Genomic DNA, 65,354 nt, shown 5'->3' with positions numbered 1-65,354 from the left:
CAGTGTTCATACGTGTTCATTCCACGTATGCACTGAGCTGTTCTCTGCTGTGAGAAGTTTCTTATTTTGTTTTATTGAATTGAACTTCATGTTTTTAATGTCTCCCTATAATACATGTATAATGTATAGGTGGCTGGAATATTTCTCCCCTACCTTAGAGGAATGCCCAGTGCAGTCAGTATAAGGGTCCACTCACACGTCCGCAAAAATGGGGCATCCGCATCCGCACTTCCGTTCCGCAGCCCCGCAAAAAAATAGAACATGTCCTATTGTTGTCCGCAGCCACGGACAAGAATTGGCATTTCTATCATAGTGCCGGCCATGTGCGGTCCGCTAAATGCAGAACGCGCATGGCCGGTGTCCATGTTTTGCGGATTCGCAATTTGCAGACAGCAAAACAGTTGCGGACATGTGAATGGGCCCGAATAGTGTCATACATTTCACTGCCCCCTGCTGTACCATCTTAGGAATTGCAAGGGGTATGGAGTATTGTGCCAGGGCCGAAATTCCCCTGATCCTAGGAATACGAAGCACAAGGGACGAGGATCCTTTTAAATGTCAGCACATTTGTAACATGCACATCTTGATACTGAGGTCTATAGGGAAATCTGTGTGAGGCAGCTGTCCATAGGTCCAAAATTCTGTGCTGATCAACTTTGGAAAATTGAGCCACCATTGGGGGGAAGGTTGCTGAAGAAGAAATTTTTATTGACTGTATTGAGCGAGCTTCCCCATCCCGAGTGGGGACTATAGGCTGGCAGAATTTTATTTAACTCCATGGCTGTGTTAAAGGGGTTGTGCAGCCTGTTTGTACTGAGGACCTATCCTCAGGATAGGTCCTCAATATCTGATCGGTAGAGGGGGTCCAACAGCCAGCACCCGTGCCGATCAGCTGTTTTAAGAGGAGGCACTCCATGCGAGCGTTGCTTCCTCTTCATTACACTACACGTCGTCTCCCCTGTAACGGTGGTGTATTGGTATTACAAGTACTTGTAGTTAAACTGCACTTCCGAGACAACGGGCAGTGTAATGAAGGAGAAGCTGCGCTCGCATGGAGTGCCTTCTCTTCAAACAGCTGATCGACGGGGGTGTCAGACCACCACCAATCAGATACTGATGACCTATCCTGAGGATAAGTCATTAATACAAACAGGCTCCACAATGCCTTAAAAAAAAGAAAATCCTGGACAACCCCTTTAAATTTGCATACAAGCTGAGAATGGAATAAAATAAATAACCTGTTTACCCGTTCAGTCCAGCACTGTCTCTTCGGTGGTCTCTGCTGGTCCTGTAGCAAAGAAGTCATGCGCATCATTCTACATTTTACTAAGTGCCAGCTGCCTCCGGTGTCTCCATTTTCCGGTACCTACAGTGTTTACATCCGGTGCAGCCTGGGCAATGACTGGCTGCAGTGGTGACGTGATGGTTATGACCATGCTGCACCAGATGTAAACGGTGCAGAGTTGGGGTGTTATTTTATACCATTCCCTGCTTGTATGCCAATCTGTCGCACAGTTCTTATTGGTAACCCCAAAGTAAGCATTGTCTGTAGTCATGGCAACAGATCATCATGTACTGGTTTGCTTTTATGGTAGAGAGTCCGCTAGTTATCTGTTCGGCCCAGAGCCCCTATATACTGGGTGAGGGAAGGATGAGGTGACTGTGTCCCATGTTTTGTAGCACTTAGATCTTTCAATAGGAAACCATTCTAGGGATATATTTCTTTAAGATGTCTGTTCCTTTGGGAAAAAGAAAAAATGCACCACTGCCGCATCATAGACCGCATGTGCAGTCATTCCTGGATGCAATAGCTTGTACCCCAGCTGAGGGACATCCCAAGGCTGCAGCAGACGTCAAAGATTGATTCCAGTATATAGAGGGATAACTTTGTTTTTGTATAACGGTTTACAGTGGAGTTCCCCTTTAAGGCCTCCTGCACACGAACGTGTACGCTCCGTGGCCGTATTGCGGACCGCATTTGCGGATGCGCAATACACGGGCACCGTTCTGTGTGCATTCCGCATCACGAATGCGGACCCATTCACTTCAATGGGTCCACAAATCCGGAGATGCGGAATGGAAGCACGGAACGGAACTGTGCGGAAGCACTACGGAGTGCATCCGTGGGGTTTTGTCCCGTACTTCCATTCCGCAAAATGATAGGACATGTCCTATCTTTTTGCGGAACGGCTGGATCGCGGACCCATTAAAGTGAATGGGTCCGCGATTTGCTGCGGCCGCCCCACGGACAGTGTTCCTGCATTGCGGCCCGCAGCATGACCACGGGGTGCACACATTGTGTGCAGGAGGCCTAAAGTAGATTTTTGCACTTGTAATGCTGGGCTCTTCTAAGACTAGACAGCTCAGGGCACAAGCAGAGATGTATGCAGATCGTGGTTTGATCTGGACAGTGCAATACAGCCTCCTGCCATGAGGGGGCACTTTGACACAACGACAACCTAAGGGGAAAGTCAGTGTGCAGCTACAGAATACGATTTGCACTCGATCATGTGACTCGTCCCAGGGGAGCGAGTGGCATTCTGTCTTAGCCACCACCTTTGCACAGGCTGAGAATTTTGGAATGTTTCTTTTGTTTTGGGTTGATATATAGATATATATTTTTTAACCTAATGCTATGTCTTTTAAAACGGAGACCCTTTGGAAGAAGTTAGATTCGGTAAAATGCCAAACAATTTGGGGGGGGGGGTCTGTAAAGATCAGTTGCAGCACTTCTGATGGGAGAAGGGCAGATTCTTTATTACAGTTTTAAGGTCAAGCTGTTGGCCTCTGCTTTGCTGGCTGGATGAAACAGTGTTTTGGGGGGGGGGGGGGGGGGGGGGGGGGTCTGAGCTGATTGATCCTGGATTATGAGTCTTCTGACAGCTAGTCCAGCTCTTGCAATGTTTTTGTAATCCCAGAAGGCTCACCCCAGTGTAACCTCCTTGTCCTCTGTTTGCATTGGCTCCCTGGTTTTTATATTGAGGACACTGACCTACAATAAGCGTGTCCACAGGGGAAAATTCTTGCAGAAATTTCATTCAATGAGCAGTACCTGCTAACAGTCAGTAGATGGCGATGTTGGCAGTGCTACCGTATGTATAGAGGATGGAATGTAGTAGAGTGACTTCGCCTGTTATATGCATTCTACCCAGCCATTGCCATTAGAGGATCACCACCCAATCTGCAGCCGCTGCCATGTCACACAGTTTGCTCTTTAGCTGACCATACACATGATGAACCTGCCGATTTTTGGCGGGAACATCTAACATGTATGGGGCCTTTCGATTTTCCCACCGATGTGGGAGAAAAAAAAAGAAAAAGAAATCAGGCAGTCGGAGTTGAACATGGCCGTTGCTGATCCCTCGGGTGTCTAGCAGCGGCCTGCTGCACTCTTCACATTCAGAATACATACATACATGCTGACAGCTGTCTAATGTGTATGGTCAGCTTTTCACCCCATAGAAGCTGCATGCATATGGAGAGATGTAGCTGGATATGACATCACATCCAGCTCCCATCTAATGTGACCACTTTAAGCCCCTTTATCTTCTATGTGTCCAGTATATCTAGTACTTATGGCAGCAGACATACATTGCACTGCAGTGGGTTCTATTCCTTTTTTTTTTTTTTTCTGGTCGTCATGCCAAAACAAGACTGACGGGGGCAGTGTTGTCTGTATGATTCACAGGAGATGTACAGTGCCATCATGCCATGTGTGATGTGGGCTATTGTGCGAGAGAGCTGCTTGGCAGCATAGCAGATATTGCACAGAGAGGGGTAAAGCACAGACAGCGTCCGAGGCACATTCCAAAGTTACATGAAGCAAAAAGTAATGAATAAGCTTTATTTTATAAGAAAAAAATAATATTGCACTTAGTTTGGCCTGGAAAAACATGCCAGATAGGTTTGGGGGGAGGGGGAGCTAGTCTCTCGTGCACTAAGGATGATATTTTGGCCTGCAGGAGGGGCACCATGCGCTGTGTGCACAGGAGGAGGGGGGGTTGTAGTAGTGCCTGCGCCTGCACTAGCGTCCTGTGGGAGAGGGGAAACTGTCCGTGTGAAATGTAGTGGAAGGGTGCAGGCTGTGCAACTGTTTCTTCCATATGCACAGCTGTGACTGTCTGACAGTATACACACAGCACCACCTCATGGAGACTAATGTGCCAAGCACAGAGCTAAAACTTTTTGTCAGTTATCCTGGTGGAAAAAAAAAAAAAGAAATTAAAGATTTTTTTTTTTTGTACTTACTGGTTTTCTGTGTTTCCTTCCATATACCGACTCTCAGCATCATCGAATATATTCTATGAATATGTCCAGTAATTTACTTGCACATGAATATTTCAGAACAGTAACTAAGTCCTAGAGTTTTTCACTTTTTTTTTTTTCTTAATCTGTCGTTCTGTAATCACATTTTTCGAGTTCAAAATACTGTGGTATTTAATTATAGAATATCCTTATAGCAGTCGAAATGCCATATTTGTGATACAGAGCGACATTCTCTGTCTAGACAGTTTTTTATGATAACATTCTTCCTGCAGCCACCACTAGGTGGAGCCAATTGTAAATACTGCTCCAGTTGAACAGGATACTTTACTATCTATATATCTCTCTGTCGGGAGCTCCACCTAGTGGCAGCTATAGGCAAAATTTTAGCAGGTAGCCAACAGAGATGCAGAATTTTGGACATGGTTTGATAAAATATGTGCAAAAAAAAAAAAAGTCAACCCGGACACATTTTTTCCCCGGTTCACATCCTAGCAGAACATGTCTGCATACAAAGGACTTGCTAGTTACTTGGAACGCCCAGATGACCTCTTTGGTGGTGATCTAACAGGATCAAAAGACTAAGGCATGATGGGTAATGTTTTGGTTTTCGGTTCAGAGTCCTTATTGGCTTTTGGATTTAAATGTAAAGAACTTACTGTGCTGTTCTCCATGTTTCAGGCTGCAGCGTGCAGGGAGAAGTCGGCCACAAGTTTGGAGAAAGGACGCATTGTGCCCGTCGTCACGTTCGATGAATCACTGTAGCACTCGGATGGAAGGGGGATTTGTGATCCTTTTCTCTAAGTCTATAGATTTGTAGAAAGATGGTTTTTGGGGGTCATCTCATTCATTGATGAAATGTTTCTCTGGTGTGTCTACTGTCTAAGGGGGCATTTACACTAACAGATTATCTGACCAATCATTGGTCAGATGGTCATTTACACACAGATCTTTTGCTATTCATATCAACTATTGGACAGAAATTGGTCAGATAATCTGTTGGTGTAAATGCACCCTTGGACATTAAGTCTTCCTAACCCAAGGTGATGGTGAACTCCATTCCACCTCGTCAAAGAACCAAACGGATGGCTACTCCTCCACAGACATATAGGGTGCAAATGGTGTGGCATGTTGGGGGAGATCATGCACTGCCACAGAACATATTACAAAGTGTAAGCACACACATTGGACTGATGTGAACAGAGGCTGGATTTATATCCAATGAAAAGTTGCACAAAATATAAATAGACCAATTGTTTTAAAGATCTCTGCTTGCCATCAGTGAATAGAAATATTCTTGTTTATATATAGCCAGAGGTTTAAAGGGGTTGTCTCATTTTACACATTTGTGGCATATCGCTAGGAAATGACAGATGCCACCTCTGGGACTCGCATCAGTCTCCAAAATGGGACCCCGAAGTGAGCGAAAATGTGTGGCCACCCGCCATTTCTGTGGGACTGCTGAAAATAGCCTATAGAAATTAACAGAGCTTGCCGAGCTCTCACCTTCTGGAGATAAGTGTGGGTCTCAGAGGCTGGACCTGCACGGATCTGACTTTTATGGCGTATCCGAATGGTCTGCCATCGAAGTCTGAGATGACACGACCCTCTTTAAACCTCAGTTTTTGTCACCCAGTGTGATCATACCCTTACACAGCTGCAGTGCATCCAAGAGATTTCTCTTGTAATGATTTGGCTATTGCCGTGTCAGTTGGACACGATGAGGACCATGTTTCAGCCTCTAGCTGTAAACAAGAATGTTTCCATTATTTATAGTAAGCAGAGGTCTTGATAATAGTTTGGCTCTAAACCAAAGAATCTTAGAAAGTTGCAGAACATTTTATTATACAATGGTGATGCTTTGTTTGCCTACAATTGTAAGGTGGGGAGAGATAACCCCCTTTATTTGAAGGGGTTGGCTGGTTTCCTATATTGATGACCTATCTTCAGAATGCTGGCAGTGGGACCACCGCGATCTGATATCCTGTGGGTAGGTCATCAATACAGGAAACCAGCCAACCCCCATACATACTTACAAATCTGCAGTCTATGGGTACTAGTATTTCCAAGGAACTCTTGTCAGACATTGCCGATTGCCACTGCCCTCCCATGGCCACCCATGCAGGTGGCGGGAACTGAGGATCTTTCGCTGTAGGGCACAGGTGCGGTAAGTAAATATTATCCCCGTAAGGTACTCTCCTCCCCCAGAAACTCACACACAGCACAGGCCGAGGTAGCAGCAGTTTTGTATTTTTATTTAGACTGATTGATTTGCGATTATATCTAAATCTAACTCGGCCAGCTTAACCCTTTCACGACCGAAACCAGGAATGATGTGCACGTTAAGTGCAAAACCTGCCCCCCCTCCCCTTTCCGAATCCCACCGACCCAAATATTAAAACATCTCCAATGTCACAAACACAAGTTTATAATAATAATAATTCTTAAAGTCAATATAATATAGTATATTCCAACAAAAAATAATTATAAATCAACATTGCACAGTCTTGCAAAAGTTTTTTTTTTTTTTTAGTTTTCAATTTTTGGAAATGTGTGTGAAAAGGGAGGGGTGGTAAAATAAATAATATATGTATAATATATATGAAAAGCATACACGCAGCACTCATAGCAACCCCTCTCCCCCAAATATAATAATCAAATAATATTTATAGATCCTGGAAGGAAAACCCTCCCCCCCCCCCCCTTCTTTAAAAAATTAAATAAAAAAAATTAATTTAAAATTGCTTCCAGTTTATGCATTGTTTATGAAATGGTATACCGTTCCCCCTCCCTCCAGGACTCCAAGGGTTAAGTTTGGTTCTGGAGTCATATCAACCCATGGCTGCACCACAAGTCCCAGCATTGCAGGAAGCCTGGCTCTGGGTTTTTAGGGTGGTGTCAGACATGCTCTGCGCCCTGTGGTTTTCAGGAACCTCTCATTAGCAGACTTACATCCTTCCTCCCCCTTGCTGTCTGGGGGAGCACAGGATGGGGGTGGGGGGTTTTACTGGCTACAGAAAAAAAATATGCAAAGGGGAAATGGTTATAAATAGACTCAGAACAGCAGATACAGAGGCTGTGGCCATCTTGGGCGCCCCTCCCCCTCTCTTAGCCCCCATTTGATCTTCCTTAAATCTTCAGCACGTGGTCAGCCAGCTGCAGCTAACATGGCGTTGGTAATATAATTATTATGTAATTATGGGGGAAGGGCTGCGAGAGCCAACTCCCCAGGGCAGTGATTTTTGGTTCCTTTCCTGTGTTATTATGACATGTGCTGTACCCACAGGGAGCTCATTCTACCAGGCTGAACGCCCTGCCCTCGTCTGCTGCACACTGGATCCTTGGTAAGGGGGTAGAAGAACAGAGCTGCACATCCATACTATGAATGGGATATATGGGGATGATACAGGCAGGGCCATGGCTCTGACACACACAATATCTTCTTCTTGACAAGTCCAAATGAAGCGCCTGTTAATCCAGAATGTGAGCCAAAGTGCTAATGGGTGGTGGCATCCTGTCTTAGGTATTGGGATGGGGGGGGGCACCTCATACAACTGATTGTGTTCAGCAATTACAAAATCTTAAAAACCTCAGTTTTGGGGGAGAAAAAATAAAATATGTGTACTTTTATAACCACCAGCGGGAGCCGGGTGCATGCAGAGAAGGTGATGCCGGGTGGAGTGGGGGTAGTATTTGGGATGCAGGGGTGAAATTAATAAAAAAAAAAATGTCCTCTTGCTGGGAATGTCTCCTGCTGCTCCCTCTGCCACCACTGGAGGCCCATGTCATGGAACGGAGGAGATGAGACTTTGTACATTGTGGACAACATGAGGGGAAGGGCGAGTTAATCACCTTTCCTGTATTCCACTGAGGACGGCAGGGCTTCTACTTTAACAGTTTCCTGCCCCAAAAAAATAAAAAGTACGCCTAGATACTGTCTTCATAGGACACACGGACCCATAAAGAGCACATGACCAGCCCCTCTCCAGTGATATCACATTGGTGTAAAGGGGAGTGGGTTCCATCATCCCCCTTCCCCCATGAGACTAAACTTACTCCATTCACACCCCCCATAAAATATTTCCTAGGGGCTCCTGTCTCTTGCCCACTCTAAAACCTATGCTATCCAAGTAAATTCCTTAATTGGTCCCCGGCTGACATCTGGCGTGCAGTCCTCAATCTCATCATCCTCTAGTATGACATCATCTTGTGAGGTCTCCGCCTCATCTTTCCACTTGATATCTTCCTCTTCTTCCCCACCCATGTCTTCATCCACCTTCAGTTCGTCCACATCTTCCAGATAGTGGCCTTCTCCTGCGTACATGGCGTCTGGGGAGTGGCTCCCCCGGGCCATCCCACGGCCTGCACAGTCCATGCACACTCCGTGTCTTCGAGAGCCATGCTTGATGCCCACACTGGCTGCAGACATGAAGACCCGGTTGCACACCTTACATACGTATTTCTTGTCTTTACTGTGGACCTGAAGATATTAAGATATAGAAGTTTAGAGACACTTAGAACGCAATTCCTGTTAATATAATTGTGCTTATTTACGCTCGGTGTGCCCTCATACAGACAGATGGGTGTGTGCCCCTTGAGGAAGAGCGCCAGTGAGACTGTCCCCCGGGCTGGCTCTGGTTACACGAGAACAAGACGTGGCCCAGTCGAATGAGGAGACAGATGGTTGTTCAATTATATGACAGCAGAGGACACTCTAAGAAGGAGCCGACACTGCTGTCATAGCAACCGTGAGACAGCGCTCTGTAATGAGTCTGGAGAAGTACTGGGGCCATGTCCCTGAGACTTGAGCAGGGGAGGGTTAACACCGGCAGAGACAGAGCCGTCTACAGCAGGAACAGGAGCTCAAATCAGACATGCAGCTACCTCTGATAACGGCGTCATAGCAAACTGAAGGACCTGAAGATGGGGGAACCACCAGAATTGTCCTCAGGCACAGTCTACAAGTGACAACCAGTTTCGGAACCAATTTAAGGTGTTCCCAAGAGGTTGTCACCTGCCTTCCTCGAAATGGGAGTAAATGAAGCCAAGACCCTAAAATTAACATATTGCCCTTGTGTTCATAGATGTGGACTGTAAGATCTTACCGAAGAGCACCTATAGATGGACATGTAAACCAGGGACCATGATTTGGCCCACATCCCCATTGAAGAGCACTACAGTCACAGCTGGCTAATAACAAGGGCTACAGGCTGCATAAAAATTCACACTTCCACCCAAAACCTAACAACTCCATCACTGCTTAGTACCCCCAATCCCTGTGGATGCTGAGGCTCCCTTTCGCCTCTATGCACACTAGTGCTGGAAGATTCTACAAACAGCTCTTGTTACCTGAGCCTCCTGGATCCCTGTATGAGAGACAGGAGGATTTGGATGAATTGTGCGCAGACCTAAATTTTAAGGTGTCACGAAAAGTATTTTTGTCTAACTTGTTGCCAAGGGTGAAACCAATTTTTCCTGGTGTAGCACACTATCACCAGCAGAGGGCAGACCATTTCTTTTTGGCAGTCACTAAGGTGTGTCCGCCTCTATATACCTCAGGGAGTCACACTGTGGCAGATTGATCATTAACTCGTCCCTCAGATCTTCTACGTCTTCCAGACTCTGTTGTTATGGTGGCCATCTCCACCCAGCGCATAAATGATTGACCCATACATTTCTGAAATACTTTTATTCTTCACTAGTTTGTCTTAAGGGGGAAGTGTCATTTAATTCCTGCCTCATTTCTCTGTGAATTAAGTCATAAAATCTGCTGAGTTTATCAATCCCTGATGATTTTTTTTTTGCTAAGTGTCCAACCAAATATTATTCCTTAGAAACAACTGTGGCAGAACTGGCACAGCTAAGCCTCCTATATGTGTGCTCCATGGCGCTCCTCTTATGTCCCTTAGGCTACTTTCACATCAGCGTCGGGGCTCCGCTTGTGAGCTCCGTTTGAAGGGGCTCACAAGCGGCCCCGAACACATCCGTCCAGCCCCAATGCATTCTGAGTGGACGCGGATCCGCTCAGAATGCATCCGTCTGCCAGCGTTCAGCCTCCGCTCAGCGAGCGGACACCTGAACGCTGCTTGCAGCGTTCGGGTGTCCGCCTGGCCGTGCAGAGGCAAACGGATCCGTCCAGACTTACAATGTAAGTCAATGGGGATGGATCCGTTTGAATTTGACACCATATGGCTCAGTTTTCAAACGGATCCGTCCCCCATTGACTTTCAATGTAAAGTCTGGACGGATCCGTCTGAAGCTACTTTCACACTTAGAATTTTTTCTACAATATAATGCAGACGGATCCGTTCTGAACGGATCCCAAGTCTGCATTATATGAGCGGATCCGTCTGGGCAGACCCCAGACGGATCCGCTCTGAACGCAAGTGTGAAAGTAGCCTTACCTAACAATATTTCCACATTTTGAGGAACCAGCTCGAGTTTAGGGGCTTGAGAGGGGCGGTGTTTTAAGTGAACCTGTTATGTATTTTGAAAAATCTTAACATTAATTTAGTCAGATTATAAATAATCTATATTAAAGACACAAAGCAGCACAAAACCTAATTCCCCGCCCTGTGATGCAAATGTAATGGGACCGTATAGAGCGGCGAGAGCTGTCAGCAGGAAGACCCATAGACATCTGTATGATACTGATAAACCATAGCCTAATAACAGGAGAACTAGAAGTTACTCCTGATAGATAAATATTCTATGTGCTCACATCCATACTCTTGTACAAAGGGGGCAGCAATACAGCAATTGTATTTTTTGTACATAGGGAGCAGTATTATTCTAGTCTATAAGAGGCAGTATAAAAGAAACTATCTTTTACATGGGGATAGTATTATAGTAGTTGCATTCTTGTACATAGGGGCAGTATTATAGTAGTTATATTCTTGTACATAGGGACAGGATTATAGTATTTATATTCTTGTATATAGAGGGCAGTATTATAGTATTTATATTCTTGTATATAGAGGGAAGTATTATAGTATTTACATTCGTGTATATAGAGGGCAGTATTATAGTATTTATATTCTTGTACATAGGGACATTATTATAGTCGTTATATTCTTATACATAGGAGGCAGTATTATAGTAGTTGTATTCTTGTATATAGGGGGAAGTATTATAGTATTTATATTCTTGTACATAGGAGGCTTGAAAAGCGACAACCATCCTGTGCAGCAGTCATTTCCTTTCCCCCACTCCACTTGGCAACTCAGGAGGGGGTCACACAACAAAGGCGTTCCTCCGAGGGCAAGAGATGAGCATGTTCGGTCCACAAAATGTGTGAGACTCATTTCCTGGACCGACTGCAGCTAAGCTGACTAACTCACTGTATCACAGTGATGTAAAATGCTGTGAATATTGTACAGTAGACCCGCGGTCAGGCTGGAACAGCATCAAAGATCACTATGATAAAGTGAGTTTGGGTCAGCCGAGCCGCGGTCAGTCCGGAAAATGCAGCCGTCGCACGGATCATTGGTTACGGACTGAACACGCTTGTCTGAAACTAGCCTAAGCAGAATAAAGGAATTTGTGCTTCATCTCAAGAATAATTTTATAAAATGTCCAACATGAATCAGAGGACTCAGGCTACATGAATATCAATGCCCTGTCCAGTCTGGGAAATGTCTAGTTTAGAATGGTGTTACTAGGTCACATTCTCTCCTCGTATTCCCAAGAATAAAATTCCTTTTCAGAACTTGTCTTCTCTTCCGGTTTTCCCTGGATGATCATATTGATGGCCTATCCTTAGGAATGCCCATCAGTATCAGAATGGTGGGGGTCCGACTGTCAGCAATGTGAGTGCTGCAGCCTTTTTATTGTTTCCCTTGGTCTGTATGACTGCACATCCTATATCTTACCACGCGCCGACGCTACTAAATAGGATCATGGGCCATCCATATGCCGATCCTGGAAAACCCCTTTAAATTAACTGTACTACTATAATGGGGTTTCTTTAAGGAAACGCCCTGTTTAGAAATGGTCAGGTACTGTTACATAGGGTATATACACACTTCCTCTACAGGAACTGCCTCGGATTATCTGGATACTCCCTCTACATACACAATTCAGGGCACACGATAAGCGGGTATGTCCTCAGCAGTCACAAATACAGGAGTAAAAATGGAGTTGGGCTTCCTGCATTGTGGGCAAGCTACAAAGCCCCATGCAGTGCACAGGATACGGGGCCGTCTCCATGTGACCCATCTGCTACACAGGAAGCAGCCGCCCAGCAGTGACCCATTTCCAGCCCTCGGACACGGCAGCTTTTAGATCAGCGAGGAGGAAATAGTCTGACCATCCCGGCAACCGGTTCAGCACTGCTGATCTGTAACCAAGGGGGGGTGTTTCATACAGAAATGACCTCTACTTATAAAAAGGGAACAGGAAGCCTCAACGAAACAATGACCCAGAAAGGATCCTGTATTTGCAATGCATTGTCCACAGTGTAACATGGGGGGATGTGAGCGTTATTCTGGGTGAGGATATTATAGAGTAAGCCTCTGTATAATGCTGGATAAGAAGGTGGAGTGTGTCCTATGTATTATATTGGCCTCTATAACAGGGTGCCGTTTGCACCTGACCCCTTACATGTCTGTTACTACAGAAACCCTGAGAGATGAGCTGGGTCCATAGAATAGATATCCTAGATGAGTGACCCCCAACCACCAGGCAACGGATCAGTACCGGGCCATGGATAATTTGATACAAGGTGGCAGGGGAGGGACAGGAACCATACCCATTGTAGTGGGGGGGGGGGGGGATCCGGAGGCGCTGACTGCAGGGAACATGTGCAGAAGCGCCACATTGCAGACACCATTACCTTCTTCCTGTCCGGCTCTGCACACAGATCTTGCTTGGCCCACGAGCCTGTTCCTACCTCGAGGAGAGACAGGCCGGGGACATGAAGGCGACAGTGGATTATGAAGAGTGTCTAAAGGACTCGCCCAGGTTTAATTAACACACTTCAGTTTGTACGTGTAATCACCGTGATGTGATAGGGCAGGCTGCAACTTGTAGTGCCATAGGTTGCAGGAGTGTGTGTGGCGCTCCATAGAATCATGCAGTGCTGGCACAGTGGGTACGCTATGAGGAAGTCTACTGGCTCTTGTACAATGTGACCAGGCCGCTGACTGTACAGTGTGACACAGGGGTGGCAGCAGTACAGGGCAGGGGAGCAAGGATTTGACCAGCCAATGCGATAGAAGTTAACATTTGGGTTTCCTTCAGTGTGACATGCAGTGTACCCCACCTTCCCCGGTCAAGCTGTCTTGCATGAAACGGGTCCTAAGTGCAAAAAAGGTTGGGGGCCACTGCCCTAGATCCTTATTATCCTGATTTGTCCCCGGGGATCCCTGTAAGCTTAGGGATATAGTGTCACAGATGATCTTGGCTTGTAATGATGTAGAGAAAACCTCGCCTGTCCCCAGCCTTCTTCATAATATAGGGATTTTGTAAAAGCCAGGCATGATTTTAAAGGTGTGTGACCATAGTAAATGATAAAATCTTAATTGTTTTGTTGTCATGGAAATGAAAGATTAATTTTAAGGGTCGCATCTGAATGATAGCGACAGAGTCCCTGCGTGCAAATACTTGTGCAAAAGGCAGCAATAAGAATTGCAGCAGAAGAAAAAAAAAAACTGATTGCAGGGAGGTATAGATGGCTGCAAAGCTCCAGGGAACAATGGCTGACAGCAGCAAGGTAATGAAGACTCTTACTGAGAATCCCTCTATGAGGCTAGATGGGTCTGACCATTTCCTCACAGTGACCTCAAATCTGCAGAAGGCTGGGAGTAGGCTGTGTTGGTCAGCTGTATACAGCACCTTTGCCGCTCATTCACACGACTATATGAACGGGTGTGGACCCATTCATTTCAATGAGGCAGCAAAAGATGCGGTCCACATCCGTTGTTCCATTCCTCGGCCCCGCAAAACAGCGCGTACCCTAGTCTTGTCTGCAATTGCGGACAAAAATAGGTATCATAGTGTCGGCCATGTGCTGTCCGTAAATTGCACATATATTTTTAAATAATTTTTTATGTCACTTTTTATATTTAAGCTACAAGCAAAAATCCTGCTGTTTTTCCACTGGCCACTATGTCTAATACTTGGCGCCACTTCTTGGTTTGTACAGATTACTTCACTTGACTCATTCTAATCCTGACTGTAATGGCATCACCTCTGTGTATAGATAAGATAGGATCCACCATTCACAGTAGGTGATTGTCAAAGCTCATCTATTCCTTCCTTGTACAATGACCTCTGCACAGGGCACAGAGCATGCCCAGGAAACTCTCCCATAGAAGTCAATAGGTTCCCCTCCTGACCATTGTGTCTATGGCCCATGGAGCTGCCATAATGCAATTTTTTTATGCTTTGTAAATGCTGTTAAGGCAAGATGGCCGCCCCCCATAATAATGTTCAGGAAATAAAAAATTTAAAAAAAATCTACAACCAGAAAATACAAAACAGATTAGAAAAAAAGGAGATGTGTTACTATCTGGTTTTAACTGGCAAATAAAATTTTTGGTGACACATTTCTTTAAAATGTCCTGAGACTGCCATCATACGCTTACATTTCAGTCACAAAGATGGCATATTCAATTTACAATAAGAATTTTGTCTTGTCCTTGTCACCTCCCACTGTATATTACCTGCCAAGAGAAGGCTTTGGCTCAAAAAAAAGAATATAAAAAATATAACTACCATAATACTGCCCCATATTGTCAAGAACATCACTACAATAGTGTCTTCTATGTACAAGAATATAACTACTATAATACTGCCTCCTATGTACAAGAATATATCTACTATAAAACTGCCTCCCATGTGCAAAAAATGTACTATAATACTGCCCCCTAAGTACAACAATATAACTACTATAATACTGCCCCAATGTACAAGAATATAACTACTAAGTACAGACATATAAGTACTATATTACTGCCTCCTAAGTACAGGAATATAACTACTATATTACTGTCCCCTATGTACAAGAATATAGTTACTATTAGTCTGCCCCTTATGGACAAGAACATGCATGTACATTTTCGTATGGAGGAGCTGCACTTTCAGCATAGAATATAATAGTGAGAACTCATATTAAGCATTGTACAGTGTGTTCTGATTGGCCTTACATTGAGTTTAATGTAATGTTCCCCCTACCCAATTCATTACATTGTATCAGGGAGAACAGGCTGCTGCTCAGTCCCATCTCTTACCAATGTGTGGCGCTTCATGTGTTCCCTCCTTGTAAACTTCTTGCCGCAGATCTCGCAGGGATATGGCCGCTCCCCAGTGTGCGACCGCATGTGCCTCTTCAGGATACACTGGTGCATGGCGGAGAAGCTGCAGTACGGACACTTGAACTTCTTTCGGATAACCGTGAATTCATTGACTGCAGGAGAGAAGGAGAACAGCTCAGGAGATACAGAAATAACCACATACAAAATGTATCATTTCATGGAAGGCTTAGGGGGTGTATCACTGCTGAGAAGACCTGGCCCATGTGTATAGGCTGACCCTTTAATACTCATTGCCTTAGCCGTTTCCAGCAATACATCAAGACATTCTCTCCCCCTCCTATCTCGTCCTGCCCAGTGCCATATCTGACATCACACACCACGCCATGTAATCGGTGTCCTCAGATAACCGGACAGGACGCCTTCAATGCAAAGAGCGAGCCCAGGGGGCCACCGACTACTGCCTCACTGCAGGCAACCAGTTTTGGGCCACTGTGTGCTGCCTCCCTTTAAGCATCCGAGTGAGAGGGGCCACTGTGCACCACCTTCCGGCACGCGGCCATCTTTTGGTATTATATCATTGTATATACTATATATGGTTTTGCGAGGTCTTTGTTCCAGCAGTCACTTATGTAAAGGGGTTTTCTTCATTTTTCGGGTTACAACGGCAGCCATATCCAGAATGAACCAACATTGACCTGCTAAATTCTGAAAAGCAAAGTAGAAGCAGCCATTTCCCCGAAGCTGGTGACACCTTTAACCCCTTCTACTCCAGGAAAAGAATGATGAATAGCTATAATAAGGTTCTATTAGACTGTTTATGTACATGACTGATGGGTGAATTACTGGACTGGTGACGTCACCAGTGGAGAGGCCGACATCAAAGCAGGACGGACTGTAAAAACTGGGTGGTGTCAGGCAGAACCACGGAGTAAATGATGGGAGGGGAGGCACAAACTTTACACCTCACACATGTTATTAATGCAGATCAGAGGAAAAAGCCAAGTCACCAACAACTAACAGAATTTTATATGGTGCATGTTATTCCATGCTTGGTTTTATTCTGGCCCTGTCCAACTGACCATCCATATATCCTAGCTTGCTTTGCTTGTATAGAGACACTTGGGTCAGTACGTGTGTGGAAAGTGATATGGGTGGTAATGGATATTAATAATATAACTGAACGATCAGATCAAAGACGAGGAGTGTTGTCATAGGGACACAAGAGTAGAGGAGATGCAGTCATGAGGACCTCAAACATTTATGACATAATCGCAAAGATAGATTCGGCTTCCTTCTGGGGGACCCAGTCCTTTCTCCAGAATGGACCTCAAAAGTGAAAAGAGTGCACATTGCGCATGCTCGGCCACCCTTCATTCACCACAATCGAAATTCCAAAAATAGCTGAGCTACTTTCGGAAGTCCCACAGCAGTAAATGGAGAGGACGCCATCCATGTGCGATGTGCTCTCCGTCAACTAAGATGGCCCTGTTCTGGAGATTGGAGAGGTGGGACCCACACCTATCTGACATCTGTGTCATATCCGAGCAATTATGCCAGAAATGCCCGAGATGGGACAACCCCTTTAACTCTCAAGCACTGATAAGGGTACTTTCACACTAGCGTTTCTCTTTTCCGGCATAGAGTTCAGTCCTAGGGGCTCAATACCGGTTAAAGAACTGATCAGTTTTATCCCCATGCATTCTGAATGGAGAGCAATCCGTCCAGAATGCATCAGGATGTCTTCAGTTCAGTCTTTTTGACATTTTAGGACGGAGAAAATACCGCAGCATGCTTCAGTTTTCTCTCCGGCCCAAAAAAACTGAACACTATTTTTTTTTTTCTCCATAGGAATGTATTAATGTATTAGTGCCAGATCCGGCATTCAAAATACCGAAATGCCTGATCCGTCCTTCTGGTCTGCGTATGCGCAGACCTTTACAAATGTGAAATAAAAAAACAAAAAAACAGAAACGGATTAGTTTGTCCGTATGACAGACGGATCCGTTCTTGCAATCCATTTGTGAGACGGATCCGCATCCGGATCTGTCTACAAATGCTGTCCGTTTGCATGCAGATTGCCGGATCCAGCAGGCAGTTCCGGCGACTGAACTGCTTGCCGGATCACTCTGCCGCAAGTGTGAAAGTACCATAACTCAGCCGTATTAAAAAGTTCTTCACATTTTATATAAAACATAATCAGTTATGTGCTGCATTCATTAAAACATTAAACATGGCCGCTCTTTTCCAAAAACAGCACAACACCTGTCTACGGGCTGCGTATGGTAAGTGAATGGGGACTGGCTGCACTACCACACACTACCTGTGAATCAGTTGGCGCTGTTTTTTTTTTTCTTTAAGAAGAAGAAGCCATGTTTTTTATATCCTGGGTAATAAATTTAACGACAAAATGTCAGGATATAGAAATAAGAGCACAGTAGAAGCTCAAGAAAAAAAGTCACATCTCCCAGACAGGAATACTAGACAGGAATCTGTAGAGGTTTAACAATAATGGAATCAATGGTCACTCTTTATAAAAGGTTATTTTCACCCAAACACAATTTCAGAAAAGTGTTGAATTATGGCCATCTTATCGGCTCTCAGTTTAGTTCAGTGATGGATTATTCCAGGCTCTGAATGTCACCGATGGGTTTACATTTGAAGGCGCTGGTTCCAGAGGTCCTCCAGCGCCTGTCTAGTATTGGAAGGGGAGTTTCACTGCTAGAGCTCCTGTTCTTGGAGGCATCAACACTTAGAGCATTGGCCATTACACCACCGATTTAGGAAAGACGAGAAGGACAGACAAAGAAGAGAGGAACTTACGAGAGAGCGAGTGGGTACCTTTGGGCAGGTATTCAAAGAGCAAAGAACTCTCCTCTCCCAGTACGTCAGCCTTGAGGGACAGCAGGCTGTTTTTACTCAGGAGGGCGCTGCGCAGGTTGGATACGTTGTTGACCTGTTGGCGATTGTCATCTTTCTCCAGACTCAGTGTGTGAGGTAAGTAATTGGGCTCCCCGCCTTGTAAGGACTCTTCACCTTGTGAGTACAGGTCTATACGTTCCTCCCGACTGTCGGAGCTGCCTGGCTCTATCACGGTCACGTCATCACCTGAGGGGGGGGGACAAGAAGAGTTTAAAATGGTTGAGATCTAGAAAGGAAGACACCATACTGGGTAGAACTGCACTAGATCAATGAGTTTCACAAGATAAATGTGTTGGCCGGCCCTCATGGACAAGAGCTTCCTGGTCACCAGGTCCCCATACAAGGACTGGACTTGAGTAGAGGAGCAGTGCATTTAAATATAGTACCCAATTATTTTGGTGCTCTAATTGGCCTCCATTAGCTCAGTATTCTCAGGGCAACGTCAGCCTTTCCCACTTTAAAGAGCATCAGATTCAGCAGATTTGTACCTATGACACTGGCTGACCTGTTACATGTGCACTTGGCAGCTGAAGACATCTGTGTTGGTCCCATCTTCATATGTGCCTGTATTACTGAGAAAAATGATGTTTTAATAAATGCAAATGAGCCTCTAGGAGCAACGGGGGCGTTACCATTACACCTAGAGTCTCTGCTCTCTCTGGAACTACTACGCCCTGTGCACTTTGATGAGGCCTGGAAGGTGTAATGATGTTTTCTGTCAAAGTGGAGAGGGTCCGGCAGTTGCCGAGAGAGCAGAGCCTCTAGGTGTAACGACAACGCCCCCATTGCTCCTAGAGGCTCATTTGCATATATTAAAACAACATTTTCTCAGAAACGCAGGCACATATGAATATAGGACCAACACAGATGCTTCTTGTGACAAAGCTTACAGGATAAAGGCTTCATTACACAGTCAATGGCAATTATCAAGAACTAATCGTTTGTTCATGAGTGTATAAGATAAGTGCATTCACCTCTGCGGTGTGGTGGGGACGAGCTATGGCTTCTGCGATCACTCATCCTCTTACAGATGCATTGTTTCTGGGCAGCAGATGGATGTTCACCCAGGATGGTCTGCTGCCCCGAAACAATACTTTCACCCAAATATTTGCTCAGTCATCGGGTGATCAGAGGAACCTTTACACTGGCCAATTATCATCCACACGTTCATTTCCAATAATCAGCCCATATAAAAAGGGCCTTAAAACGTACCTCTGCTTACAATACCATGGGGCATCAAATAATCTGCTAGCGTGCTGCATCGAGGTGTAGTCTACGACAGTGTTCCTCAACTCCAGTCCTCAGGGCCCACCAGCCGGTCATGTTTCCAGGATTTCCTTAGGGTAGGGGGGCCCTGAGGACTGGAGTTGAGGAACACTGGTCTACACATGTGATCTGCTTGTGCCCAGAACAGTTTGAGTCAGCATTAGCCAAGCCCACTCAGTGAAGGGTGGAAGGAGAGAGTCAATTTTCCATAATGGAACAGAACCCACTTCTTGCCATTACCTTCACGATGACATTTATCTAAAACCAGCTGCGGACATAGTGATGGGCCGCGCACTTCCTACTGGGAGTGATGGTGATGTTCCATGGAAATGGTCATTGCTAGGATCAGGATTTTTATAGGGAAAATAATTTCCACTGTAGACAAATCTCATACCCTGAAGATTGATTACCGCATTTGGGGGGCGGTAGATTCAATATCAATCAACTGCATCAATAAACATTATGTTGGCATCTTGATACATGTGCCACCCTATTATGTTGTATTCAATGGCATCATCTTATTGTATCATCTGTGTCCAAGTTGGACTTGTCAGCCTCGTCTACAACGCGTGCTGCCGGAAACGTAAATGAAATGTAACGCAAAAAGTGCAACGTTTTGGAGAATGACGAGGGCCAGGCGCCTTTTACGGTCAGGAAGGCAACGGTTAACCAGAGATAGCGCTGGTCAGATTAGTTCAGCCATGAATTATAGAACAGTCAAGACCATTAATGCAGTGAGCTCGAGGTACATGATACATGGCAGAGATAGCGAGCAAGGGGGCCGCTCATCCTTATGTTAGATTGAAAAATCGCGAGCCGCCTTCTGCCCAACGGAGGCCTCCACTGGATTCCATGGGGATGAAAGGAACCAGTCACCACCTCCACATGGTGCAGATATGATAATTTGAGACAATTTATTCAATGGAGTTGACAGCGAGGCGTGGGCCATGTTGTGCCTTGGAACAGATGAATCTATTGGATTGGTACCGATGTATAAAAATTAAATATGCAGTAAAATTCCTCTAAGGCCTCTTGCACACGAACACCCACCGCGGGGCAGCAGCAGACCTATTCACTTTAATGGGTCCGCGATCCGGCAATTCCGCAAAAAGATAGGACATGTTCTATCTTCTTGCGGAATGGAAGTACTGGACGAAACCCCACGGAAGCACTCCGTAGTGATTCCGTAGGGTTCCGTTCCGTGCTTCCGTTCCGCATCTCCGGATTTGCGGACCCACTGAAGTGAATGGGTCCGCATCCGTGATGCGGAATGCACATGGAACGGTGCCCGTGTACTGCGGATCCGCAAAACGGCCATGGAGCGCACACGTTTGTGTGAAAGAGGACTAATCCAGCATCAATGGGAATTAGTAGGCACCGCATTTCCAGATATTCTGGATAAATGGAAGTATGCGAAGGACAAAGAACCATTAGGTGTCTCCTAATTAATTCTATACGCTCAGTCGCCTGCTTCAGTTCTTGTGAAATTCCACATTATACTGTAGTCTTGTGCTGGAAACCAGGGCCGGATTATCAGATTTTGTGGATTATCAAAATGGAAAGAATCTCACTGGGCATAAAAATCTAAACAATGAACGTGTCGGACGTAAAAGTTTCATAAAACAACGTTACAATACAATGATACATAATAAGCCGTATCTGTGTAATACGCATTGAAGCCAATTAGCCCTGTAGAGATGTTTAATGAAGTAGAACTTTTTACACATTTGGGTTCTGTAATGAGTCCAAATTTATAATTAGGACGGTTGTAACCACTGGTGGGCGTTACCCCCCTGGGGGCTCGGGATGTTCACGGAGGTTGTATATATAGTAGGAGGAAACAGAGGTAAAGCCTCCAGTGGAAAGGCGAGGGCTAGGTGAGAAGCAGAAACTGGGTGTGAGCGACTTGCAGAGTAAAGGAAAGGGGGCAATTAGGGATTAACCGGATTTACCAGGGGGGTGGAGGAGTTGGGGAGTGCCACATCACTGAATACTTCTACTCCAACAGGTTTTAGTAGACGAGGTCACAATGGTGACTGTTGAAAGAAGCTGGAAGGCAGGGGAGAGGTGAAGGAGAGGGGGGCAGGGGTTACATATGAAGTACAGTGGTAGAGGGGGGCTGGGGGTTAAATCTGGAGTACTAAGGCAAAGACAAAGCTGAGGGTTAGAGTTGGGATAAAGGAGCCAAGTAGAGAACAGAGAAAAGATTGAGGGAGATTTATCAAAACTGGTATAAAGTAGAACTGGCTCAGTTGTCCACAGCAACCAATCAGATTTAGACTTTCATTTTTCAAAGGAGGTCTGGAAAAATAAAAGGTGGAATCTGATTGGTTGCTATGGGCAACTACACCAGTTCTACTTTACACCAGTTTTGAGAAATCTCCCCCATTGAGTGTTAGAGTTGGGGCAGGTGTGTAAAGATGGGAGTCAGGTTTACAGATAGGGTAAAGGGGCAGTTGGGGAACAGGGTTTATTAACGATTCTACTTAGAGGACAGAGCCAAGGAGGTGGACCCTGGGCCAAGGACGGGACCAGAGGTTAAAGATGGGTCATTTTTTAAGTCAATTCTCCTTTGACGTTGGTGTACTTTGCACCAAAGTTTTTCTACACCACCCCCTTAACTGGAGTGTCGGGGGGGGGGGGACTTTTTAAGAAAGCCCCAGGAGTGAAACAGTAACATAGTAACGACTCCTACTTTTCATGTGTACTCAATGGGCAGAGGGGAGAAAACCGCTATCAGACACCTCTGGTGAAGGCTTATCTCCCAGAACAAAAGGATTGGTCGAAAATAGCCGTCCCATCCCTCTCTCCTCTAACATCATCTGTAGGGGGAGAGTCGGGAGCTCCCCATACACAGACTATTAACCACTGGTTTGGCCGACAATACATTAATGTGTATGGGGGTCCTTTAGTGTGGGGTGTTTTGGGGGTACAGTGGTAATTACATATGTGACATCTGCACATCGCAAGTTGTGACCTTTCACCAAAAGACATTTTACTATTCAGATCCATCTATAAATCTATTTGCATCAGTTCTGACATATTCAAATGACAGGAGGTGAGCGCAGGAAGCCAGAGGATGACTGAGCCTCTGACCATACGTGCCTCCCTGCCACATGCACCCCCTCGCACACACACCATACTTGCCCCCATGCCACACTAGCCATACGTGCCCCCCCTCTCACATGCACCCCCTCCGACATGCACCATACGTGCCCCCATCCCACCTGCCCCCTTCCCACACGCACCACACGTGCCCCCCTCCCACACTCCGCTTTTCTAGACTCCAGACTGGCAAACTTGTGCCCATCTGTGTAACAAAGTGTTATTCAAGACTTACCCAGCTTTCCCAGAAACAGAAAACTCAAAAACATCCGATTAGATATTTTGCTATAGTTGCCCATCAGAGGGGGTATTCTGGGTAGTCGTCAACCATGAATTAAATATAAATGAGGGAAGATGAGCAGGTGAAAGATGATTTAGCAGAGGGCATTCAGTGCTTCAGTGGGAATGTGAGAACAGTCTGTGGGAGTACTGGGGGGGGGGGGGACAGAATGAAACTGGAGTTGGCGAGTCTGTGGGAAGGGAGGATTTCTCAGGGTCAGGAATGCGGGGTTGAGGTTTATAATTTTTTAGGATCAGTGCTGTTGTATGGCCCTTACCTTAAAGCAAAAGCCCGGAAGGGGGTGGGAAATATGTGGTTGTTTAGACAGTCCGCTGTGCATTCAACTTACCCCCCCCCCCCCCCAACTGTGTAATGACTGGGGAGTGTGTCCTCCTCTGTCAAGCGGCTGTGATACTTCAGCAGACCAGTATATGCTCATCCTGACCTTCCTGGTTCACAACTAGAACAGCAGAAGTGTGGTAAAGACTGACAGAAAAGCTGGGCAGTAAAACAAAAAAGAGGGAGTAGTTGAGCAACCCGAGTCTGTAAGGACTTCTAGGACATTTATGGTCGAATGCAGACCCCTGTTGGCACAGTGAAGGCGGCCATTAATGGCTGATAACAGAAGTCTGGACATGGAGAATCTTTAATATACAGAAACTACAGGGCAGAGATGATCAGGAGCACAGGGTAAATGGTCATCAGTGGGATACAGGATCTGGCAGATACACCCTGGCCTTCAGAGAAGATCTCCCACAGTGTGAATACATCACCAGGAACCTGGTAAGGAGGGGCGGCCTTGGTCATTATGCTTGGGCACACACAGAGGACCTGCGCCCTGGTTACCAGCCTGACACTGGTCTTCGCTGTCATCACCCATCCTCTCAGCTCAGACTGGAGGGATGAAGGGTGAGGTTTGGTTGGTTTGATCTAGTTAAAAGGGGGGGGGGGGGGCAGAGGTGGAAGATTGGAGCTGGCTCAGTCTGTGGTCCGGATTGTGTCAGATACCATCTCCATAGCAGACCCGTACAATTAATGCCTCTCCTTTGCTCTGGCACACCCGCTTACCCCTTGGGTCTGCAATCTAAAAATTATGTATGTTGCACAACCATGAGTTGTATAATCATTGTGGTTAATTGCAACCTCCAACAGTGGTTCCAAAGCTGGTGTAAAACTACAACTCCCAGCATGCCCATTTCTTTTTTTTTTTCAAAGAGAGTGTCAGTTTTGCAACAGTTGGAAAGCGACCACAGATCTATGGCGCGCAACTACTGCTGTAGCAACCAAGGTACTGTATTTATTGCGCTTCAGTCAGATTGGATGTGGACCCATTCACTTCACACAGTGCACGTCTGATCCGCGACCCCAAAGAAAAGATAGAACATGTCCAATTTTCTCAGTTTTGCGGAAAAGGATAGGACATTTCTATGGAAGTGAAAAAGAAAATGGCAGCATGCACAAGGCCCGGATCCATGATTTGTGGACCGCAAAACTCTTATGCCCATGGGCCTGAGCCCTTATACTGGACCACGCTTTCGTATGTCAAATTAGGACGATATGTCCTTGTGCTAATAATGGTATTTTACATGCAGATCTGACGCACTGCTGACCGAGGAGCTTGCAATTCAGTATGGGGGTATTGCTCTGCAGCTGGAATATGACAGGTGTGTGGCAAGAGGGACATGCAAGGGTTAAAGCAGCTGAAGCAGACACTGCTGTTACCATAGGGAAACGAGGGAGGGGGTGAGGAGAGAGATTGGGGGGGGGGCAGTTCTGGAGCCTGGGGAAATAGGAATGTAGGGTGGGGATAGGAAAACAGAAATAAACCCTCAAATTCCCTACATCTGTCTCGGAGTGCTGCAGGAGGTGGGTCCACGGCACCGCTGAGATAGAAGACGGCTTGATCCTGAAACGCATTGGCCATTTGTAACAAACTGTAGCGTATCCCTTCTGCAGCTGGTGACGCACCTCTGGCGCTGCTCATCACCCTGTGAAAAGGACTGTGCACCAACTGAGCGCGCCCATCAATAGGACGTGGAGATGAGATTCTTTCAGAGGCTACTGGCGCCGCTTATCTCCAGGGTGCACACAGCATTACAGGGGTTAACATACTACGTCATAGTAAGGCGACAGTGCTCCCCATGACCGTCTCTGAATCCATAATAACAGTCATATTGGAGGGGCCTGGCTGTCACGGGCAGGGAACCGCTGTCTCATACACAATCGCCATGCATGGGTCACCCACAACCTTACAGACCGCTGTGGTGCCAGGGTTCCTGCCTTTCTGACCAGTAGGCTATGGGTCACTTGGCTTTGTAAATAAGATGGGACACGCTGGAGATGGTACCGCAGAAGGTCAGCGCCTCACATTACAGTTCTGTGCAGCTTCCGCCCTGGCACCAGTATTAGGATACATGTCCATGGCGGACTGAGGTGGGCTACAAGTCCATGAAGCCCATGGGGGTACATAGGCTCTAGAGTGGAAAACTGATTATTTGACCAACTGATTAAAAGGGTTGTGTCATTGGGGGTCTGACTGCTGGGGGCCACAACTGACCCAAAAGGTACACCTCTGTGACCACTGCTCCATATATTTATATGAAACTGTCCAGCACAGCAAAGTCTCAGCCCACTGCCAACACCCACTCCCCCCCCTCTCCATTTAACACACCAATTGTGCTCAGCTAAACAGTTGCTGTATGCCATGGGCCCTCATTATACTTTCTTCTATGGGGGCCTCTATGAACAGCCCTGAACTTTAAGGAGGGAAGCGGAGCCAACAACGTCTCAAAACATACAAAGTAATTACTAGAAACCAAGAAAAACAAACTAACTCCACCCCAACACCCCTGGACGAGTCACATCAGCTCCCACCTCCCACACACCGGATAATTGCTCACAAACCAGTTGCCGGGAGGATTTGCTGGAGGTAGTGAAACGTAAAAAGCCTTAGGCCAGACAGTTCCTCTAATCTAACTAGATTTAATAGGCTCAGCCTCCAACTCGATGACTTTTTAATGATTTTCTAAAAAGGGTCTAAAGTCCCGAGAGAAACTGTATCCTTCCTTGTTAAAGGTACAGAAGCCCCCCGTCTCCCTGTGGTATAAATCATTATTATAATTGATAGGGAAGGCAGTCTAGAATATAATCCCTTGACTTCACTTACTTTTTGGGCGCCATGTTGAAGGGAATAAACAAGTCTGCAGGGTGTTCCTGTTTCTAGGCAAGTCTATGGGGTGGAATTTGTGGGCATGCTCAGTAAGGATTCTGACCAATCACGGTTACTATTTCTCAGCTCAATTACGTAGTCCACGGGGTCGGATGGGGATGATAAATAATGTATGAATATGTATGAGTGGCTATTTTGAAAGAGGAACACAGATGAAATTCTAGAGGACTGACTTGGTTTCTGTAATGGTGCAATCCCACCTGTGACATGACGCATGGCAAGTCATTGGTAAGCATTCCCATTGCAGGTCCAGCCACACTGGGGGGGGGGGGGGGGGGGTTCTGTAGAAAAGGTCACTAGGGGTTCATAACCCCTAGGCAACACAGACTTTAAAGGGGTTCTGCACTTTCATTTAACTGATCTGTTCACTTGAATGGAGCTTAGCCCCGCCCACACTAGTAGATACTAGTCGTGACGTCACTGGGCCGGCGGTAAACAGTGAGAAGGCCGCGGCGCTGCTGGAGCGCCGCTGCCTTCTCAAACATCTGATCGGCGGGGGTCCCGGGTGTCGGACCCCCGCCGATCAGAAGCTGATGATCTATCCAGAGGATAGATCATCAGTTAAATGAAAGTGCAGAACCCGTTTAAAAATGTCCCCCTCGATATATCTCCCCCCAGTGCATAGAAATAAACACGCTTAGAGGGGCATTCACACAACCGTATCAGTTTTGCAGTTCGCTAATTACAAGTCTGAAAAACACGGATACCGGCAGTATGCGTTCTGCCCATTTTTCTCCGCAAAACAGACAAGTGCAGGACATGTTCTATCTTTTCTTTAGGGGTGTGGAACGGACATATGGATGAGGAGCGTACACGGTGTGCTGTCTGCAACTTTTGTGGCCCTATTGAAATGAATACGCAAAAAATGCAGATCGGAACTGGACTGAAAATACGGTTGTGGGAATGCCCCCTAACAGGGCCAAGCAAAAATAAAAACTAGGCCCTTTTCAGCCTCTGCTTGACACCAGCACAATCCCTCCCTGAACCCTATGGCAGCTACCTCTATAGCACATATGCTCTTGCTCTTCTAGAGCAGTGTAGTGAAATGATTTGGGGTGGTCACTTCCCCCATTTAAGAATTAATGGGCAGTTCAATAAAAAAATTCTAATGTCCTCTATTAGCCAACACCCTGTTAAAGCAGTGGCTGCCTATGGTCTTCTCAGGGAACCGTGCAATGCTTAAAGGGGTTGTACAGGATTAGAAACAAATGGCTGCTTTCCAGAAGAAACAGCGCCACCCCTGTCCATAGGATTTGTGTGGTACTGCAGCTCAGCCCAATTCACCTCAATGCGACTAAGCTGCAATACCTGATCCAACCTATCCACAGTAACTTGTGTTGTTGGATTCCGGCAGGCAGATCCGGAAATCCACATGCAAACGGATAACATTTGTTTCCTGATCCGGATGCGAATCCGGCTGACAAATGCATTGAAACACCGGATCAGTCTCTCCGGTGTCATCCGGAAAAAACGATCCGGTATTTATTTTTTCGCATTTTTAAAAGGTCTGCGCATGCTCAGACCGGGAAACCGGATCCAGTTTTATGGAACACTTGGTAACTGATTCAGCATTAATACATTTCAATGGCATGTGTTCCGGAATTTTGCCCGGAGAAAATACTGAACTAATGACATCCTGATGCATACTGAACGGAATGCTTTCTATTCAGAAGGCATTAGGATAAAACGGAAGCGTTTTTTTTTTCCGGTATTGAGCCCCTGTGATGGAAAACTTTAACGTAAGTGTGAAAATACCCTAAAGTCTCCGCCAGCAATAAAGGAGAGGGGGATGGGAAACAATTGCCCTCAGCTCGTCACCAGAGGGGTCTGCAATACGAAAGAGGTTGTCCAACTTTAAGGGTCAGGAACCAGGAGAGCATCTCCCAAGCATAGTCTCTAGTGGTGGATCCTGGTTGCAGGCCGCTCTTGCCCACCCAAGGTGTAGGAGTAAATGACCTTCTCCAGTCTGGTGGGGTGAGACCAGACTTGTTAGGTCAGCACGCCAATCACCAGAAGATCACTGATAAGCCTGGACCGAGAGGCACATATGTAAAGGGATTAGGGACTGGAGCCGAGCGCCTTGACTGGCAGTAATTGGGGACGGATCAGTCTCCAGACACATATGTCTCATTTACTCTTCTTTGTTTGGTATAATGAGAGTGAGGGAGGTCGGGCGATGTGTGGCGGGCGTAGAGGGCACCCAATCTTTCAGCGTCTCTGCCCATCCTCAGCCCTGGTTAGCAGCATAATCCAGGGATTTCAGTGCATTATCCTAATGAGATCCCAAAGAGGAACTTTACAAACTAGCCCGGCGGATACATCTTGTAACATCAGAAGCCGAACACACCGGCCGAGGCTTCTGGATCTCCATGGAAACCACCAGGCCGAGAGATGTAAGGTCGCTGTGACCCGGGGCTGAACGCTGTCCACAAGCGGATACTGACGGAGTCCAGAAATACTTAGTAACAGTTACTAATGAGCGGCTGCCTGGCAAAGACGACGTAACCGGATAACTAGGCAACAATGCGAAATATACCTGCCATGGTGTGAGCGAATCTGGTCAGACGCTCCCACAGCGCAATAGTACAGATAAGGAGAGCGCTAATCAGTCAGCGCTAATTAATTCTGATAACATTCGCCTTAAAGGGCATCTGTCAGCAGATTTGTACCTATGACACTGGCTGACCTGTTACATGTGCGCTTGGCAGCTGAAGGCATCTGTGTTGGTCCAATGTTCACATGTGCCCGCATTGCTGAGAAAAATGAGGTTTACAAATATGCAAATGAGCCTCTAGGGGCAACGGGGGTGTTGCCGTTACACCTAGAGGCTCTGCTCTCTCTGCAACTACCACACTCTCTGTACTTTGATTCACAGGGCCAAGGATTATGATGGTTTTCCCAGCCTGGCCGTTCAATCAAGGTGGAGAGGGCGCAGTAGTTGTAGAGAAAGCAGAGCCTCTAGGTGTAATGGCAACGCCCCCGTTGCTCCTAGATGTTCATTTGCATTTATTAAAACATCACTTTTCTCAGCAATGCGGGCACATATGAACATGGGACCAACACAGATGCCTTCAGCCTCCATTTACATTATGACCCCCAGCAGTAATGTCCCCCATAGTGGGCCTCATCTGTAATAATGTTCCCCATAGTAACTCCTGCATTAATAATGTCCCCCATAGTGTCCCACAGCTGTAATGTTTCTTTTTTTCTAAAAATAAAAATACTCCCCTCATCCACTTGGACACGCAGAGGCAGTCGCTCCTCTCCTGATTTAAAAGAACCTGCGCTAAGCGTGATGATGTCACCGCGTGTTCCCAGCATATTCACCTGGTGACATCAACACGCTCAGCGCAGGTCCTTTTCCATCAAGAAAAGAGCGACTGCCATTGTGCGTGCAAGTGGATGAGGGGAGTATTTTTTTTATTTTATTTAACCTCTAACAGGCCATATTGTTCTAGTGTGCCCGTTTTTAACGGCCGTTAGACGGGTGAACTCCTGTTTAAGTGGCTGTTAAAAACGGTCCCATTGATTTCAATAGGGTCCATCTGCCTGTGAAAACAGCCAAAAATAGGACATGTACTATTTTTTGACAGACGCTATTCAGTGAATTGGCCCCATAGATAAAATGGCTGTGAAAACGGCCGTCAAAAAATACTAAGCCTAAGGCTTCCATCCACTGAAGGAAACCAGAAATCTTGAAAATGGTGAAGAAGAGAAAACTAATTACTAATCTTGGTGGCAACCTCCGTGGGAGCTGTAATGGCAGTCACGTTGCTCATCACTCAGCTTTCCCAGTGACAGAAATTAAAACTGTTTGACAAGTCAAGCAACACAGAATACAGTGGCAACAAGCGGACAAATGAGACTGGCTATATAGGCAAAAGACGATCATATGGACTAAGGAGAACTTACTGGAATTGTCCTGGTTGCTGTACTGCCACTGCGAGCTGGAGATGAAGGACGGCTCTGGGGACCCAGTTCTGCAGTTCTCCACCATTTGCTGTGTAATGTGTCTAACAGTCTCTTTATTCTTGCGGTTCTTCCTGCGACCCGAGTGCTGCCAGCCATCCCCTTGGTCTATATATATGTTTCCTGGATCTCCTTTGTTGGCTCCTATAAAATGAGATGGGGAGACCTGCTCCTCCTTGATCCGCATTGGTCCATAGCACACATCTCCTGGCCATACAGAAGACACCTCATCCTGACTGTCCACTTTCTGTTCGGCATCCTCCTTGCCATAACTGCTGCCACCTTCATGACAGCTAGCAATAGCAGAGTCTCCCGAAGAGTTGGCTGGACTTGTCCTTCTAGCCAGCCATGGTGAGATACTACGCCCAGCCACCACGGCGGAAAGCAGAGCCTCAGCGCTACTGGAAGGGGCGCCCATGTCATAGTCTACAAGTTCATCAGAAGTCTCGGATTTGATGCTGATGTCCAAGGCAGCCTTGATAAAGCTGTGGCAAGCCTGGACAATGTCCGTCATCTGGAGGTAACTGGCCGCAGACATCACCTCAATGACATTCTTACTGGTCAGCGCCAAGTGAGCTGAATACATGAAGTCTATGATGGCCTTGAATCCTTGGGCTGTGACAATATCCAGTTGGGTGACTGTAGTCTGTTCGGACGACTTCTGTACCTGACAGTAGAGGGTCTTGAAGTACCGGCTGCTTCCCAGGAGGACATTCTTGTGCGCCTTGAAGATTTTCCCCTCTACTACGATGCAGGCGTCGCAGAGGATTCCATGTTGCCGCTGCTCATTCAGCTCGTTCAGAAGCTGCCTGTAGTGGGACGGGATCTCCATATCCTCTTTACGGTTATTCATTTGTGGACGTCTTTGGTTTACTGCCCCCACAAAACTGTTAGAGGAGAGAAAGAAATACATTTTTTGTCAGCATTTTAGTCTAACAGTCATTTTTTTTCTCAGTAGCTTTTAAGAGCACTACAAGTCGAAGCACGCTCTATCAAGTATTGGACAGTCACAGGTTAAAAGACACAACATATTACAAAAGGTAAGGTGTTCTGCAAAGAGGGCAGGGGGGATGATATTTCCGGTGTAAAAGTAGAGATCTTTCCCCTTGAAGATCAAAAAGCTGAATAGGCTGGATCCAACATCTGAGGACATTCCACATTAGAGAACATCAAAGGGGCGACTCCACCTCCCCCATGCCACTACCCCCTTCCCACACCCTATTGGGGTTTTCTTTGGGCGGTGAAATCCTGGTCTAAATAATCCTACAGATTAGTGTCAATCCCAGACCAGAGAGAAGCGAGTCCAAGAAAACAGAAGGAAAGGATAAAAGAGACGGAAGAGGCTGACAGATTGAAATCACCCTCAAACATGGAGTCAAAGTCGTCCGTAAATAGCTAAGGGGGAAGGGGGGGGGGGATGTCCGTTTCAGGATAATTTACAGATAGATAACAGAGGACGATGGGTGTTCCCTAATCATGTCACGTCAGTGACCACAGGAACTGGATGTTGGGGGGGAAAAGGGTCTCAGCAACAGGAGCCATCTCATGGGAGATCGTAGTTTGTTCCAGGCATTTCACAGCTAAAATAGTCATGAAGCCCAGGGTTAAATACGTTGCAGATGGCTAGTGTAATGATATACACAGACATGGCATGGTGGTAAGTGCCCACCTTGGTAAAGGCAATGTTGAGTCGTCGTCCCTTCCATTTATAAAACCCCTGTCAGACACCCACCGGCTGCTTGGTCACCAGTCCAGGTGTCGTTCACAAGATGAGTAACTGTGGTTTCCACACCTCCTACAAAGTGCGGTATGATCCTACAGATGGAGTTGTCACCAAGCCCACAACCAACACCAGGGCTTTTCAGTGGAAAAACTTTGCACTGATGGTATAAATGATACTTGCACTAGGCGAGATATAGCTAGAGTCAGTCTGTACATGGTGTTACTCTGCTGGCATAAGAGCGCCAAGATGCAAACACTGGTACTGGTGAGACATCTTCTGGTTTAGGTCATTTCTTGGTGAACCTCATGACATTACAGGAGTCTTTGTAAGTACCGGGATATAATGAACAATACCTACATAAAACAACTCTCAATTCAATACATTCTACATCTACCTGGTCTCAGTCTGGTTTCTGAGACCACATTGAAAGATGCCTGTGGGCTAATGTGGCCTAGTGTCAAGGGGGCTTAGCCTGAAAGCAGGGTAGCTGTTGGGCCACTAGGTCTCGCTGTCTGCAGGTGAGTGGGGCTATGCATTCTGATCAAAAGGTATAGAAAGTGCCTTGTGTTCATGTATATTAATTAGCTTGGCAGCGATAGATCAATGCAGGACATGTGGAAGAGCGAACCATCAACCATGTCTTGTTTTCTACAGTTTGGCATCAATACAGTCTATTGTCCCCAATTATCAGGCACTGTAGGGGATAAACAGGAATCCACCCAGGCCCACTTATCTGCGTCTCATATCTCCAGTGCTTCACAGACTTTAGGTTTAGTGTCTCTTTAACTACTTTGCGGATGTTGAGTCTTTAAAACATGGCTCAGGAGCAGTGTTGGGCGAAGCATTCGAAGCGGAATTGGGTCCGAAGTTTAGGAAAACTTAGATTCGCAATAATTCAGAATTTCTATCGCTATGTGGTAACTAATCAGTGTTTCCTAAAAATGGTGGCTGCACGTGTTGCAAAGTAGGCCTGCACAATATATCGCCAAAGCAATCGCAATAAATCGCCATATCGCAATCACCAATTGGCCAACCCAAAAATGCTGCAATTGTATTACCAGATTTTTCGCCTTATAAAAGACAAACTTTTTTCTTGGCAGTGCGTCTTATAAAGCGATGGTTGACTTTTTACGTGGCTGACACGCTGCCAGCGATACATCAGTTACAGTGCGGGGAGGGAGGAGGGGCTGGAGGCAAGTCGTTATTTTAGAGGGGTTCTGCACTTTGTTTTAACTGATGATCTATCCTCTGGATAGATCATCAGCTTCTGATCGGCGGGGGTCCGACACCCGGGACCCCCGCCGATCAGCTGTTTGAGAAGGCAGTGGCGCTCCAGCAGCGCCGGCCCAGTGATGTCACAACTAGTATCCACTAGCGTGGGCGGGGCTAACATCCATTCAAGTGAACAGAGCTTAGCCCCGCCCACGCTAGTTGATATTAGTCTTGACGTCAATGGGCCAGCGGTAAACAGTGAGAAGGCCGCGGCGCTGCTGGAGCGCCACTGCCTTCTCAAACAGCTGATTGGCGGGGGTCCCAGGGGTCGGACCCCCGTCAATCAGAAGCTGATGATCTATCCAGAGGATAGATCATCAGTTAAAACAAAGTGCAGAACCCCTTTAATGAACAAATGTTCTTCTATTTATTCTGTTTATCTGTTCTGTGCAGTGCCATTAAGAAAATGGCAAGTTTTGTATTTTGTACTTTTGCAGTAATGCAAATATGTTATTTAATTTAGTAAAATAGGTTTTATTTTGAAAAACACTGTGCATTTCAGTTCTTGAGTTAAGCATAACTACATTTCAGCATTATCAGTAATTTCGGTGTGCTTTTGGCTTGAAAATCCAAGCAAATAGACCTCTAGCACAATTCCCTTAAAATATTGCATCGCATATCGTTATCGCAATTTTTAGGGCCCTAATCGCAATCGCACAAAATTCCCATATCGTGCAGCCCTATTGCAAAGTAAGAAGTTGAGGAACGCGAGATCACCCATAATACCATGCAGCCAGTCAATCCTCAGATAGTCATCCCTGTGATGGCACAGCCCTATAAAACCCTCATCCTGTGCGGATGAGCTGAGCATAGGCAGAGTCTCCATGTCCTAGAAAAGTCAGCAAGATGCAGAGAGAGGAGGAGCGGGATGTTCCTGATGACAAATTCTCATTGATATTAGATGATGTGGAAAAGGAGGAAAAGCAGATGGCAGAAGAAGGGCTCCCACTTGTAGGGCAGGAGAGCGCTGAGGTTGGAGAAGTGGGTATGCCAGAGGTGATTAATATTCAGTGTTTACTGTCAAATAACCTGCAGGAGATTGCAGGCAAGAACATAAATAATATGCATATTGTGCCCCCACCTAACCCGCCATACCCCATACCAGCAACAGCCCCTGTTTAAAAAGGTGCCACGCGGCCATTAACAAGGAAGAAGTACTATACAGTGCGTTCTTCATTATTAAATGAAAGGCAGATGCAGGCTAATTGGCCATGCGGTTCTTCACCACAGCATGGCCGCAAACCACCTACAGCACGGCTGCTCCATGTGGCCATACCCCAAGGCAGCGACGCTCAACCTGCAGCCCTCCAGCTGTTGTAAAACAACTCCCATCATGCCCTCCTGTAGGCTGTCTGGGCATGCTGGGAGTTGTAGCTTTGCAACAGCTGGAGGGCCACAGGTTGGGCATGCCTGCCCTAAGGCAAAGTGGCCTGGGTATAGCTGATTTATAGCAATTCGTAACACACAAAATTTCTTGGCTAACTTCGACGAATTGCCAAATCAAATTTTTCAAAACTTCGCTCATCTCTACTCAGGAGCTAAGCAGACATCTGCTTGCATGTCAATTGCGACTGAAGCATTTCAGTAGTCAATTAAAAGGGAGGGTGCTCCCTCCAAAAACCAAATGGTCCCCTGCAACGAGACTGCAGGAGCCATTCAGTTACTATGGCAGCCGGAATCCTTCTGAAGGCTCCGAGGCCTGCCATTGTAAAGTTCCCATTAAGCCTGCCTTAGCTGTGACTTGTCCCCAAGTGGCACCTGCAGTGAATGGCTGCAGCAGTGCTCATGACGACAGGCAGGACGTCAGTCACACTTCCAGTCCAGATGTGGCAAGTGACCACTGAGACCAGTGAATGGCTGGAGCAGTGCACACGATGGGCAGGATGTCGCAATCCAACAGGGAGGAGACCCTTAGCACTGGTGAACAGATGAGGCTTCTTTCTCTCTCTTTCCTTTAGACACTCTATTGGCCCTGGTTACAATCTGTGTTGGGACTGGGCAACCCCTTTAATAGGAATAGAATACTGTCATAGACAGCAATGGTACATTTTGCAGCTTGTAGTATAATCAACTTAAAGGGGTTATCCGACATCATACAACAGCCCCCAATATGCCGGGCCCCTCAGAGGGAATAGACTTACCCCGCTCCGCCGCTGCCGTTTCTCCCCGTACACAGAAGAAAACATCCGTTGTCGGGGGGGAGCAGCCAATGGCAGGCGGGGATGGGGACGAGCCTCACTAGCGTCACCCGTGATGCTAGGGAGGCTCGTCCCCATCTGCCATTGGCTGCTCCTCCCCCGACACCGAATGTTTTCATCCGTGTACAGGGAGAAGCAGCAGCGGTGGTGGTGCGGGGACCAGGAGCGGCACAGGGAGCGGGGAGCAGGGTAAGTATATTCCCACGGAGGAGCCCGGCACATGGGGGGCTGTTGTATGATGTTGGATAACCCTGTTAAATCACACGCTCAAGTCCCCTTGGGAGGTTATCATACAAGTCGTTATCCTGTACGGTGAACGCCATAAGGGGGGGGGGGAATGCCCAAATCACTTTTGCCTCCCAAAACAAACATTGATTAAAAAAAATCATGCATACATCAAAATCGTATCAATAAAAACTGCAGATTAAAGAAAGCCTTCATATAGCTCTGTAAACGTTAATATAAAAAGCTATAGTCAGAATATAGTGATAAAAATTCTCATTTTTAATTTTATTAGTAAAACATAAAAACTACGAATATATATATATATATATATATATATATATATATAAAATTTGGTGTCACTGTAAATCACACTGACACAAAAAAGTAAGGTGTCATTTTTACTGCATAGTGAACGTAATAAAAATGAAACCCGAAACACAATGGCACAAGAGTGGTTTTGTTTTTTTTCCAATTCCACCGATTGACAATTAATCATTTTCTTTACAGCTTCCCAATACATCATTTGGAATATTAAGTGGTTAGAAAGTACAACTTGTCCAGCAAAAAAACAAAGTTCTCACACGACTAGGTGAATGGAGAAATAAATGAGTTACGACTCTTGGAAGGTGGGGAGGAAATAAATAAAAATAAAATTCAAATAGTTTACAATGCCAGGGGTTAAACAGGACCTGTCACCCCTCTGTAGTATCCACTTGCATCCCCCATGTAATAACGATTCTGGAGCATCTATTCTCATGACTATGTTGGGCTATTCCTCTGTTATTTCTACCAGAAGTTTATGAATGCATTTTCAGCAGCCTGCAGTAAAGGTACAGACGGGTGTTACCAGTTGTGGGTGTGCCTCTGCACAGTCTAACACCAGTAGCACCGATTGGACAGATTCAGACACACCATCTATCAGTAACACCCAGCAGTACCTTTACTGCAGACTGCTGCCAATTTATTTGTAAACTTTTAGCAGGAATACTACAGGAATGGCACAGCCCCGAGTCATAAGAATAGATGCTCCAGAATGGTTATTACATGGGGGATGCAAGTAGTGGTGTCTGCATCCTGCGGCTCTCCGGGTGATGTAAACCTACAGCAGACCATGCAGGCTATCCAGGAACTGCAGCTTTACAACACTTGAGTGGCCACGGGTTGCAGACCACTGCCACAGACCACCAAGGAGAGGATTTATCAAGAACGACGTTTTACACGCTGGTCCTAATCACTCCCCCGCTTGCATCAGATGCGCATGCCTCTGTGCAGGACCTTGCGCCAAAGCGGAGATCAGCTGGTGTAGATCATAATAGATGTGATGGGGCCACTTATGCCGGCTTATTCTATGCATTAAACTAAGAAAGAAAAACCTTTGAGCATACAAGCGACTGCTGGGACTTCTTGTACTACAGTTTTTGGATTACTTTGTTCCCGCTGCAGCGCTGCCAGGATCGCGTGCTGGATTTGTTTTTTTCGCTAAAACCCCCCCAAAAGAGGCAACATTTTGTATCCAGCCACACTTTGCGACTTTTTAGGTGCCAGAGACAGAGAGGATAATAAATCCACACGTACCCCCTCCCCCACCCCCCAAAGGACTCACCAAGAGTAGAGATAATCTCAGGGTTTCTTAGCAATCTTGACAGTGAGAAAATGACAGAGAGGCTGCTGGCATGATGTCCCCAACACCGGGGGAGGGAGGTCTGAAAATCCCTGGAAATGAGGAAGAAATATTAATATGTGACATCATCAGAAGGACCATCTGATCAGAGAGAAGATCTCACACATGGGCCACATCTGGCAGATAACTGCCGCCATATTTACGCTTTCTGAGCACGCCACAATATCTCCTTGGTGGAGAATCAAACATGTCCTCCACCAATACAGAGTAGAGGCTCCATCCTCCCACATAGTACGTTTTTACTCATCGGCCGACCTCCCCCCAGCACCTACTACATGGGAGGATTGGCAGAATAAGATGCGGCTGGTCATTTAGGTAGAAAGCAGATGCCATGCATTTTGATGATCCTTTTAAAGGGCCAGTAACCTTAAACTCAGCAGCATGCCCTAGCACGGGGGCGTCGTAAGAGGTTGCGGCTAATATCAGTGACATATAAGGCGGTAAATGTCTCTGGAGGTTCTCAGCATTGGAGATACGCGACATGAAGTAGTGATCATGGGGGGCAGGGAGGTTTCCACACTTCCTATCACTGAGGAACACTACAGCCCAACTGTGTCCAGCCTGATATGGCTGATAAGACAGAGGAATAGGCTGCATTCAACTCCACAGAAAACATAGGTCGGAGGGTCAGCGTCCCTTTAATTATGGAAGCAGAGAGAAAGCACAACGCCCTGTTATTTCCGTCCCTACGAAAGGTACGCAAAGACCAATATGGCCTCCAATACGTCCATCAGCGGCCAGATATCACATTGTTTTTAGGGAGATCTTAAAGGTTTGAAAAAGGAATATCCCTTTAAGTTCACTCTGCCAGAAGAAAAGCTATCCCTGACAGGTCTGTGTCTGAGAAGGCTCACAAGACATGAGGAATATATGGCAAATTATATTCCAGTCCCATACTGGCACTATGGTGGGCTGTTCAGCATAACGGCACCAACCCAACTGCGTTATTAGGGTATCCTCAGGCCTCAGTGGCATGTTACCCCTCCAAACTGTGACATTGTGATATAGAGTGCTCCTTTACTGGAGGGAAGCCGTGCCCCTGTGTGCTGCCCCTTTAAGCAAATATAGTGTAATAACAGGGAATCAGAGCAAGAAAATTACAGGAACGCAGAAACTATCAGAGAACAAAGTGCCCCAGATATCCGCCCCACACGGAGTAGGTGGCCCACTTTCCTCTTGCACACAAACCGCAATTCACTTAATCCATCATCCTTCGTACGAGGCTCTCCGGATCTATAAAATGGCAATAGTCCTTCCTCTGACTCTAAGAATAAACCCCGTGCTCGCCCCCCTCCTTATAAGACGCTCTGCTCAGGTCCAGTCTGATAAGCAGTGAGGAACAAGGAAGGGTGGGTATGATGGGGTTAACAGCGGAGCAAACTAGGAAATGGAGACCAGAGAGGAGCGGGCAGAAACCACACCAGTAGAATACAGAAGGAATACTAATAATAATCATCATCATAACGATACAGAAGCAAGCAACTCAGAAAAGAACTGTAGTCTTCATTCTACCACTTTGTGTCTACAGCTGCTGTGCAGGCCTAAGTGTTTCCATGGTTACAGACTACAAACAGACCCCATGTGTAGTCTGATCCTGGAGGCCGCACACATTAGATGAATGTCAGCCAAACCTGACTGACCATGTACATGCTGGTGCCCTGACTATCCTGACAGCAGATGTTGGGGAGGGTCAGGATTGTGGGATTTCAACATGTCGGATACCTTCGTTTGCCTCAGGGGAGATAACCTGCCACCAGGTGCCTGGCAGCGTGTTACTCTACTCTCCCTTTTGAAAAAAAAAAAAAAAAAAGCACAATTGGCCAGTCCAACCATGTAAGTGTACTGGGGTTGGGGGGAATTCAGGAGATATAGCTATATATGGCCAACTATCTAAGGCTACTTTCACACTCGCGTTTGGTGCGGATCAGTCACGGATCTACACAGACAGATCCATTCAGATAATACAACCGTCTGCATCCGTTCAGAACGGATCCGTTTGTATTATCTCTAACATAGCCAAGACGGATCCGTCATGAACACCATTGAAAGTCAATGGAGGACGGATCCGTTTTCTATTGTGCCAGATTGTGTCATAGAAAACGGATCCGTCCCCATTGGCTTACATTGTGTGTCAGGACGGATCCGTTTGGCTCAGTTTCGTCAGACGGACGCCAAAACGCTACAAACAGCGTTTTGGTGTCCGCCTCCAAAGAGGAATGGAGACGAAACGGAGGCAAACTGATGCATTCTCAGCGGATCCTTTTCCATTTAGAATGCATTAGGGCAAAACTGATCCGTTTTGGACCGCTTGTGAGAGCGCATGATGGATTTCACAAACGGAAAGCCAAAACAACATGGTCAACCTTACTCCACACCCTCTGCTCAAAAGGTTTGTAACCATTATAACCATGTATACACAAATGTTAACGGAAGCCATATGTATAATTTTTTTTCTGTCCGGGTGTGATACGTGTAGCGAACGCATAGCATCCAGACTGAATACTAACCCTTTCTTTTCAATGGCTCTGTGTACGTCATTTATCACTGATCATCTCTGCGTTCCGGGGGGAAGGGGGGGGGGGGGCATGTTCTATATTGTGCATTTTTCATGAAGAACTTGCCCTATAAAAATTAATGGGGCTTGCGTGAAAAACGGAAGGTATCTAGATGCAATGTGTTTTTCACTGATGGCTGCTAGGAGATGTTATTTGTCACGCAAACGAAAAACACGACTGCAAAACTGAAACACTGAACGCAGTCACAAACAAAAGTGATTGAACTTGCGTGCAAAACCATCCATTTTTCCCTGAACAGACCCTGACATTATCCGTATCGCTGGTGTGAAAGAGGCCTAAGTGTGTCAGGCATTATCCAGTGGAATTCTAAAAATGCCTCTTCACCCAGGCGCATTCACCTCCCACAGATAAGGTGTGGGGATGCCACCACCACATTGGGAAGGGTATAATACTTCAATATTCTGGGGTTATAGTTTCACAGCAGTGGAGAGCCATATACTGCAAACCAATAGCAGGTGGGCAGTAGGTCCTTCCTGGACACTCCTAATCATAGTGCTGACAGATGCCAAGGCACAGAATATAATCATTATGGGTTCTGCACCTAGCACTCATCATACCCAGAAAAGCACTATACCAGGGCTGCTTCCAATTCTAGCCGAGACAAGGATTGGGGACAATGCAAAACACACAAGTGGGGATATCATTTTAAATGTCATGCTGGGGTCTTGTGACCACCTGCTCTGCCTTAGGGCTTGTTCACACGAATGTATGTGTTCCGTTCCGTGCATTGGGCACCGCAATTTGCGGTCCCGAATACACGAAAAAACGTTCGTGCAGGCTCCGGACCCATTCAACTTTAATGGGTCCGCATCCTTCTGTTCCGCAAAAAGATAGAGCAAGTTGTATCTTTTTGCGGAATGAAAGTACGGAACAGAACACCATGGAAGCACTCCGTAGTGCTTCCGTAGCGTTCTGTGCTTCCGTTCCGCATCTCTGGATTTGCGGACCCATTAAAGTGAGTGGGTCCGACTGCGCATCAATGATGCGGAATCCCACGTTCGTGTGAACAAGCCCTTATGATTATGCTAAAATGAAACTGAGCCATTAGGATCCATTCACACATCCGCAAAATGGGACCCATTAATTTTCAATAGGGACACAAAAAAATAGAACAGGTCCTATTCTTGTCCGCAGCCACGGTATAGTGCAGACCATGTGCAGTCCACAAAAAGCAAGATGCACCATGGCCGGTGTCTGTGTTTTGTGGATCCGCAATTTGCGGACCGCAAAACAGTTGCGGACGTGTGAATGGACCCTTAGATACAAATCCTCACCAAGGGTGTGCAAACATTTGCAAGAACTGAACAAAATAGTCGGTGGTCCACCACTTGGGACAAAACTACAACTCCCAGGATGCCCTGACAAGCAGCAGTAGTTAATGAACGCGCACAAGGCATTTGATAATGTACCAAAACCTCTTGGATACACTGCTATTTTGGGGGCACCACTGACTTCAATGCGTGGTAATCAATGGCACTTCTAAATTAATGCACCCCATTATTTAGTATTACAGCAGCCTAAGGCTTCATGCACTCGTCTGTATCCGATCCACATATTTTTTTGCGGATCGCACACGGACGCATTCATTTTCTATGGGTCCGAAAAAAACGGACAGCAGATGGATGTCATCTGTGTGGCCGGGCCACAAAACGATAGAACCTGTCCTTTTCTTGACCATTTTGCGGACAAGAATAGTTTTTTTTTTTTTTTACAGACGGTCCCGCAAAAATTGCAGGATGTACATGGATCGCATCCATGTGTTGCAGATCTGCAATTTGTAAATGGACACGGCCGTGCACACTGGACACTGGAGGGGTGTCCTAGATAGCAGCGCTAGCACCGATAACAAGGTCCCATTAGTTGGTACTGGGATTGTGATGAACTGGGACTGATAATACCCTGGAAGGCACCAGTCTCACATCTGCTCCCAAGGAGGACGGTAGACAGTGCTCCATAGAACCCACTGACTAGAATGGGTTCTGTTGGGTTCCAGAAAATTTTAGGAAAAAAAAAAATTTAAAATAAAAATAGCACAGCATGGCCAATTTGGCAGAATCTCGGCTCCAACACAGACATGAATAGATCCTGACCAAGTGGGTACAAAATCAGACTCAATGCCCACTTTACAAGGCCCTTTTAAAATGTCGCACTTTTACGGGCTGCTGCGCAATAAATCCTATACGGAAAGCTGGTACCTGCGGCCCCTATAGACACCTGGGTGGTTTCTGTCTGTAGCTTACATACCCCCCTCTGCAGCCCTGGGGGACAGCGCGGATTTACAGCACAGCTCCACGAATTCCCCTTTTGGAGGTTAAAGGAAGGAGGAGGGAAGGGAGGAAGGGTAGAGTAAGGAAGACACAGAGACAAAAGAGGAAACAAGGGAAAAGGTGAAAGTAAAGAGGGGGGCAGCAAGGGAGGGGGGTGGGGGTAAGGAGGAAGAGGGAAAAAAGGGAGGAGGTTCTGTCCCTGGCACGCCACCACCTCTGTACAAAGCACAGCATTCAGTGCCCTGCCCAAGGAAGGCAACACCTTCCTCAACGCCCCAAAAATAGACGCTCACAAAGTTCTGCCTTGCAGGTGGTGCCCGACTCTGAATCACTGCAGAAACCCAGGTACCCACTGCGCCAATCAATGCCAGCTGACATCACACACTCTATTTCCCCAGTATACCCACGCTGGCACACATGCATAGATGAGAACACCATGGGGGTCATTTATCAAACTGGTGTAGAGTAGAACCGGCTTAGTTGCCCATAGCAGCCAATCAGATTCCTCCTTTCCTTTTCCAAAAGGAGCTTTCCAAAAGGAAAGGAGGAATCTGATTGGTTGCTATGGGCAACTAAGCCAGTTCTACTCTACACCAGTTTGATAAATGACCCCCTATACGCCCATCACTTGGCCAATAATGAGCAGAAAGTGGCGCGGTAATCAGAGCGCCCAAAGGGTGCAACTATAGGAAATCTGTACCCCTCTGAAAGTATGCCACGAATCCCCTGCACATAAAAGAGATGTATATTAGGTAACTGCTCACAGTGCAACGCCTCGAAATACAGTATAAAGCGGCTGAGAGGGGACTACTGACTCTAGACCAACTTATTATACAAACGTAGCAGCTATTCTACCAGTACACTGCCGAATGCGCGCTACAGCTCCCTGTTATCAGCCGTCTCAGACTGGGCTGTACTGACAGCAAGCGCAGAAATACGTCTACTCCCCGTGTGTCGGTACACCGTCCTGTAACACAGATACTACTCAGAGGTAACCTATGAAATGTACTCCATGTCCACCCCCAATACTTCACAAACCGCCCAATCTTCAAGATGACTTTACAATTACACGACACCCACCAGTGACACCATCACAGGACACCCACCCGGCGCCTCCCAACCCAGATACAAATAGGTTACATACACCCAAATAGGACACCCCCATGTGCCGGGCAAAACCCCCCACCCACAGTGCCCTGACACTTTTCTAATGTTTCCATGTAATCAGCGTATATTTATATATATAGTCACTGGTTAGATGCGTCATTTATATTTATGAAAATCTATGAATGGTAAAGTTCAGAAGTGACTCTTTCCATGTAGAATCTACCAGGATCCTAGAAGACACCTGCTCTAATAATGGAGCAGCAGGCGCAGGTAACTGGTGGGAGTAATGCACCCTGCCTCCTGGACTGGGGGTGGGGGAGGGCTGCTGGACATCCACCTCAATGGTGACCACTACTGGGGTCACCCCTCCTCTCTGGGTAACGTAGCACTGCCTATAGGACAGGTGTGTGTGATATATATACACACACACAGGACATGATCCAGGTGTGTGGAGAACCTCCAGTGCAATACATAAAGTACAGCAGCAAGGGATGATAGATAGATACTGTGCACAGGTGGTTACACACACAATGTTAGATATATGATCTGGATCTACGGCAGCCAATGATCTGATCTGCGATTTACCATTGATCTATACAGCAATATTCACACCACTATGCGTTATCACAGGAGGCGCACCACCCGCCCGGTACACCGTATAACCGGCCGCCGCTACCAGTCAGACATATTCTAATAACGTGCGGCAGAGACCGCGCCGCGGGCGGCCGGACACTGCGCCCACCCTGGCAATCTCGCCCTTCCCACAATCTCTCCCGGAAGCCGCTACAATTGTCCGCGGTAAAGCCCGGCATCCGCCGTGCCCTGGCGCCCTGCGCCCCGTACCTGCGTCCAGCTCCGGTCAGTCGGTGTCTGCCTCTACTGCGCGTTCCCGATACTGTCAGACGGCGCTGGGGGCGGTGACCTAGGCGGAGCTTCCTCACAGCCGGCAGGGGGCGTGGTGTCTACAGAGTCAGACAGATCTGGAGGCCGCGCCCACAAACGCTTCGCACTGACAGCCGAAGATTACTATTCTCCGCCCACTAAACGAAAAGAGGCAAATAGGGTGTGGCTTTAAAGCTGAGGGTGGTGGTTACTCACAGGCACGCCCAGATAGCCGACCCCTATTGGTCGGTTTATTATAATAGTCACGCCCATGTGTCAGCCGCTTGGGAGGAGGAGCTGTCTGTAAAAAGGGTGGGAGTAGGGAATCGAGACCACGTGGGGGGACTTAAGGAACACGTGACTAAGGAAATGCCATTCAGGGTCAGTGTCGCCCACCAGTCGTGGCTATTGTGTGCCCCGATATACCAGCTCAGAAGTGCCTCCTGCCGTATACCTCTGTGAGCTGGGCTCATGACCTTCCCTGCCAGTTGTGCCACATTTGTAAACCTGCAAGAACAGATGTGATTTCTATGAAGTGTGACTGTCATCACCGAACCAAAAGTTACCCTCAGCTGGATCTTCCAGGGGCTGGCATATTTGAAGTGACCTACCCGAGTACAACAACCTACAACATAAGTTGTCATCCAAGCCAAGTCTTAGTGGTGGTCACAAAGGGCTCATTTCCCCCAAATGGCCGACCTTGTTCCTGGGCGTCTATACCTGTGTGCCCCCTGCAGTCCTACTGAACCAAACTGCAGCACCATAGGGACCTGTGCCATCTGTGTGCCACAGGATGACCCAAAACTATATAGCTGCTTATCATTCTTTATAAGACCTGATCTAGTGTACATCATCATGTGAGCAGTGGCGTACACACAATCCATGGGGCCCCGGTGCGAAACTGATCCATGGGCCCCCCGTTCTTGGGAGGGGCATTTCCCTGGGCAATAGGAGATTATGGGGCCCCTTTGTCCCCACCCGCCCTCAAACCACACCCACACACAGCCCCACCCATAAATTGCGCCCGTACCTCTTACATCCAGTGACGTCTCCTTCGATGACAAAACATCCTACTACCCCAATACTGTGCCCTGTGGTCCCCAATAATGTGCCAGTAACAAGTGCCTCTCTCCCCCCATGTGCCGGTATCAAGTGCCAACCCCCTATGTGCCAGTATCAAGTGCCAACTGCCCCATGTGCCAGTATCAAGTGCCAAAACCCACGTGTGCCAGTATCAAGTGCCAACCCCCCTGTGTGCCAGTATCAAATGCGAAACCCCCCGTGTGCCAGTATCAAGTGCCAACCCCCCCTTCATTTGCCAGTATCAAGTGCCAAACCCCCCTCATTTGCCAGTATAAAGTGCCAACCCCCCCATTTGCCAGTATGAAGTGCCAAACCCCCCTCATTTGCCAGTATGAAGTGCCAAACCCCCCTCATTTGCCAATAAGAAGTGCCAACCCCCCTCATTTGCCAGTAAGCGCCAACCCCCCTCATTTGCCAGTAAGAAGTGCCAAACCCCCCCTCATCTGCCAGTAAGAAGTACCAACCCCCCCCTCATCTGCCAGTATGAAGTGCCAACCCCCCTCTATTTGCCAGTAAGAAGTGCCAACCCCCCATTTGCCAGTAAGTGCCAAGTTGCCAACCCCCCTATAATAAATCACTATGATGCACATGGCCGTCACAAGGACCGCGTTTTCCAGACCGAGACTGGTTGTGTGAATCAGACCAATGGTGCATTTGTAAAATCACTCTTTTCACATTTTGTTAAGTTGCTTCCTCGTGCTAAAATTAAAAAATATATATATAATCCCCATCATCCTGCACTCAATACCTTATAACAAGAAAGCGGAAACAGAATGTTGGAAATCTTTCCTGATTTATTTTGGGGTAAAACTAATATCTTGCATTGACATAAGTATTCAGACCCTCTACTCAGGACTTAGTTTAAGCACCTTTGGCAGCCATTACAGCCTCCAGTCTTCTTGGTTATGATGCCACAAGGTTTCTACACCTGGATTTGGGGATTTTCTGCCATTCTTGGATGGGGACTGTCACTGGACATCCATTTTCAGGTCTCTCCACTGATGTTCGTTCGGGTTCAAGTCAGGGCTCTGGCTGGGCCACTCAAGGATCTTCACAGAGTTGTCCCTAACCCACTCCTGTGTTGTCGTGGCTGTGTGCTTAGGGTCAGTGTCTTGTTGGAAGGTGAACCTTTAGCCCAGTCTGAGGTCCTGAGCACTCTAATTCTGTTTTCATTAGGAATATCTCTTTGCTCCATTCATCTTTCCCTCAACCCTGACCAGTTTCCCTGTTCCAACCTCTGAAAAAAATCACCCCCAAAGCACGATGCTGCCACCCAGAGGCGGGTCTTCCATTAGGCCACCGCCTAAGGACTCGGGCTGGTGGGGGCCTCGGCCCTGGATCCCACCCGACACCGCCGCAAGAGCAAATTATACTTGAGGCGGTGTCAGGTGGGAGCGTCCTTAGGTCAAAACATTCCGGCCTTGAGCCAGTGCCCCGAATGCTATTCCCCATCCCCCTTGTACTTGTCCGCTGATCTGCTAGGCTGCTGCGCCGCGCGGTCTTGAATTCAGTCACTTCAGAGCGCAACCCCGTCCTGCGGCGAGACCCGCCGCGGTAGGTCACGGGTCTCGCGGGATTATGCGCCGCAGGATGGGGTTGCGCTCTGAAGTGACTGAACTCATGCCCGCGCAGCAGCCTAGCAGATCAGCGGACAAGTACAAGGTGGGGGGCAAATTTCATAATATGAGGCAGTGTGTGGGCAAATTTGTGAGGCAGTGTAGGGGACAAATTACTTAATGGGGGTAGTGTGGGGGGCAAATTACTTAATGGGGGCAGTGTGGCGGACAAATTACTTAATGGGGGCAGTGTGGGGGCAAATTACTTAATGGGGGCAGTGTGGCAGACAAATTACTTAATGGGGGGGCAGTGTGGGGGGCAAATTACTTAATGGGGGCAGGCAAATTACTTAATGGGGGGCAAATTACTTAATGGGGGCAGTGTGGCAGACAAATTACTCAATGTGGGCAGTGTGGAGGCAAATTACTTAATGGGGAGCAGTGTGGGGGCAAATTACTTAATGGGGCAGTGTGGGGGGCAAATTACTTAATGGGGGGCAAATTACTTAATGGGGGCAGTGTGGAGGCAAATTACTTAATGGGGAGCAGTGTGGGGGGCAAATTACTTAATGGGGGCAGTGTGGGGGGCAAATTACTTAATGGGGGGCAGTGTGGGGGACAAATTACTTAATGGGGGGCAGTGTGGCTGACAAATTACTTAATGGGGGAAGTGTGGAGGCAAATTACTTAATGGGGAGCAGTGTGGCGGACAAATTACTCAATGTGGGCAGTGTGGGGGCAAATTACTTAATGGGGGGCAGTGTGGGGGGGGGCAAATTACTTATGGGGCAGTGTGGCAGACAAATTACTTAATGCGGGGGCAGTGTGGGGGGCAAATTACTTAATGGGGGCAGTGTGGAGGCAAATTACTTAATGGGAGCAGTGTGGGGGGCAAATTACATAATGGGGGCACTGTAATGAGAGCATTCTAGAAGGGAATTACTATTGGTGGGACTATGAGGAGCACTATTACTATGGGGGCACTATTATTTCTTCACAATAGTATTTGGGGGTATTGGGGAGCACAGCGAGCAGCAGGATAACACTGTGGGCACTCCAGGTTGAGGGATGATGATAGAAAAATGAGGACACTAAGATGTCTGTGTGTCACACTCTGCAGAGACGAGGCGGCTGAGAGAAGTGTCCGGACCAAATGGAGAAGATGATGAGAAGAACTACATCAGAGGAGACGTCACCTGGGAGGCCCTGGATGTGACAGGTATGTGCTGCTGTATAGCAAGTACAGCAAAATGCGGTGTGCGGGGGGAGGGTCGATTTAGAGAACTGGGCCAGGGTTAATGCAAAGTGTTAATATGCACTGTGAATATAAGCCCTGTACTGTGTTGTCACTGTGCATATTAACCCTTTACTGTGATGTCACTGCATATTAAAGGGGTACTCTGGGATAGGAAAATAAATCCCCTATCCAAAGGATAGGAGATAAGTGTCTGATCGGGGGGGTCTGGCCGTTGGGATCCCCCACGATCTCCTGTATGGTACTCCGGATCTCCTTGTGCCCGGAGAGGTGGTCAACACTCCCCCTCCATGTATCTATGGGAGAGCCGCAGATACAACACTTGTGTATCTCAGAGTCTTCCATAGAGATACATGGAGGGGGAGTGTTGACCCCACCACCGCTCCGTGCGGTGGTTGACACAGCTTATTTCTTGAGGACTGAGCCGGGGCGCCGTACGGGAGATCACGAGCATCCCAACAATCTTCGTGGGGGCCCTCATGTTCGAGTTTCGCCTAAGGCCTCACAAAGTCTAGAGCCGCCTCTGCTGCCACCACCATGCTTCACTGTAGGGATGATATTGGGCAGTGCCTGGTTTCTTCCAAACACAATGTTTAGCATTAGGCCAGAAATTTCAATCTTAGTTTCATTCTTGTTTCCTGAGTCCTTTATGTGCTATTTTGAAAACTTTCATGTGTCTTTTACTGATGAAAGGCTTCTTTCTGGCCACTCTGCTATAAAGCCCAGATTGCGTGCTGCAGTGATGGGACCTTCTGGACATTTCTTTCATCTCCATACAGGATCTCTGGAACTCATCTAGAGTGACCATTGGGTTCTTGGCCTACTCTTTTACCAAGGCCAGCTCTAGAAAGAGTCCTGGTTGAACTTTTCTCATTTAAGAATTTTGGAGGCCACTGTGCTCTTGGGAACTTTCAGTGCAGATTTTTTTTTGTACCCTTCTCCAAATCTGTACCTCCATACAATCGTGTCTCTGAGCTCTACAGGCAGTTCTTTCATCCTCATGGCTTGGTTTGGTTTTTGCTCTGATATGAATTGTCGGCTGTGAGAACTTATATAGACAGGAGTGTATCTTTCCAAATCATATCCAACCAACTGAATTTATCACAAGTGGACTCCAATCAAGGTGAAGAAACATCTCAATGATGATTAAGTGTCATAATAAAGTGTCTGAATACTGATGTCCATGCAAATGCTTAGTTTTTTCTTTTTAATAAATTTGCAGGCACTTTCTCATTATGGGGTACTGAGTGCAGAATGATGGGGCAATTTATTTTAGCACAAGGCTGCAACCTAACAAAATGTGAAAAAAGTAAAATGGTCTGAAGACTTTCCGAACGTACTGTAAACGTGGCAGATTTGCAGTCAGTGATGACTGAACAGTTCTTTCAATGGTCAAACAGTCTTCCCAACACTGCACAATTGGGATGACCTAAAAAGAGACTGGGAATGGGCCCATCCATCAATCCCTACACCCCACAGACATGGTGGGCGATTCTGCTAATCGGGCAGCACTTAAATGTAAACCCCATGTTTTGGGGCTATCCTAAAACAAACTGCCATTTATAGCGAGTGGCCATAAAAACATAGGCAACATAGCGCCCATGGGGTACCCCAAAGACATGCTGGCTCATGCCCTCAATCTGAAAGCATCTCAATTGTGCAGCTGCATCTGGTGCCTGAATGGGCCTATATAGCCCTCTGCCATACTATAGGGTCTAGGCCAGGAGCCCTTCTGCTGTCAGTCATACCTTTTACAGGATTTGCAGGACCCTGACCACAGGACAGTTCAGTGGAAAATCTGATTGGACATGTTGGACAGTTTTTTTCTGGTCATTGTCAGCGGTAATACTGAGGCCTCATGCACACCACTGTATCCATTTTGCAGTCTGCAAACTGCAGATCCAAAAAATAAGGATATTGACTGTGTGCAGTCCACAATTTTTTTCACCCCCATCAGTAGAAATACCTATTATCTGCAAAACAGACAAGAATTGGACATGTTCTATAATCTGTGGAACGGCCACATGGTTGCAGACAGCACACAGCACCTGGGGTGCCGGAGGCTGCTGACCCCTGATATACAGGTTTGTGGAAAAAGATTCAGTATAACTTGTATTTCATTCATTTAAATTCCTGCTCGTTCTGGGCTTTGAAGTGAAGGAGGAGGTCCTATCAGTGATTGACAGCTATCTGTATACACAGTCATAGGGAGAAGGCTGTCAATCACTGATAGGACCGCCTCCTGGACTTAAAAGCCCAGAATGAGCAGGAATTTAAATGAATAAAATACAAGATATCCTGAATCTTTCCACAAACCCACCGTTCAATGAACAGAACTACTTTATAGGTCATCAATTCGGGAAAGGTCCTTAATGGGGTTATGGACAGCCAATAGCAGGCTGCAATGGGGACAAGCTTACCTAGCATCGCGGGTGACGCAAGGGAGGCTCGTTCCCGTCACGGCACCCCCCTGTCACCCCTCCGTCTTCGGATGTCTTGATCCGTGAGATGGGGAGATGCAGCGGCGGCCGTGCGTGCATGCATCTGGAGCGACGCGGATGCAGGGGAGCGGGGTAAGTATAACTAGTATGAGGGGCCCTGGCATTAGGGGGGACATTACAGGTTTTGGATAACCCTTTTAAAAGGGGTACAGTATTCCCATCTGGGACATTGATTTATTTATTTTACATACTTATATAGCACTGACACGTTCAACAGCGCATTACAGACATTACCACTTATTGTCCCCAGTGGAGCTCACAATGTACGTTCCCTATCAGTATGTCTCTGAAGTGTGGGAAGGAATCAGAGTACCCAAAAGAAACCCATGCAAACACGGGAAGAACATACAAACTCCATACAGATATTGTCCTTGGTCAAATTCATACCTAGGAACCAAGAGCTGTAAAGCACCAGGGCTAACCACTGAGCCATCGTGCTGCCATCAATGTCAGACAGGTGAGGGTCCCACATCTAGGACCGTCTTCTATCTCCAGAATGGGACCTTGAAGTGAACAGAGAGCACCTGCACATGCATGGCCACCCTCCGTTCACAGCTAGTGCTTAGCTATTTCCATCAGTCCCATATGGGTGACTGGAGAGGTGGTCGCGCTTGCTCAGTGCACTCTCCAAACAATACTATGGGACTTCTGAAAATGTCCGAGTGCGCTCAATCGCCTGTTTTCGGAACTCCCACAGCAATAAATGGAGAACACGTTGCGCATGCGCAATGTGTTCTCCTTCACTTTGGGGGCTCTGTTCACTAGATAGGAACAGGTCCCTGAGGTGGGACCTGCACTTATCTGACACAGATGGCATATCCCAAGAGGTGGGACCCGCACCTATCTGACACTGATGGCGTATCCCAAGAGGTCGGACCCACACCTATCTGACACTGATGGTGTATCCCAAGAGGTGGGACCCGCACCTATCTGACGGCATATCTCAAGAGGTGGGACCTGCACCTATCTGACACTGATGGCATATCCCAAGAGGTGGGATGCGCACCTATCTGACACTGATGGCGTATCCCATGAGGAGGGACCTGCACCTATCTGACGGCATATCCCAAGAGGTGGGACCCGCACCTATGTGACACTGATGGCATATCTCAAAAGGTGGGACCTGCACCTATCTGACACTGATGGCATATCCCATGAGGAGGGACCTGCACCTATCTGACGGCATATCTCAAGAGGTGGGACCTGCACCTATCTGACACTGATGGCGTATCCCATGAGGTGGGACCCGCACCTATCTGACACTGATGTTGTATCCCAAGAGCTAGGACTCGCACCTATCTGACACTGATGGCATATCCCAAGAGGTGGGACCCGCACCTATCTGACACTGATGGCATATCCCAAGAGGTGGGACCCGCACCTATCTGACACTGATGGCATATCCCAAGAGGTGGGACCTGCACCTATCTGACACTGATGGCATATCCCAAGAGGTGGGATGCGCACCTATCTGACACTGATGGCGTATCCCATGAGGAGGGACCTGCACCTATCTGACGGCATATCCCAAGAGGTGGGACCCGCACCTATGTGACACTGATGGCATATCTCAAAAGGTGGGACCTGCACCTATCTGACACTGATGGCATATCCCATGAGGAGGGACCTGCACCTATCTGACACTGATGGCATATCTCAAGAGGTGGGACCTGCACCTATCTGACACTGATGGTGTATCCCATGAGGTGGGACCCGCACCTATCTGACACTGATGTTGTATCCCAAGAGCTAGGACTCGCACCTATCTGACACTGATGGCATATCCCATGAGGTGGGACCCGCACCTATCTGACACTGATAGCATATCTCAAAAGGTGGGATCTGCACCTATCTGACACTGATGGCATATCTCAAAAGGTGGGACCTGCACCTATCTGACACTGATGGCATATCCCAAGAGGTGGGACCCGCACCTATCTGACACTGATGGCATATCCCAAGAGGTGGGACCCGCACCTATCTGACACTGATGGCATATCCCAAGAGGTGGGATGCGCACCTATCTGACACTGATGGCGTATCCCATGAGGAGGGACCTGCACCTATCTGACGGCATATCCCAAGAGGTGGGACCCGCACCTATGTGACACTGATGGCATATCTCAAAAGGTGGGACCTGCACCTATCTGACACTGATGGCATATCCCATGAGGAGGGACCTGCACCTATCTGACGGCATATCTCAAGAGGTGGGACCTGCACCTATCTGACACTGATGGCGTATCCCATGAGGAGGGACCTGCACCTATCTGACGGCATATCTCAAGAGGTGGGACCTGCACCTATCTGACACTGATGGCGTATCCCATGAGGTGGGACCCGCACCTATCTGACACTGATGTTGTATCCCAAGAGCTAGGACTCGCACCTATCTGACACTGATGGCATATCCCATGAGGTGGGACCCGCACCTATCTGACACTGATGGCATATCCCATGAGGTGGGACCCGCACCTATCTAACACTGATGGCGTATCCCATGAGGAGGGACCTGCACCTATCTGACGGCCTATCTCAAGAGGTGGGACCTGCACCTATCTGACACTGATGGCATATCCCATGAGGTGGGACCCGCACCTATCTGACACTGATGTTGTATCCCAAGAGCTGGGACTCGCACCTATCTGACACTGATGGCGTATCCGAGCGATACGCCATCAATATTCCAGATGGGCCAACCCCTTTAAACTGTGAACAATGTCAGTATCTGGATCTCAATACTAGAAGAATATTGTTACTCTACAATTAAGAGCTTGAAACGTGTCAGCCAGCTGTTTATGAAATTAATAGACTAAAAATTATAGGGTTTATGGGACCCCTCTGTCATGACACATATTCCTTAACCAGCGGTTTCCATCACGTCTTGGATTCCCGGGCTCTGGGTAACACCCAGGGTGTTGTTTTAGGTCGTTGTGTGCATTTGCTTACAAGTAACAAGGTTCTGTGTGTGTGTCTACAGTATTTTTGGCCTCTGCTCCAGGCAGCGTCAACAGAACACAGAGGGTTAACTCAGCCTTGGGAGTTGTTGGGGAGGTGGGGGGTGGGAGAAAGGTTACAGGGTGGGAGCTGGGGGGTAGTTTGGAGTCTGGAGGGATCACTGTGGATTCCTGGGGCTGTGGGAGGGCCACTGTACGACTGTAATTTTCCAGAGCACGGAGGGAGAGAGGGCTGACGGGAGGGGTGTGCCAGGCTAATTATCGGCTTCAGATGAACACATACCCACCTTTCACCCACCTGTGTGTATAATACTAATAGCATCCTTTATATAGTGCCAGCGTATTGCCCTGCACTGTACCATTAAATACATGTACAGACTCCCCCTGCGCACGTATCTTACATGCCCCCCCTTTCTAAAGTCTTCCACTATAAAAAAATAAAACGAAATGAGTATGAGTATCCACTCTTTTATAGCAAAGTGCAGCGATCCGGCGGTGTCACCTGGCAGTATCGTCTGCTGTTGCTAGGCAACAGCCTGAATGGTGAAGCTACAAAAATCATTTATTTAGGAGTCCCATAATGGATATTTACTATAAGAGACAAACCTCAAACCTTGCCCAGTACATCTTTCTACACAGTCCTAGTGATTTTGTCAGCTTTAGCCCCGCCTCCCTTTTTTCCCTCGCACCCCTCATAAATTATTAGCAGGTCATTTGTATACAGGTGACTGCATGATCTACATACCCTCACCCATATACACAATGAACATGCCCTAAGCCCACAGGTGCTACCTTCATAGGCCCCGTAACTGTAGACGCCTCAGGAGGGGGAAGGGATGGGGTTTAAAGGAGGGGGGGGGGGGTTGCAACACACTGCAACCTTGGCCAGGCTTACCCTAATACAGCCATATGTTCAGTCCCCTTATTCCTTCCTAGCTTTGTAATATGATTGCATAGGTAACGCGAGATCCGTAGGGGTAGTATGGGCCTTCATGCTGCGAATGGGTTAATGGAGGAGCTGCACTGCCTGTATGAAAGAGGAAGCTTTGTGTGTATCATCTGCTAGTACAGTATCATCCGCTCCCTCTCAATGCTATGTCTCCTATTATAATCAGCCAAGAGCAGCCCCTCCGACATCTCCAAGGCCATTCGGATAAACATCTATTTTTGGGTTTGGCATGTAATAAGAGGAAAGACCACCCTGTGTTGTATGGTGTTTATTCCCTGTGCCTTCCATCTTTAGTGCCTGGTATACAACCCCCCCCCCCCCCCCCCAAAAAAAAAAAAAAGATAACACCCCCCTCTCTCTTCCTGTATTAACGCTGGGGAGGTTACTCTCCACCCCCTGAGCCCCTTCCTTGTCCCTCCACCCTACAGGCTGGCAGCAGTTTCCTCTTCTGTCCCCAGGAGGTAAAGAAGGGGTGGGGGTGTGGGGGGCCTGCTTCCTCATTACCAAAATTAAAAAGGTGGGTTTTTTTTGGACTTCACAGCCAGATGGCAGGGATCCTCCCTATTCCCCGAAATCTCATATCCAGAGGGGAACTTTATTTAATGACTCCCACCTCCTTGCTCTAGGAGCTCATGTCCATGTTTGTATGTAGATCTGCCCTGACATGAGGATCAGGCAGCAGTAAAGTAAACCACTGCCTCCTGCCAAGCTGTTCATAAAGCATAGGTTTATCTGTTTCAGGGAAAGCTGGGTGACAACCACACTGGCCACCATTACTGCTTTCCCAGACAACTGAATGGCAAATGAAGTCGATTAGGCAGTGATTCCCCCACCCACATTGTTGTGGGTCTAGGTGGATTTCCCGTAGGGCTCATGCACACGGCCGTTACCAGGCCGTGCCCGTATTGCGGCCGCAAACAGCTTGAATGGGTCTGCAGTCCGGTGACCCACAGAGTGCTTCCGTGGGGTTTCTGTACCGCAAAAAAGTACTGCATGCACTACTTTTTTGCAGTGCAGACAGACCACAGACCCATTCTGTCTGTGGAATCCGCAGGGATGTTGCCCATGAATTGGGGACCGCAATGCACGGAACGGTCGTGTGCATGAGCCTTTACTCACGGGAGACTGTAATGACAGCCATATTGATTAACACCCAGCTTTCCCAGAAACAGTGATCACGGAATGGAATTTTTATCAACTTAACAAAGAACTGTATTTAGTGGGGATTTTTGTTGATTTAAGGGGAAAATGCTATAATAAGTACTGCAATTCTACTGTAAATTCCCTAGAAATGTGTGTCATACATTGTGGTCCAATTGAAAGAATTGTGTATTAAAGAAAAAAAACATTCCACAGGTGGAATTCCCCTTTACCTGAGGGACAATCCCTATTTAGCCCTAAAGACATCAGTAAATTTTCCCCTGACATTATTGTATTCACTCCAGCACCGCCTATAGATACAGATAATGGGGGAAATGTATTAAAAGTGGTGTAAAGGAAAACTGGCTCAATTGCCCACAGCAACCAATCAGATTCCATCTTTCATTTTCCAAAGAAGCTCTGAAAAATGAAAGGTGGACTCTGATTGGTTGCTGTGGGCAACTGAGACAGTTTTCCTTTACACCAGTTTTTATAAATCTCTCCCAATGTATATTATACACTCACCAACATCTGTAAATTGAGGGTGCTCCTCCTTTACTCTGCGCAGGAGAAATACTCCCTTTTTAGGGGCCCCACAGCAATGCCTGGAGGAAAACATCCGCAGTAGTGACAACCATAATTACCCCATAGCAGTGAAAGCAACATTGCCCCTTTAAGTGTCAGTCCCACTGCCCCATAATGTCCATCAAAGGCCACCATTCTTGACAGCACATATGGAGGTAATAAAGGGCCCCCTATAGCAGGGTGCGGTCGAACTTGTGCAGTCAGATCATATAGTATTTTCACGGCATCTGGACATGTAAGCCAAACGTGGTGGGATCTGCCGACCATCTAATATGTATGGGGGCCTACCAACTCTCCCCCAACAGCAGATGATGGGGAGGAGAAGGGCTGGGCATGTTAGATTTCAACATGATCGGTCTTTCTGTTCTTGGGGAGATAAGACACTGCCAAAGGCAGCTTTTCCCCATTCTCAACACATGCACACTTGGCCGAGCATGCATTTGTATGAGGGGGAATTGAGAGAGACAGCCGTCAGCTCAACACGCAGTGATCTCCAGTTATACACTATAAAGCACCCTCCCTTTAACTAGAAAGCTCCAAACATTGGTGTGCCAGAGATTGTGTTCTTTCCAAAAAATGATTTGTTTAAATTTATGTTACTGAAGTATGCTTCGAGGGGATGTCCATAAAAATGATAGAAAAGTTATAGCCTTAAAAGAGTTGTCCTGGCTTCTAGTATTGATGACCTATCCTCAGGATAGGTCATCAATACCACATCGGCGGGGGGGCGATCAGCTGTACGAGGAGATGGTGAGCGCAGCGTGCACGTACAGTCACCCATGTCTCTTCCTGTTCGCTGCTGCTTTGCCATAGACAGCAGTGGTGAGCAGGAAGAGAGACGGGAGACGGCAAGTGCGCACTGGGCCCCCGCCGATCTGATATTGATGACCTATCCTGAGGATAGGTCATCAATATTAAAAGCCCGGACAACCTCTTTTTAAAGGGCTTCTGTCACCAGGCTGATCTGTGATATGTGCGCAGGTCAGCAGAACCTAGCAGTCTTGGTCCCATCCCCATCTGTGGCTTTATTTCTGAGAAAACAGAACTTTTTATATATGCAAATGAGCCTCTGGGAGCAACGGGGGCGTTGCTGTTACTCTTAGAGGCTCCGTTCTCCCTGCTGATGCCTCGCCCCCTGCACTTTGTTTGACCAGGCCAGGTGGTGTAAGGCTACTTTCACACTTGCGGCACAGTGATCCGGCAAGCAGTTCCGGCAAAACGCATGCAAACTGATTGCATTTTAAGACTGATCAGGATCCTGATCCGTCTTAAAAATGCATTGCAAGAACGGATCCGTTTCCATTGCAAGGACGGATCCGGCATTCCGGTATTTTGAATTCTGGATCCGGCACGAATACATTCCTATGGAAAGTCTTCAGGTTTTTTGGCCAGAGATAAAACCGTAGCATGCTGCGGTTTTGACTTTTGCCTGATCAGTCAAAACGACTAAACTGAAGACATCCTGATGCATCCTGAACAGATTGCTCTCCATTCAGAATGCATGGGGATAAAACTGATCGGTTCTTTTCCAGTATAGAGCCCCTGTGACGGAACTCTATGCCGAAGGAAAACGCTAGTGTGAAAGTACCCTAAACGTCATCACGCCTCGCCCTGACTATTCCGTGCACTTCAATACCCAGCGCAGGTGCAGTACAGAGGAGAACTGTCGGCGAGCCTCTCTTTTGTACTGTGCCTGTGCCGGGTACTGAAGTGCACGGCGAAGGCACGAGACTTGGACAAGGCTGATAGCTTCTGCTGACCTGCGTACATATTGCACTACCACTACAATGATTCTGGTGACAGAAGCCCTTTAAGCCTCTCTGCCCTCGCTTGAGCATATGCCTTGAGCATATGCTACGGACAAGTTGTATCCCTAGCAACTAGACCAGGGATCATCAACCTCCGGCACTGAAGCTGTTCTGTAACTACAACTCCCAGAATCCTCATTTCACTTCTACAGTATGGGAGTTACAAGAACAGCAAAGTATGTGTGCATGCTGGGAGTTGTAGTTTCACAGCAGCTGGAGTGCCGTAGGTTACTGATCCCTGAAGTAGACTGACTCAGCGGCACTTATACATGCTGGCCTGAATGCAGCCTGGCAGTAGTCATGCCATTTCCATTGCTAATGGCGGTGTAAATCAGATTTTTGTACAGATAAATGTAGCTTTTGAACCCTTTTAAAGGGAACCTGTCACCGGGATTTTGTGTATAGAGCTGAGGACATGGGTTGCTAGATGGCCGCTAGCACATCTGCAATATCCCAGTCCCCATAGCTCTGTGTGCTTTTATTGTGTAAAACAAACGATTTGCTCCATATGCAAATTAACCTGAGATGAGTCCTGTCCCTGACTCATCTCACGTACAGGACTCATCTCAGGTTAATTTGCATATGGATCAAATCGTTTTTTTTACACAATAAAAGCACACAGAGCTATGGGGACTGGGTATTGCGGATGTGCTAGCGGCCATCTAGCAACCCATGTCCTCAGCTCTATACACAAAATCCCGGTGACAGGTTCCCTTTAAGTGTTTTCTTTCGCCACTTGGGATCCCGAAAACACCGAAACCCCTATGATATTTTGTTACCAGTTGAGATACTTTGTTTCAGTAATGGTAGACACAGGTTCTCCATGTGGAGTATGGATATGGAGCTCAGTGGTGGCCAGTCTTCACTTGAGTCCAATCCAAGAAGTTTTGGGTTTTTGCCGCCCACAAGTCCTCCGGTGTTGCCTGCTTTGCTGGAAGAGACAGGTCAAGATAGAGAAAAACATCAGAAAAAAATGGAACAGACCAAAGTCAAAAATACCATCTCAGCTAGAAATAGCAAAGGTTTGTAGTGGTAAAGTGGGTTTACCCTCTGTGGCTAATCCTGGCCCTGGCAGCGTAGACAGGGGCGCCTGTTGTCAGGGAGCGCTGCCTTGTTTACTGTGTCTGATCCTCCACCTGGGGAAGTGACTCCTGGCAGATTATTCCCAATGTGCTGTGCAAAAGTTTAGAACAGTACACTGTAGGGAGAGGTTGTATCAGCCTCATGCTTGGTCATATTCACCTATATGGAAAGCCAATATAGCGTATTGTTCGCCCTATAAGACGCATCTGCCCATAATACTGCAATGCTCCATTTGTGAAATATTCTCTTTACTGTTTAATCTGTATAGTAATGTGCACCGCCACCTACTGAGGTGGTCGCACATGCTCAGTTCCCTCAACTTCCACCAGTCATATCTACTATTACTACTTGCACACGACCGTATGGCTTTTTCAGTATTTTGCGATCCGCAAAAATACGGATGACGTCCGTGTGCATTCAGTTTTTTTGCGGAACGGAACAGCTGGCCCCTGATAGAACAGTACTATCCTTGTCCGTTATGCGGACAATAATAGGACATCTTTTATCTTTGAACGGAACATAAAAACGGAAATACGGAGATGGAAGGCATACAGAGTACCTTCTGTTTTTTTTTTGCGGATCCATTGAAATGAATGGTTCCGTATACGGAATGCAAAAAAACGGAACGTAAACGAAGAAAAAAAAAAGGAACACACCGACTGAAAAGGACAAGCCCCCTGAGCTGGCAGCCTGAAGTGAATCTAGCAGAGCAATGAACGGGCAGAGCTCTGGATCCATGTGAAGTACAGGGCTGGTTCTAGCTTTGTTTGAGCGTCATGTACCATAAGTTTGATTTTAATTGTTTACATCAATCATGGCATATTCCCTATAAACGATAACATTCTAGTTATTTTTAGCCACCACTAGGAGGAGCTATGGAGCTTGCTGCAGTCTGGATTTTACATTGAACATAGAATACAGTAAACTCCTAAACTTCCTCTACTGGTGGCTGCAGTCAGACAGAATTGTGTCACCGAACTTTATGTCTATGCAGAGGATTTGGAACTCTAAAATTAAAGTTGAGAATTATCAGCACAGAATGTTGGACCTAAAACTGACATGGTATTAAAAAGTGGATTTATTTTAACACTGATTTGTGACATGCACTTATCATGTGGGTGGCTCCGTTCTCTTTTACCGCTGGTGCATGCGCAGTGAATAGTGCTGTACAGCATCTGTGGAGAGGAGAGTAATCCCTCTTTTCGGCGCATGCGCAGTGAATAGTGCTGTACAGCAGCTGTGGAGATGAGAGTAATCCCTCTTTTCGGCGCATGTGCAGTGAATAGTGCTGTACAGCAGCTGTGGAGAGTAATCCCTCTTTTCGGCGCATGCGCAGTGAATAGTGCTGTACAGCAGCTGTGGAGAGGAGAGTAATCCCTCTTTTCGGCGCATGCACAGTGAATAGTGCTGTACAGCAGCTGTGGAGAGGAGAGTAATCCCTCTTTTCGGCGCATGCGCAGTGAATAGTGCTGTACAGCAGCTGTGGAGAGGAGAGTAATCCCTCTTTTCGGCGCATGCGCAGTGAATAGTGCTGTACAGCAGCTGTGGAGAGGAGAGTAATCCCTCTCTTCGGCGCATGCGCAGTGAATAGTGCTGCACAGCAGCTGTGGAGAGGAGAGTAATCCCTCTCTTCGGCGCATGTGCAGTGAAGCGTTGAAGCCAGGGGCTCTACAGCACTATTCCCTGGGCATGTGCTGGAGGTAAAAGCGAACAGAGCCTGCACGGGATCTAATAAGAACAGGGGAGGACGTTCCCCAGCTGTAGGGGGAGGGGTGCAGGTGGAGAAAGCCTGACTTCCAGGAGGTTCCTGCCGACCTCCTTGACTTCAGCAAGTTCATTTACATACAGAGAGAACAAGAATTAATATTCATTTTCTGCAGATTTACAAGTTACTCAAAGGAATCAAGTCACTTCTGGACCACCATAACCAGATGAAAAAGTACTGTGGGCAGTTTCACATGAACGAGCACTGTCAACGTATGGAGCAGTGATGTATCTATCAGTGGGTGTCAGCTGTAACCCCTTAGATGTTGGGTCATCGGCGCCCCTGCAATGCAATTGTGGGGTGACAATGGGTTGCTATGGGAGCTCCCGTGCACGGAAGATTATTAGGCCCTGACTGGAAAAAACTCCAAGTAAAAAAAAGCTTTTTACCCTCACAAAGTAATTATTGTAACAGGAAAATATCTAAAAACAAAACAAAAAACATAGTACTATAAAATGTATATGTTATATATCCTGCACAGTAAATACCATTAAAAAAATAAAGCAACCCTCTGGTTAAAAAAATAATAATAATTCAAACATGAACAGAAAACTTATATGTTGACCTGATTTTCATCTTTTTTTTAGCTGCAGTTTCTCCAACTCTCAGGCTCCTCTTCTGCCATCCCAGGATGGTTGCGCCACTTCTCAGACTACCTGATGCATACTGTGCATTGGTAGTGCAAGACACTTCCCATCATTTCTCTAGCTGTCCACTTTCTTCTTCTCCATACGTCATATGACATCATTATATGTCCTTCACCACTGCTGAGCTCCACCCCTCCTGTACTGATCACATGATGGTGACATCATCAAAGATCCTTCAGTTCTTGCAATGTAGCAAAATTCAGAGCAGGTCCTGGTCGTATCCACTGCTGTTGTGTCTGTCTTTATTCTCTCTTCTCAGCCATTAGCAGAGCGCCAACCCCCCCCCCCCCCCCCCCCATTCCCCTGGGGACCAAGCTACCCACCCTGTTGAGAGGGGGAGTTGGGGATAAAAATAAAAACTCTCTAGCACCGCCTCCCTGACTGGGCAGCACCCTAGGCACATGCCCTTGGGTGCCCAACGGTAAATAAGGCCCTGACCAATATTGATCGCTAAAGCAAAGGTCTGCCCATTACAGTAAAAAGCTAGTCATAGCAAATTTGTTTGGGTTGGGTGCCATTATCCAGAACCCCAAGATCAGACATTTATGGCACATTACTTGTGTATTAAGCAGGAAACCCCTTTTACATACTTATCAACGTTCTTGTTTGTATAATTGAGGCCTTTAAACACCCCAAACTGACCCAGGAGCACCCACTTCTGGAAGGGCTTATATAATCCTCCCCCATTGTCAGCCTCGGACAGCCCAGGATTGTCTCTGAAACTTAGGGACATTCCCTGCAAATTCAGGACTTTTGCCAACTATTCTCTTATTTTCCAGGAAAGGCGCAGGGGGATGTATTATTTCTAGTATAACACAAAGGGTTACCTGGTAGCAGTTGGCCTGCTCTAGGCGATCCTGATAACCAGATGCTTTTCCCCCGCAGCCATACATTTCATTGTGGAGCACTGAATGGTGACCTGGGTAACAGATTTACTATAATATGGCACATATGACCAGCATTAGGACACACAACCCTTTACAAGGCTTATCAACCTGTCCCTCATATTCCCTCATTTCTGACGCCTTGGCTTGTCTCCTTATCTGTCCGTCACCTCTGTCTTAATCAGGTTGCCGTTTTTGGCCTGCACTCTCCCACCAGAAATAGTATTCTGTTATAGTCTTAGGCCGTTACTGGGTATATGTATTTTTCCCTAATTTACTCAGAATGTTTACATCCCCATATTTAATTTGTAAATGCAACATTTCCCATAATCATATTTTATATAGAAAAATCTATTCATATTCCCCTGTGTTCCCATAGTTTCAAACACACTTGTAGTGTTAGGGTACGACCACAGAGCGCGGTTGCGATACAGCCGAGCTGTGGTCAAGTTCTACGTGACCATACGAGCCACGGCGGGCTCAAATTACCCACTTTCACACTAGCGTTTTTTTGAAGATCCGTCATGGATCTGCAAAAACGCTTCCGTTACAATAATACAACCGCATGCATCTGTCATGAACGGATCCGGTTGTATTATGTCTTATATAGCCATGAATGATCCGTCATGAACACCATTGAAAGTCAATAAGGGACGGATCCGTTTTCTATTGTGTCAGAGCGGATCCGTCTTGCTCCGCACCACATCGTGGACAGAAAAAATGCTGCTTGCAGCGTTATTCTGTCTGCGATGGGAGCGCAATCAAACGGAATGCATTCTGATGCAATCCGTTCAGTTCAATTTTGTCCCCATTGACAATGAATGGGGACAAAACTTATGCATTTTCATCCGCTATTTAGATCCTATGACGGATCTCAATAGCGGAATTAAAAACGCTAGTGTCAAAGTAGCCTAAAAGACAGTGCTGTATTGCAGGTGATGCGCGACCATTAACAATGTACACCGACTAAACGACGTGGTCACAATTAGCTAGTTGAAGCCTGTTGCAGCTTGTATGGCCTCGCCGTGTAGTTGTACCCGTACAGAACCTATAGAACTGTTCATTCTGAACTTCCTGGTCTATGAATAGAATGCAAGAACACTGCAGCAATTAATGAAGAAGCCTGTGTATAATACATAACATTAGGGCTTCGTTCAAACTGTGCATTTTTAACATGTTTTTTTTTTTTTTTGCTTTGGTTGATGAATTCTCATCAAAAGACATACACCTTGGTTTCTTGGTCCGACCCCACAGAAAAGCTTCTGTAGCAGAAATTGCTGAAAGTGTTATTGTATCGCAGCTAGCTTAGGCTACTTTCACACTTGCGGCAGGACGGATCCGACATGCTGTTCACCATGTCGGATCCGTCCTGCGGCTATTTCGCCGTGCCTCCGGACCGCCGCTCCGTCACCATTGACTGCGAAATAGCCGCAGGACGGATCCGACATGGTGAACAGCATGTCGGATCCGTCCTGCCGCAAGTGTGAAAGTACCCTTAGGCTACTTTCACACTTGTGGCAGAGTGATCCGGCAAAACGTATGCCAACTGATGGCATTAGTAAGACTGATCAGGATCCTGATCAGTCTTAAAAATGCCTGATCAGTCAAAAAAAATGCATTGAAATGCCGGATCCGTCTTTCCAGTGTCATCCGGCAAAACGTATTCGGCATTTATTTTTTTCACCTTTTTTTCGGTCTTCCCAGAAAGACGGATCCGGCATTCCGGTATTTTGAATTTGGAAAAAAATGCCGGATCAGGCAAGTCTTCAGTTTTTTTCGCCGGAGATAATGCTACGGTTTTCTCTTTTGACTGATCAGTCAAAATGACTGAACGGAAGACATCTTTATGCATCCTGAACGGATTACTCTCCATTCAGAATGCATGAGGATATGCCTGATCAGTTCTTTTCCGGCATTGAGCCCTTTTGACGGAACTAAGTGCCGGAAAAGAAAAACGCTAGTGTGAAAGTACCCTTAGCATGGGGCAGTCAGAGTGCTAATGCTGACTGAAAGCGCCTACAGAGTGTACATGAGCGTCAGAGCTGAACCATGAAGTAAAGTAAGAATGCAGCCTGGTTTGATGAATCATGATTTATTTTACATCATGTGGCTGGTCGGATACGTGTCTGCAAGATGGCACCAGCACCAGGATGCACTGTGGAAAGAGGTCAAGCTGGTGGCAGTGACGTGATGCAGTAGCGTAATTAGAGTTATATGGGAGGCAGGGCAAACTTTGGATCAGGTCCCCCCTCCACAGCACCCTCTGCGACCACGATTACAATTACACCCCTGGTCTCTGGTAATAATAATAATATCCCCCCACTACCCACAGTAATGTCCCTATAGCACCCACAGTAATGTCCCCCACTGCCCCCAGTAATCTCCCTATAGTGCCCCCAGTAATTTTTCCCCGGTCTTCACTCACAGGTAATGGGGCCTGGCACTGTCACTCATGCCGGGCCTCGTCAGAGCGCTCATCACAGCAGCATCACATGCGGTCAGTCTGGCATCTAGCAGTCCCCAACGGTGCCCTACTAGTATAGTATTCACGTATGACTCAATTGTTAGGCCCCTGGTGTGATGCTCTGAGCAATGTTCTGCTGGAAACCTTGGGTCCAAGCATCCATGTGGATACTTTATACAGGTGAAACTCGAAAAATTTGAATATCGTGCAAAGTTTATTTATTTCAGTAATGCAACTTAAAAGGTGAAACTAACATATGAGAGACTCATTATATACAAAGCGAGATATTTCAAGCCTTTATTGTTATAATTTGGATGATTATGGCTTACAGCTTATGAAACCCCAAAGTCACAATCTCAGGTCCCCTTTGCTCAGGGGGTATGGATTAATTAGCTGACTACAGTGTGACACTTTGAGCCTAGAATATTGAACCTTTTCACAATATTCTAATTTTAAGTTG

At 46.9% G+C, this 65,354-nt stretch overlaps 1 protein-coding gene across 4 annotated transcripts; it reads right to left on the bottom strand.

Annotated features, from left to right (window-relative positions):
- Positions 1 to 7,185: 7,185 nt before the first annotated feature.
- Positions 7,186 to 44,264, bottom strand: ZBTB46 (zinc finger and BTB domain containing 46). Of its 4 annotated transcripts, none has more exons than XM_040439098.1 (6): positions 44,179 to 44,264; positions 37,308 to 37,417; positions 30,230 to 31,173; positions 18,339 to 18,623; positions 15,495 to 15,670; positions 7,186 to 8,743 (listed from the first exon to the last, which is right to left on the bottom strand). In XM_040439098.1, exons 3-6 carry the CDS (start codon positions 31,137 to 31,139, stop codon positions 8,381 to 8,383), a joined length of 1,734 nt encoding a protein of 577 aa, XP_040295032.1. In that variant the 5' UTR covers positions 31,140 to 31,173; positions 37,308 to 37,417; positions 44,179 to 44,264; the 3' UTR covers positions 7,186 to 8,380. The 4 variants fall into 4 exon arrangements, with proteins under 4 accessions (XP_040295032.1, XP_040295036.1, XP_040295033.1 ...); XM_040439102.1 differs by having other exon boundaries at positions 18,357 to 18,623; XM_040439099.1 differs by lacking the exon at positions 44,179 to 44,264 and adding an exon at positions 42,157 to 42,292.
- Positions 44,265 to 65,354: the final 21,090 nt, after the last annotated feature.

Source organism: Bufo bufo, chromosome 6 (genome assembly GCF_905171765.1).
Source record: "Bufo bufo chromosome 6, aBufBuf1.1, whole genome shotgun sequence".
NCBI lineage: Eukaryota > Metazoa > Chordata > Amphibia > Anura > Bufonidae > Bufo > Bufo bufo.
This window is presented reverse-complemented; position numbering and strand designations above follow the sequence as displayed.

Bases quoted from the DNA above. Each gene is read 5' to 3' on its own strand.
- ZBTB46 (XM_040439098.1), bottom strand. From the start codon at position 31,139: ATGAATAACCGTAAAGAGGATATGGAGATCCCGTCCCACTACAGGCAG. The intron at 15,671-18,338 runs GTAAGTTCCTCT...TCTCTCCTGCAG, and splicing joins AGGTACCCACTCGCTCTCTC to TCAATGAATTCACGGTTATC. The intron at 8,744-15,494 runs GTAAGAGATGGG...TAATATCTTCAG, and splicing joins ACATGAAGCGCCACACATTG to GTCCACAGTAAAGACAAGAA.